Genomic DNA, 72,089 nt, shown 5'->3' on the forward strand with positions numbered 1-72,089 from the left:
CTTTTCCCCACACGTCCATAAGCACCAGACTTCACCCTGAAGCCCCTCTCTCATCCCCCCTCCACCAGATACAGGTCAGAGGTGGGAAGCTAGAGTCCTATATGGCGGAAGGAGCTACTGTTTTTCCTCATTTTCTTTCACTCCTTCTTTCTTGACTTGGTCGTTTCAGACTTCTTTACATTACATTACATTACATTAATGGCATTTGGCAGATGCTCTTATCCAGAGTACAACAAAGTGCATACCCATAACCAGGGATAAGTTCGCTGAAAGACCCTAGAGGGAAGTAAAATTTCAACTGCTACGTGTACAACAAAGATAAGGACCAGGGCCTATTTGAATTTTTTTTTTTTTAACAAACAAATAAACAAACAACAAAGCAAAAGTGACCAAAATTAACTAGCCAAACACTGCTTACCTAGCCAAACTAAAAATACCGATACACAAAAAAGTTAATCACAGAAAGACAACAATTAAGGTTCACAGGGAGGTAGGGAGGGACGGGGAGAGGTGCTGCTTGAAGAGGTGCGTCTTCAGTTTGCGCTTGAAGGTGGGAAGAGATTCTACAGTTCTGACCTCAATGGGGAGTACATTCCACCACCGTGGAGCCAGAACAGACAGTAGTTGTGAGCGTGAGGTGGAAGTTTGGAGAGGGGGAGGTGCCAAGTGGCCTGTGGAGGCTGAACGAAGAGGTCTGGCAGGATTTTTTGTAGGTAAGCTGGGGAAGACCCCTTAATTGCTTGGAAGGCTAGCACCAATGTTTTGAATTTGATGCGAGCCATGACAGGCAGCCAGTGGAGGGAAGTAAGCAGGGGGGTGACGTGAGTATTTGGGAAGGTTGAACACCAGACGAGCTGCTGCGTTCTGGATAAGTTGGAGAGGTCTGATGTCGGACGCTGGGAGGCCAGCCAAGAGGGAATTGCAGTAGTCCAGGCGGGACAGAACCATCGTTTGAACCACTTCTAACGGTCAAGCGACCAATAGCAGCAACAAACACCCTCAAACCACAACACTGTTTATCCCTCCCTCTTTCTCTGTGAACGCGCTGATGCTGAACCGCCATTGGCTGTGGCAATTAGAACCAGTTTTCAACCAACAGGGTTAAATTATTGTGCAGCGATACAATGTTTAGGTACAGAGTGTTGGTCCGGTTAACTGTATGCTTTGAAACCCAAATTTAAGAACTATAAGCACAGGCGGAGGGTGAGTCAACATGTCAGTGAGCCTTTTTCAGTGATAGGAAGGGATTTACAACGGTCTTGTAACACAAAAATATTACCTATTGTACCTTTAATTAAACTGGGGACCATATTGCTGTATCAGCAGTGGTGAAAACCAGCAAATTAGAAAAGTGTATCTGAAAATCTTGGTGCTCAAGGACTGCCGATGCTCTTTCCTGATGTAGCCTTGTAGTTATTTTTGTAGAATGGCAGACGTATGAAATAAAATATTTTGCCAGTCCTGGATAGATGCGATATAGAATGCTCTCATTCTATATACTATGCTGTTTGTTGAATTTAAAATCAGTATTTGACTAAGGCTATTGTAACACCTGATTTTCTATATCCTATATTATTTTTCTATCCACCTTCCCCACCACTGATTTGATCAGTCCTCCCAAGTGAGAATCAAAATATTTCATCCAGGCAATGGCACAGGAAAATTAAAAAGAACCTCCAATTAAAATAATTAAAATTCTGTTGTCAGGTTTTGTTTTAAACAATGGTAAACACTTTTCACCAAACCCCGAGCAACCTACTCAAATCCAGGTAGATGAAGCACAACTGAAACACTTGCAGTGTCTAAGTATACTGTTATGCCAGGGGTACAGAAACACAGACCACACAACAGTAGGCATTTGAAGGACACGATTCAATACATGCGTAGAAAACTAGTGTTAATGGACAGTACGGCATTCAACAGCCCTGTATGTGCAATTAAGAAAATTTTAATACTACTGCATTGCAGGTCTGTTTGATTGGACAGTTGTCATTTAAAAGGGAAACCATCTTACTGTTGAATGTGTAAATAGAATGCAATGTTTTGTAAATACAGTATACAAACGGTTAGTTTTATTTTCTTAGATACTGGCATCCAAAAAATGTTTTTTAATTTCATTTATTTTTAGCAGATGTTAGTGAATGTTACAACACTGATTTAATTGCATTAATTAAAATTAGTTAAATTTACAAATGGACTCAAAATCTGATTAGCAGCTGTTGACTAATGCTTCGCTGGCCGTTCAAACGGAAGAATGAGAAAACCAGAAAAAATATTTATTGCTTATTTATTATTTCTTCTTATTTACTTATTTATTCCACTGAAAATATTATTTAATTTGGAAACATTAAGATCCATGTCGATTGATAGGCGAATGCTGACGTAAGAATCAGAACGACCTTGCATTCCTTGAAAATGAATAACGGCGCGAAGATCACGAGCTATCTAGCTAAGTTTAAATACGCTTCAGTGCTCGAGTTAAAGTCTTATCAACGACATTAACCAATTTGTATGGTTAGGTGAAACGTTAGGTGCGTAGTTTTCCTTTTCAATTGTGGTTTTTTCAAGGAATTGCACCGTTCTTCTTGTACATGTCACTATTGTTGACCATATGAACCAGTCCCATTTCAACCGTGAATAGGCTACAATTTCCATCGAGAAGGTAACTTACTGAACTGTGCTATTATGTTGTTGTGGGAGTTGCTTTGGGATTGAAATGTGCAATTGGTCGCTCCTGTTAGTTGTAATACAATGTGGCCGACCTGTCGACAGCGCAGCATGTTAGCTCATACATATTCAAATAGTACACAACAGGTCGTACTTAAAGGCGCAGCCCAAACGTTGATGTTACTTTTGTCAAAAGGACGGTTAAATGTACTTATTCACTTGAAAATACCGTCGTTATACCCTGCACCTAGCAATTAGTTTTGGCCCTTGCAGGGGATATTAGCTGCCAAAATATATGTTTTTGTCACCCAAGGCTAGGTGACAAAAAAAATGTTTTTATTTTTTATTTTTTTATTGAAAGTTTCAACTGTTTTGGTTCTCATGACCCAGTGACTCCCAATCCCGCTCAGGTGGACAGTATTTTTTCTGAGCACATGAAGGAAAAAACAAACTACCCTGAACACACACCACCCTAGCCGCAATCCAAGGAGGTTCTTAAGTGATTTAGTAGCGGTGCAGCTATATCTAGTTCTGGGCAGATGCATGTTTGAGTGGCCAGTGATTCAGTGTGGTGAGAGACCTTGTGGTTTCACAATTTCAAAGAAGGTTAACCCCAGGCACTGCTGTGCAGTTTTGTGAGTTTGCTCAGCAGAGGAAAAATTAGCAAAATTAAAACGCTGGTCACGTCAATTTGTGAAGACTTGCAACTCCATAAGCAAGTGTGTAAAAGCCAGTGCAAAATCATGGGTGAAAAATATTTCTGGTCAGTGATTGGGGATCATGCACCAATTTCATTTCATTTTTCAAGTAGATATGACAAATTAGTAATTTATTACTGTGAATATGGACATGTTCAGGACTGCACAACTAAAATGCAAGTGGCCCTAGAGACAGTTATTGATATAGTTGGTCTGTAATGCTGAATAAGTTTCTTCTCCACATTTTTCTATTCTTGGATGCCATACTACAGACTATATGAGAGTGTGCTTAGGTTGTCTGAGCACAAATTCTTTTTAATGCAGGTTTGCTACGTTTCTTTCCATTTCCATGGCTTAAGGCAGCGCTACTCAACTCCACGTCCTTCGGGCCGCAGTGTCTGCAGGCATTTGATCCTATTGTGGGTGACACCACATGCTTTCACTCATTATTTTACCTGCTTGGTTCAGATAAGGTAATGAGTGAAATCCGGTGGGGTAGCGCATGGTTGAAGCAAATGCCTGCAGACACTGTGGCCCGTGGAAACGTGGAGCTGAGTAACCCTGGCTTAAGGTGTAGCCATTTCTTAGTTACCTGCATACTCTTGTTGAGGAAATTCCTCATAGCATTTCTCAGACTCTCTCTGGCAGTCTTCAGTGCATCATTAACTCCGATTAAAAAAAAAACATAAACAACAAACACCGACCCACAAAATCCACAGCTACGTCTCACACCAATTTTGGACGCAGCCAAAAAAAGTCAATGCAATAATAAAGTCAAAATGTTTTCCCCTCCACTAAAAAGCCCTGCGCTATGTATGGGCTTCGGTGAAATGCATTATTCAACACACAGAACTGTAAGGATGTCATTCATTGGAAACCGTGCAAACCGGCATGGGCGAGATCGCCTTTCACTGGGGAGCCTGGCAGCGGTTTCTCTGCAGATGTGCAACTTGGCATTTTGACTCATTTCTCCAGTAACCGATTCGACTGAGAAGGAGAAGTGTTGTGTGTTTTTGTGTGCTAATGTGTGTGTGTGTGTGTGTGTGTGTTTATGTGCGCTTGCATGCAGGATTGTGTATCCCTGTACGCATGTGTGCTTATATGATTGGTGTGTGTGTATGTATCCCTGTATGCATTTGTGTTTATATGATTGGTGTGTGTCTGTGTGTGTGTGTGTTTATATATCCTTGCATGCATGTGTGTTTATATGCTTGGTGTGTGTGTGTGTGTGTGTGTCTGTGTGTCTGTGTGTACCCCTGTATGCATGTGTGTTTATATGATTGGTGTGTGTGTATATCCCTGTATGCATGTGTGTTTATATGATTTGTTGTGTGTGTGTATATATATCCCTGTATGCATGTGTGTTTATATGATTGGTGTGTGTGTGTGTATATATATCCCTGTATGCATATGTGTTTATATGATTGGTGTGTGTGTGTGTGTGTGTGTGTGTGTTGGGGGGGTTAGGGGGACAGCTGTAATGGAATCACTTCATAAGTAAAATACCAGTCTGGGTACAATAGGCAGCCACAAACCAATGCTGCGGTAAGAATGTTTTTCCAATATGGCATGCATTTATCCAAAGCATATTGGAATTATAAATATATTTTGCACTCTCCTGAAAAAAGAGATGGTCTGGTGGCCTTTTAAAATCGTTTGAGTGTGTGTGTAGCCGTGCTTGTCAAATATGCTGAAACAATCACACCAATGTTGGGTGGGGGATGGGGCCGTCGGTTTGTTAGCCATCCGAAAACTTGTGACGCTCACTATTGCCATTTTCAGTTTTGTCAACTGAAATTTGAAGGCCCACAATTAAGCATGGGTCATTTGGAAAGTTTTCTCGCATGTGCTATGATAACTTTGCTATTTTTGCTCTAATGCGCCTGTTTGATGGGCTTGTACTGTGTCAAACGGACTCTATTGGTGTTTGCTGTGACAAAGAATTCAACCATATTTAAAGGCGTTTTTAGCAGGGTGGCAGCTTCTAGAAAGTTCTGTAAAAGGGAATATTAATTGGGGCTTTTGGAGGAGGAACAGATCGCTATCCCCCAGTTAATATGTATATCCAACCCAAGGAAGAAATGGCAGTGTTAACAAGATTTGTGGACGGCCGGTTTTTTTTTCGAGTCGTACTGAAGGGGAGTGACAGGATAGGCAGCATTCCGGACCATTGTCGACGAAAGATTACCCAATGACATGCGGCTTTGTTGGGCAGCCAAGGATGCCTCTCATGGCTATCAGCCTGTCGGAGCTGGTTATTCCCCACCATGGGTGATTGGGTGGAAACTCCGAAGGAAAACGCCTGGCCTCGTGATGCAAATCACAACCGTTTTTAAAAAAAAGTCCGTGACCACGCGGTGACAGCTTAAAATTCCATGTGTTCCATACGCCCGTAACCGGGAATTAGCAGTCCCTCCGCCCACCCCGGTCCCCCCCCCCCCCCCGTCCCCCTTTACCCAGACTCCTCCTGTCCCCCCCTCTGGCAGCCATGTAGAATTCCAGGGAAAATTCCGCGCAAACATCATCATCATCATCATCATCATCATCATTCTCCCGTTCGTTTTCCTTGTCGACTTGCGGGCGTGCGTGCATTAAATCAAAATGAATCGCACGTGTGCTCCGATCCCATCGTCCGTGTCCTGTCCTTGTACGTGCGGCCATTTTGGAAAAAAACAGTCTGAGGCGCAATACCGTCGTCGGAATGTCCCGGAATGAATTCCTTTCAAATGCCAAATGACCCCCACCCACCCACCCACCCACACAGCCACACACCCACTCGCTCTCCGCCCGTGTCTTCACGGTATTCACACACAGAGTATATTCAGTGATTAGCGACTGGACCGTGGTGGCCATAGTTTAGAGCTGCTGTCACAACCTGTGACTAACGGTGACGGTTAGCAGAGACGCTGGGCGGAGGCTGGAGCGTTCAACGCTACGGTCACATGCAATTAGCAACCTTTCTTGAGAAACGGGGGCGACGACACTATTCAAATCTCAAGAGAATTCGCCCCGGACCAACAATTTACACGCTTTATTTCACGTATTTATCACTGACCTTATTTTTTATTTCAAGTGAAAACCTTGAATGCAGCACAAAACCTGATGTCAACTGTTCGAGTAACTGAAACTTAAAACTGGATCGCCGTAATGGGTAAAGAGAGAATAACAAGATTCTGCATTGAATCATCTTCCAAGATTGATAAATAAGCTTCATATGAAGGACATTGTTTGGTGTGGAAAGTTTTCATTTTATGTTATTTTGTTTATTCTGAGAAATTACTCAACATGCATAAAACATTCTTTTTTTTAAATATACATAATATAACCCGTTTTGGGGTGATTGTGGGGTGCCCTGGACGCCTTTCTGGGTGGGGGTTGCGGAGATCAAAAACGGTATAGCCCCCGATATAAACAGTGTGTGCAGCGGGGTGATATGTCAAGTTCAGGAACCAACATTGTAATAAATTGTTGTTCATGGAATACAAAGCGCCACTGCCAACTATTGAAACGCTGCTGTGACTTTTGTTGAACGTTTGGCACCAATTCAGGGCCCTTTCCTTTGACGAGCTTTTCACTTGTTCATATAATTTGTTGTTCAGCCGAGGATATCTTTGCAATCCTTGAGAATCTTCAGTTTTTATGCACACACCTTGCGTGACGTGTAGCTGGTCGATCATCTCGGTGACCCTGCTCCTCTTTTGCCACTTCATAGGAAGATGACACGGGAGAAAGCTGGCTCGTCCTTGTGCGAATCCTTACCGCGACAAGATCCAGGGAGGAAGGGCTTCAGTCGGGAGGGTATCCCCCGCTTCAGAGCAACTCGACTGGGCAGTCGGACCACCTGCAGCCGTCCCTGCGTCAGGTATGTGCGTGAAACCTCCGCAAATTTGGGAGCATGTGCTATCCCGCAACTATGGGCTATAGCAATGTAAACTAATGAGGAATGTGTACTGGGATCTTACTGCCGGGTGAGTGTATGACTACCGATCAAGCCTGGCTTCTGAAAATGCATTGGTTTTCAAAAAGTAATTTATCACGGGCCTTGCCGTTTTTCCGTTGAGTGCTGATACCGGTCGGATCAGGACCTCCCCGCTCTGTCCCTGGGTAACATACGGCCCCTGCCGCAAGAAACACCACGGCACGCCACAGTCCACTCCTCCTCAGCGCCTTTCAGAGTACCGTTACAAACTGTAGGAAAATGAAGCACGACAATGCAACAGCTGGCTGAGGGGGGGGGGTTGGTGGGAAGGATCATGGGAAAGAGAGATAAGATGGCGGCTAGCCCCCAAAGCCACGGCCTCCTCGGTCCATTCAGAGCCCAGACAGCACCTGTGAATGGGGGCTGACGAGAGGAACGCTCATTGTGTTTAAACGCGCCAGCGTTTAGACCCCATCTCAGACCAGGGCTTCTCAGCACCCCCACCCCGTCCTGACCCCCCCCCCCCCCATTCTTTACGAGGTATAACCCCTCACTCTCAGTCCTCAGCCAGTCCTGTGCGTTTTTGGGAGTTCTTTCGTTCCATTTTGTGAAGGCCACTGTGAGCGGTGTTTGGTGACGTTGGTATTGGGGCTGTGCTGTGCTCTTCTCAGGGTGTATGACCAGGTAGCAAGGTTTTATTGGGTCAATATGCCGTTGTTAAACAGTAAAATCAGTGATTACATAAAAACATTAAACATTTTCCTAATTATCATAATTAGCAGAATGTTTTCATTGTACAATGGCCTTGCCGTTTGCTCAAAGTTGCTCAAAAATTCACTCGGTGAAGGTAACACGAGAACTTTTGAACAGTATTTTCTCAACAGTAAAAAAATAATTTAAGTTCTGTCTCCGCGAATTTAGCGAATAGATAGGGGCCCAGCTAACATCATCCGCTGCTTACTCCAACATCCGTTGCTCAAACGGAGCGATCGCCGGTCCGCGGGAGCACGATGACGATCCAGAGATCCGAGTGAGGCCCGCCTGCCGTCTGTTCCTCGCAGCGCTGCTGCAGACGGAGTCCGTCTGGAACGGGAGCCGAGCCCTCCGCGTAACCGCTTGCAGGCCTGCTCATTTTCCATCTGGCAGTCCGGGGGAAACCGTTAGCATGTGTTTCGCTGGGATTAAGTCTTCTTCTCAGCCCCTGACAGGGGTCTTACCTTCTGCCACGGGTCGGTTTCCAGCGTCAGAAGTATCTGGGTTCGCGCTGGTTAGCTGCATGACAGAGTTTGTTTTTGCTTCTGTATCTAGCTTGTAATTTTGGAGATTTATGCTCCCCTCTAACCCTGTAATTAACAAGGTTTCTAATGCATAAGTGGCTACGTATATCAAAATTTAATCGCCCCCGCGTATCGGCGCAACGTGCAGCTTCTGGTATGTACGCGCAAAAACATGAGTAGGTTTCCATGGCGACAGTCATCACTGGTACACTTCTTACACCAAACGCGCACTTGTGTAAATACTTCGGAGGGAAGAGAGAATGTGAGTACCCGAAATTATTTTAAAAAAACGAGCGGTGGTCCTGTAAATGACGTTTCATTTCGAGATTTTTATTTGAATTTTTTTAATGTTGGCAGATGTTGCCTGAGGACGAGAGGTTCGTCTTGAAATGCGTGGCCAACATGTAGTCGGCAGTGCGAATACCCGCCTTTCCTCCACGGCTAGATATTCACTTTGTGTGTTCACCAAAATGTACTCGACAAATTGGACCTGCACAGAGAACGACTTCAATGACAAACGTTGCGTGGGTCCGGGCCTTGGCCTCAATATTTATAACAGTCTGCCAGTCCAGTGTCCCAAGTCTTCGTTTTAACTTCACTGCATTAGCAGTTCTGATCCGCGGACCCATCTTAATCAAGTAACGCCACAAATAGATAGTCCATCGCCCCAGGAGGAAAATAAATAGACGCAGACGTCCGACATTCTTTGAAGGGCGAAGCGAGCCCGCAGAACATCCTCGCAGACCACCGCCGGCGTGGTCGTCGGGGTGACCGGAGCCGCACCGCACCGCGACACCGCGGCCGTCTGCTCTCGCAGGAACCCAGACTCCTCGGAAAGTGTGAGCGCTTTCCGTGAGGCTGGAGGGGCGTCGGCCCGGTTACGCGACTCCGGTGTTTACCAAAACTGTTTTTGTCAGGGTCCCCTTTTGGGAATAGGGTTTTTAAGATATAATTGCCTTCGCCCCCTCCACACGTGTACACACACACACACACACACACACACACACACACACACATAGTCTGCACTACAAATTTTACCTTATCATCCCCTGCTTCAATTGGCAAAAAACCTTGTCCTCTGCCTCTCCACCTCAGCTGATGTGTGGTGAGCATTCTGGCACAAAATGGCCGCCGTTGCATCACCCAGGTGGGCGCTGGTTGAGACTGGTTGTTTCCCCCTCATCACTGTAAAGCACTTTGAGTCTGATAAATTTGAGTCTGTATAAATGGAACTGTCTTATCTGTCTATCTGTCCCACTTTGGGAGGACCAGTGAGCTACTCCCCTGTTCATAGACCGGACTTTCATTCCATCAGTGGTGAAAGGTGTGGATCCCCCTCTCGAGTTGGGCTTCAGTTAAAAATGGATTTTACTACTGCTTGGGGAACCCGTAACATGTCCCTCCCCAGTGATGTTTAATGTATTTATCTAGGGGTGGGTTACATTTTATTATAACCCTACTAAATTCAATGCAGAAATGTAAAGGCCTAAAGTTTACTTTGGATGGATTATAGTCATGTGCAATTAAATATCATTCCAAAAAGCTCATACATTTAAATTGGAAACAAATGTACTGTATATCTTACTGTGCTGAACATCTGCTTAAACCATCGACACAACAGCAACGCTAAATGTTGGTGAAACATGCTTCCATATTGCTGCTACAATCTTGGTACACCCAGGCATTCTTAAAATGTGAATGTTACATTTTTCATCTTTGGTCGCAACCTTGAATTTGAAATTCCAATTCACACAATGTGAGCTTGCCTGCATCTACCATCCTGTAAGTTTTCAGTCCGACCAGAACAAGCCATCAACAGTGAAATATTTAATTGAGCTGCTAATTAGTGTCATGTGTGTCCTGTAGTGTCGTGGTTAAGATACATGACTGGGACCCGCAAGGTCGGTGGTTCGATTCCCGGTGTAGCCTTGAGCAAGGACCTTAACCCTGCATTGATCCAGGGGAGGATTGTCTCCTGCTTAGTCTAATCAACTGAACTGTAAGTCGGTAAGAGTGTCTGCCAAATGCCATTACTGTAATATAATGTAATATTCGGGTTGAAATGAAAAACTACTGGATAGTAGGGCTCCTGGAACAATGCTGGAAATCACTGGGCTATTCCATATTGTGTTGCAGATATGTGTTCTATCCCCATCCCCAGAACACATTATCCCAGAAATGAATGGCATAACGTGGAAACGGTTCCTGAATTTGCCCTTTAAGTTACATCACTCGGCATGTCAAAGCTTGAGAATCGTCTCCGCAAAAAAAAATTGCTTCCTTACGCCTTTACGGTTTAGGACTCAACTGTTCGAGTCGTGGCTCCCGCTCAAAGGGAGGAAAAGAGGAGAATTTATTTTTCTGTTTATCCCCGGAGCTTCCTCTGCGAGTATGGAAGTTTCCGAAGAGTTATGTTATGACTTCGGTAACGATAAGAATCTTAACGCGCCATTTTCTCAACTCAGAACTCACTCCAACAGCTGGGTCTAATACCCGGCCCGCATGCGGTGTTCGCCCGCATTGACACGGATGCATTGCGCTGTCTGAGCGCCTAATAACGGCTCGGCTAGGCGGGGCTGCACGGACTCTGTTAGCATGGACACCGAATCTTGCTCCGGCGGCTGTATTTTTCCGAAGCCAATTTTTCCCCTTTTTGTTTTATGACTAGAAGGACAGAAAACGTCCGCTATGTATCATTTTTGCAAAAAAAAAATTCGCTCAGTGAGCTCTTTTAGGTATTTATTAGACTTTTTTGTCATCTACTGCTGTAACCACTTGACGAGTTGTGTGTTCAGAGATGCTCTTCTCCATACCACTGTTGTAATGTGTGGTTATTTGCATTACTGTCACCTTCCTGTCAGCTTCGACCAGTCTGGCCCTTCTCATCTGACCTCTCTCATTAACAATGCATTTTTGCCCACAGAACTGCTGCTCACTGGATGTTTTTAGTTTTTTGCACCATTCTCTGCAAACTCTAGAGAGTGTTGTGCGTGGAAATCCAAGGAGATCAGCAGATACTCAAACCACCCTGTCTGGCGCCAACAATCATTCCACTGTCAAAGTCACTTAGATCACATTTCTTTCCCATTCTGTCATTTGGTCTGAAAAACAGCGGAACCTCTTGACCACGTCTGCATGCTTTTTATACATTTAGTCGCTGCCACATGATTGGCTGATTTAAATATTTCCATGTGTACAGTTCTACCTAATAAAGTGGTCACTGAGTGTGCAAGAAACCTTCAATTTCCCAGCCTCTCTGATATTTACCTTCTAGGTCATGTGACCGCATGTGAACTGTTGACTGTGATTTGATTTTCACCTCTGAGATCACATAATAGCGCTATTGTTCCCCTCCGTGGTGGTGAGAGTCAGAAAGCACTCGATGGAAATGCACTCATAAAAACGACCTGTCTCTGGATCCCACACCGAGGCGGAGTCCACTTTCAGCAACACCCGGTCTCACTTTTTTTCCCCCATCTTTTGTCGAAACAGAAATACACAAAAAAAAAAAGGCAGAAAGAAAGAAAATATCCTCAAGGAGAAGCCGTGGGCCCGGTCGACCACGGGACGCAGAAAGGTACACAGACGCGTGTGGGCCGTCCTCGAACCCCTCCCCGTCGACATCGCCCGGCGAGAACCCACTTCCTCTGGGCCTTCTCTCTCGACTGCACACAGACACACCGCCGCAGTGAGAATCTCCCCCCCCCCGATCCTGCGCACACATCCTGGGACGACTGCGCCCAAGGGGAACCTCCAGACGAGCACTTACCCCCGCCACTTTTTCAAACCGGGACCGCTTTTTTTTTTCCCCGACCATTCCAGAATAAACAGGTGCGCAGTCCAAACCAGAATAAATTATTCACCGGACTCGTGACTATAATATATACAGTATGTAATTTGGGTTTCATTTTTTTATTTTATTTTAAACACGTGCACAACTTCAGCTTCTTCGGTTATTTAGTTTCATTAGATTCTCCAGTAAAAGAATGAAAATAAATCTAAACGAGAATGCTGTCTTCGGTAAATCATTGCTTTGCGAATGTGGAATATTGCACAATAGTCGCATATGAATACAATAAATAAATGAATAAAATGTCCTCAATTTATAGCTTTTTTTTATGAAGCCCAGCTTTATGGCTTGAGGAATGGCCCTAGCCAGTTTCATAAGTTAGGAGACAGTGCTGCAGCACATTCTAAACATGGGCTTATGTCAGGGACAGTTCAAGGGTTCTATGAAACGCAGCTTTGATTGGAGTCACCATTTAAATTAGCTCACTGTGACCAGTTAAACCAGTTAAATGAACAATGTAATAGCCTGTCCGGGTATTTGCAACCATCAAACTGGGATTGACGAATCCCAATCAAGCAATCCAGGATGCCACTCAAACCCATCCCTGTGATTGGCCACGTGCCTCTCGTCACTAATATCAAACAGATGATGCAAAGCAATAAGACGAGCAGTCAAAACAATGTAAAATAAATAATGAGAAACAGCACTCTAACCTAACGTTAGATTTTTTCAAATGCTCACTTTTATTTTTAAACTGGTTGCGTGTTGCAGGTTTTCTGTCGTTGTGAAATTAAGTGATACATTTTCTTAGTTCTCAGAAGAGTATTTGGAAGGTGTTTGAGTGTGAATTGGTTGGCATGGAGTTTACTACATTGTTTGTATGGTTACACATTGTTGAAGCTTGCTTTCTCGTGCTGCATAATTCTTTTTACAGCTTGCGCATAACTGAACACCTGATCCATCACATTTGGAGTTAAAGAAACCACCCTCCACTTTGACATGACAGATAATTGTTTTCACCTTGGCATGAATTGCTTTTTGCCAGTGGCACTTCTGAAACCCTGAATTCCTTAAATCACGGTCTTCTAGAACTGGGGCACGTTCAATCGGAAAACGCCTTCTCAGATGCCATAGGCAAACCGTACTATGTCAGTCAGTCCGCCCACGGTTTGCAACAGGATGTTCAACGCCACCGTTTCTGTTTTAAATGAACGTTTTGCTACATTTCATCAGGGCTGAATGTGGCCCTGCTGTCCCACCCTGTACCAAGGAGTCAGGTGTGGCCAGTCTAGCCAATCAGTGGCACTAATTGTTGACTTAATTACCTGGGAGGAAAGAAACCCAGGGCCCTATTTGACTCTCCGTGCTGTAGACCTCTTTGAGTAAATGTTCCGTGTACTAATGTTTCGCAGACTAATGTCTGACACCAGTTTGAATTCTCCATACATCACACGCCCCTGCGCGTCCAGAACCGCTCACCAGAACATGCTAAATCACCTGGCTGATGCCACTAAGGGGAACACTTCTGCAGTGTTAGCGTCTACATGCTCTGTACGTGTACAGCGCCGTATGTGAAGAGGAGTTATTAATGCACTGTATCTGGAAGAACACGCCACATTCTTCTTCCGCTTGTCTCTGGGAAATATCACATCATCAGAAAAGATACCAGGTCCAAAGATTTGTATTTTCTCCCTTTTTCATAAATTATTTTTTTTCAACGCCCTCCAGTCTGCTCCTTACAGCTGTGTCTTCTCCCAGGGACAGAAGGCCATTTTATCTACCGGTCCCTTATCTCCTCCATTCTGCTTACAGGCAATTCTTGCCTTTGCGGGAATATTCTGTGAAAATGTGTATACAGAATAGATTATTTTATAGATTTATCTTAAAATTGTACTTCATATAGCTTATGTTTTTATTAGATCAATGAGCAATCATTCGTTGTTCTGGTAGCTACCAGACATCTAAAATCTACAAATATAAAATTAACGTCTTCCCTTTATCCTGGAGACAAACGATCCCCTCCTTTTTCCTCCCCCAGTTGAAAACACTTCTGTGTCTTGAGAAGGTAATGCAGAGCCTTACCCACAGTGCCCCTGTACAGTACATGACCCAGTTTCACTTTACAGGTCACGCAGTACTACAGGAGAGCTAGCATCTGGTATATAATAGCTTAAGAGAGAAATACTGGAAAACTTTAAACCCTGCCACCTGTTGTGTGATCGAAAGAAGCCCAACACCCATGACAAGACTATGTCAAGCGAAGAAAAGCTTAAGCAATCAGCTTCGATAACAGTCCCAACATACAACTCGGCGAAAGCACTTCTGATAAACAGCAGGCTTGCGGAACGAGGGAACTCTTCCTCTTTAAAAGGGAGGATATCCCTTTTCTCCTCTTTCCCTCCTACACGAGGAGACGCCCGATGTATTCCCATGGCCATTTACAGAAAACTGTCCCTTTTTTTTATGTTACGTACAACGTTTCTCATAGTTAACCGACATTTCTTCCCCGCCGAAGTGTTAGGCAGGCGGCCAGTTTCCCGTCTCCCCACCTGCCCCCACCTGCCCCCCCCCCCCCTCGAACTTAAAGTGTACAATGGCCATCGAATCGATCAAACCGATACAATCTAATGGATACAATGTGTGCCGATCCTTAACCCCCCCCACACACACACTTCATTTTAATGGCTTTGTTCAGGGGCGTAAGTTTAGTGTGGGGGGGGAGGGTTGAAATACTTATACATCCAGAACTGCAACCCTCTGATGGGGGGGCAGGGGGCGGTCCAGGGGCATGCACCGGCCCCCACCCACTGAAATATATATATATATATATATATATATATATACTTTTTTTTTTTTAAGAACAGTATTGACTGTATTATTTCTGGTGAATTGTAATGGGAAAATATTTCTGACATTGATCCGTATATCCCAATCACAACATGATGAAATACCTGTCATTTTTTTTTTTCATCATCACGCTCTATCATTTTGGACAGTGGGGGGGGGGGGGGCTGGGGGGGTTATTTGGCCTGTTTTGTAATATTGGTACCCCCCCCCCCCCCCCGCCCCTCTGCCCCCCCCCCCCTATAAATTACACCCTTGGCTGTGTTACTTTGCAACTTTTTTTCCCAGTCTGGGGTTGATCTGAAAAAGCAGACACGTTGTCGCTCCCAGTGTGAAATGGACCAGAAGCTTTAGCTTGCAGAATGTATCCCATTGAACTAATGATTCTGACACCTCAACAATACCCGCTTTAGAAGAAGGCACACACACAGCAAAGTCTGTTTTTCTATCTCATATTTTTTAATGACAAAATGTTTGTCAGAAACAAATGGATTTATTTTTCTCAATCCAGGGTATAGTTAGGGAGCTTATGTGGTTCCGGGCCCCAGGGTTTCAGACAACTAACAAAACACATCTTACTTCTGCTCTGCTGCCCGCCTGTTATGCTTTTCAGATACAGGAAAACGACTGAGAGCATAAACCAACTGAATAAAGTACCGCGGTCCTCTATTCACAGTCCATGGAGGGCCGCACTGAAATGCTCCATTTAAAAAATGCACCTGTACTCCCTTTATGCAATTAACAGGCCAGATTTATACGCTAAATTAATCTGTTAATTTTAACGTTGTAACCGATAAGCCGACAGAAGATGGAAAAAAATTGAATTTCCGAGTTTTACACTCGATCGGACGCGTGGTAATAAAGTGGCTTCGTGGGTTTTATAACCACTGTTATGATGCCGCAATATTCTACGCATTAACCATTTAAATTTATGTCTGACTAATTATTACATGATTAATGATCAAGCCGTGTGATTGTTAATGTATTTTACTTAAATGTCTGGATATGTTTGGCCAGTTCTTAATGTTTAAAACCTAAAAGAATCCCACCCTTGTGCACATTGATATATTATAGTGAGTCTCCCTGGACATAAATGATGGGTACATTCTTCAAGAAGCATTTATTATTTTTGCAAAATGACCCTTATTTTAGTTGATCCTATGGTTTGGCGGATTTACTGGATGACATTAAATATTCTCATCATTTAAGTTAGGTGAAATGTCTTGAGCTACGACAATATGTTAATAATAATAAATGCGATGTCAAATACAATCTAGAATTAAATATTGCAAGTGTAAAAAGTATTGTTGAATTTTTCCTCTTGCACGTGTGTCCTTAACTTTAAAATAGAAGAGTTTGATTTATTCCGTTAGCACATTTTCTCCCAAGATATACTGCACACATAATCTGTAATAATACTTATAAAAACCTGTGTTCATATAGAGCAGTTGACAGGAAAAAACAAATGTTTCTTTGCTTATGGAAACTGCAAAATCTATGTAAATTTCAGTGAACAATTGTTTGTAAATCCTTTTCAGTCGTCCGTGATCCGGTCTACCAAATGCTACTACCAGGTTTCCCAGCTTTCACACACACTGCACTCCGCTCATCTCGATGAAAAGGCCACTTTCACTTTCCTCTGCCAGTCTTGCACATGCTCACTCCATCCAGAATCTTTTTAAAAAAAAAAAACAAAAAAAAACAAAACAAAAAAAACAACAACAACTTGACACTTGTTTTGTGACCAAAAAAACAAAAGCTGGCCTCAGACACTTCCCCCTTTTCAGCTCAGCAGAGTCCATTTCACCAGGCCTGGAGCCAGACGAGGAGCCCAGACTTGGAGCCTGCGTTTGGGGGCTCCGCGGGGAAATTCTTCCCAGGGTCCGGTCCAGGGCAACAAGTTTTTCGCTGTATCATTTTTGCCGGCGGCTAACAGGTTCCAACTCGGCGGTGAAGATCTTAATTCCGTACCGGACAATAGAATTTTATATTCAGACATCCAACCAACATTCAGTGTTTTGCAAAGGCTTGCGGGTTCGAGTTAATGTGGCATTTCTGTGGAGAGAGTGAGAGTGACTGATAATAGGATGATAACATTGGAATTATAGTAAATGACCACAGCTCCCCCAAGACTTGTCCACCTACTGGATTCTGAAGCACCGAAGCCAAATAAAAGCCTTCTAAACATGGCCTCTATTCTCCCTGCTCTGCATAATTGACTCCAAAAAGGCTCAGATTTTGTCAGTGCTGAGACCAACTGTTGTACTCTTCACATTCAAAATTTAGAAAAGTTATTTGACGTATTTAAATATTATGTCAAGGAAACTTGAAACAGAAGTAGTTTTTCGAGTTGAAAAGTGTAAGTCACATTAAGTGTAACAGGGCCCGAGGACACCAAGCAATGATTTACCCAGACAATTTACAGATTTTCAAAAAAATTTACAAATTTTGTGTGCACGTGGGTTTGTACTGGATGCTGACTTGCTTTGTAATGCTGCCATTTCTGATGGAAACCATTAGCAGCAAAGAGTACAAGCGGTGTTCTGGGGAAACAAAATAATCAAGCAAATCAAGAATATGACAAAATCATTTTCTTTTAAAAAGAAGTCTCATGTTTCAACAGTTAATATGAGGATTATTTACAGTGACCAGTTGAGTGCGTTAACACCTTGCGCTTGAAGCTGTTCACAGCTGAGATGTTTTCAGCCTCTCTGTCACATACATTTTTTTTGTACATAAACCTTACATGTGTTTTGCATTTTTTCTGGCTAAAATTATAACAAACCACGGCTGGTATTTCATGCAAGAATTATGTTCCTCCTCATGTGTGATCTCACTTTTTGGGTGTGGGGGAACATGTACACCTAATACAGCCCAAATTGGTGGGAGGCCAATGTGGAATTGAGTACACCCAGCCATGTAGCACTATCACTTTCTACAGTATTTTTTTTGGGAGGGGGGGGGGGGGGGGGGGCTGTCAATAACGAGTAGAGATGGTTACATCAGCATGAGAATGTTCAGTTAAGATCAGTCCAATCCCATATTTCACCTTAAATGGTTTGCCGAGAGTTGTCTGTCAGTTCTTCTGTGATCGGTGAATTTAATTTGCTGGACCTGGGCTGTCTTTGCAGCTCACCAAACATTCCGTAATCTTTCCCCCTAATTGTAGCTCTCGATAGATTCAATTGTTTGCTTCAGATATGATAAATGCTTCCATGTTAGGTTAAAAAGTTATCCCTTCTGTTGTAATTTTCATTGTTTTATGAATTAACATTTTACAATTCAAGGATAATTATATGACCATGAACAGTTATATCTCCAGTATGACTCGGATTGACCCTCAGCCTGCCCTCTTTTAAATGCAAATAAATCTGTTGACAACATGAAGGCCGCAGTCAGGCAGCTTTCTGATGATGGGAGTGGGGAGGATTCTTGAGATCAATGTCAGGATGAATCGAAGCACTTAATCTTGGCCAGCACATGTTCTCCTTCAATGAATTCCCAAAATTCAGTCAAAATGATATTTATTTAATTTTTTTTCAATTGAGCTGTATCTGAATAGAAATAAAAAATATATCAGTGCAGCACTCGACAACACATCCAGCAACATATTGATTTCACGTTTAATGGATCGAGGAAGGATTTTTTTTTTTGTCGGCAGAAAAAGGAACCAGTTTCCTTGCTACTGACTATGGTTGTAAAGGCAAACTAAACCAAAAGAATAAATCCTGCTCAGGAGACTGCAAACACTCAATATGGCACTGCGAACTAGAAACCATGTACCTGCTGAGAAAATATACTCTATTGTGAGTCTGTGAAGTCAACACACCAGTAGCAATGAAGCTGTCAGGAAAAGGAGAGGATGGGCATGTTCTAAAAGATACGCACCTTCAGTCGAGTTTCTAAAAAGTTTTTTTTCTTTTTTACACTTAGTACAAAATAAGACATTTCTACCCGTTAGTGCTTTGTTTTTTAAAGATACTATAACATAAATAAACAATTTATTTTCAGTGTTCAAACAAACAGTTCCAGTGTGACTGGACAGCTAACATACTCCACCATTTTCCAGTTGGCAGTAGAGGGCTTTCTGTAGGGACTCCCCATTCTGATGAATTCAATGTTCAATAACACCCAAAGGCCCTGAGCCAATGAAGTGCTCTTCCTTTCAACACAGCTTGAAAAGGGGTTTCAGTTTGTCGATTTTTTTCCTTTTTTTTTTTAGTCACTTGTGTTCTCCCCCAAAACACCTCAAGAGTTTGTTAGACTAGAAGATCAGTCAGTATACCAAGGATTCTTTATCTCTTGCTTAGCTTTTTCCTATAGCAAATCCTTTTTGTTGTCTTTTTGATGATGTCATCATTCTGCATCGTGTGGACATTCTTGGAGTTGGAGTCACTCTGTGTTTCCGTTACAACCTTCCCATGACAATAAAGAACTACAAATCCCAGAGTGAACAGCACAGTCCCGTCTGGGGGGGGCACTATTTGTATCCTACTAGTCACAACTTTCAGTCTGTCAGCCTGGACACATCAGTGCATAAGAACACATCATTCTTTTTTCAAAAAGAAAAGAAGTGGGCTTTTATCTATTACTTAGATAATTATCTATTAATATTTAACCTAAAAAAATTTGTTTTAAAGCGAATAGATTTTGATGTGCAAAACGATGCCATGAAGAACTTATTGTAAATTCCATTCGTTATATTATCTTTACCGTTTTTTTTTCCCGAAAATCTTCTCTCTCTCTCTCCTTCCTTCCTTCGCTCCTCCCGCCTCCTCCTCCTCCTCCTCCTCCAGGCCTTTCCCCCCCTTGTCCCCCGCCCCACCGCACCTCCTCCGACGTCAGTTCTTCCTCCACCTCCCCCTCCCCCCCCGCTCTCTCTCTCTCTCTCTCTCTCTCTCTCTTTTATTTAAATTCTTTTTTTAATTTTAATTTTTTTTAATATTTTTTTTTTATTTGCAGGTAAAAACCTCCGTCCTCTCGCTGCACGTGTTGCACTTGACGAAGCAGCACCACTGGAACTTGCAGTTGCACTGCCACACCTTGGTGTACTGGTGCGTGTTGTAGCCGCGGCCGCAGCACATCAGGTCGCAGCCGTCGGTGTGGGGGGACGTGCGGTTGCAGAGGCGCCCCTGCGTGCCCACGCTGCCCGTGGAGCTGTCCTCCTCGCAGTAGTTGGGCGACCGCTCGATGTACACCAGGTCCGTGTCCATGGGCTTGCGGTAGCTCTGCGCCTTCTTCACCTTCAGGAAGGTGGGCTGACGCAGGCGGCTGGCGCGCACCACCTCCACGTGCACCGCCTCGTTGTACTTGTCCTTCAGGATGTAGCCGATCTCCCGGAACTTGGGCAGCGTGGTCCAGCAGGTCTTGGTGGTGCAGGAGCCCGAGACCCCGTGGCACTTGCACTCCAGCTTCATCCTCTCCTCCAGGACCTGCCGTGACCCGGGAAAAAAAAAAAGCACCCACGCGTTAGACACCCGGGTGGGGGGGGGCGGGGGGCGGACATCACTATACAGATCACACACACACACACATAACACTCCTGCTTCAGAAATACATCCACATTTTAAACACCTTTCCTTTTTAAATCACCAGTTAAGTAATATACACTCACTGTGAGCACTTTATTAGGTATTTATTTGACTTATTTTATTTTGTAGACTTTTTGGTCTTCTGCTGCTGTAGCCTATCCACTTTGGAGGTTTGACGCATTGTGTGGTCAGAGATGCTCTTCTGCATACCACCGTTGTAATGTGTGGTTATTTGTGTTACTGTCACCTTCCTGTCAGCTTCAACCAGTCTGACCCTTCTCCTCTGTCTGGCGCCAACAGTCATTTCACGGTGAAAGTCCACATTTCGTTCTCATTCCAACATTTGGTCTGAAAAACAACTGAACCTCTTGACCATGTCTGCATGCTTTTTATGTATTTAGTTGCTGCCATATGATTGGCTGATGAGATTAAATATTTGCCCTAACAAGCTGGTCTACCCAATAAAGTGCTCACCGAGTGTATATTTACATTTGTAAAACGTATTCCTGCTCCAAAGCTCTGTTAGTTTGCTGGACAGGTTGGCTTGTCGCACACTGCTGATGGTAACATTACACATCCAGGCCCCCCCCTCACACATTCCCACCCCTTCTGCTGATGACCTACTCGCTGGGAATAAGTTCAACATGTCGAGCGCAAACAGAAAAAGGCAAATCAAGATCAGGGCAAGACAGCATTTTCAGTTGAGGAAAAAATAAACACGTGAACACTGGTTGTTCTTTTTCCAGCATTTACATTTGCATTGTAATCATGGCACGGTTACACCCCAGCGAGACAAATACATTCACAGTGTATTCACAAACGTTAAATCGCAATGTTGGGGGTTTCACATCTTCTTTTTAAGTCTGGCCAAAAATATATGCTTTTATATTACATATTATACTGGATATTCTTCAAATTCTCAGGATCCTGAAAAAGACAAGGCAGTTTAAGTTTACAACCTTTAGATCGAGGGTAAAGAACGAGAGGCTGAACTAGTGCACCTTCACTAACAGTTGTGTTTCGTCAGCATATGAGCCAAACAAATAAACTATTTTAGCCTGACTCTTTTACACCTTTTGGCAAGGTCCGCACAACTCCCAAAGTATTATTGTTCCGATGTCCCCCAAATCAAAGTGTCATTTCCCACCGTAACAAAAGGCAACGTGCAGTTCACTTGTGAAACCATTCATAATTGGGTCTGGCGTCTTTTACCCTGTTTCTCTGGTACATGTACTGGTAAATTTGTATCAGTTGACTTAATAAAAAATAAAAAAAAGTTCCCTGTTGCTTTTAAAGCCGAACAGACTTGGACAAGGGTTTTGTGTCTTTTACGCAGATCGGAATATATGTGGAAAGATAGATAAGTAGAATTGTCTTAAAAACTGTATTGAACATCAAGGCTGAGATTTGAAACCGGCACTGACTTTTGTATCTGCCGCAGTCGTCTCTCTTACCACAGAAAAAGCGACTGAATGTCATGCCAAAGGTTTATTTTTGTTAAGAAATGGCAATATTGCTTTTACAACAAGGTTACAAATACATCTTCGCCTTATGATTAACATAAGGCTGTTCATGTACTGTAAGTTCTGCTTTCATTTATCTGACTTCAATCCGCTAAAGAATAGATACAAAATTCGAGTAAATTCTTTTTGTAATGGTGGTGGAGTCTCTCTTGTAAACGTCCTCAAAGTGTGTATTTACTGTTTGGAAAATTGACATGTTGTTATGCTGTTTAGAAATGTATAGCCTTCAATGTAAGAAAGAATAGCACATTCCCTTTCCACTGGTTTTGTATATATTTATGAATAATTCATTTGAAATTTGGAGCATTTTTTAAATTTAGGAGTTTCGTGTGACTCTGACATGGACCTGTACCAATTTTAAAATCCTGGGATGGCCACTGATGTCAGTCATACTGTATGTCAAATGCGGGTTATATGTCATATGGGAGGGAAATGCATTTACTGGTAATATTCTACCTTCCGGATGACCACATTAATGTACAGAAAAATTAATATCAACTCCATGCAGAACAATCATGCATGTATTCTCTTACACTCGAGTCAAATGTAGAGCTTTCCTTTACTTGATTCTTTACAGATTTGTTGTGCGGATCTACCAAACAGACGCCTATTAACCTTTTTTACGCGTGGACCACTCTCCCTGGACTGTTACGGAGTCAAAAAAATTTAATCTGTTGCCTGAATAGACGAGAGCCAATGAATATGCGGTCGAGATTTTAAATCACAATATTAACCGATTTAGAATGTTGAAGCCAGTTTAGACGGTTATTGATTTGGATAGCAGACATGTTGTTGGAGGAGTCGGATTTACAGAAATGAATGCCGTAGCTTTATTTTTCCTTTCTTGTCTCGAGTATGTTTTCAGAGGCCCGTGGCACACAGTGCAGTGTTTAATGACGGCGTCCGTGATCTCTCGTTTCAGGACATCTGGTAAAAATTGTGTCAAGTGTCCCACAACAGAACAGGGAGATACGAGAGCAGGGGGAGTTGTTTGACCTGCCGAATCAGTGTTGAATCAAGGGCCGTGGCACTCTGGGACTGGGCTAATCTGCCGTATGTACTGTACTGCACTGTTGGCTTGAGGAGGAAAAAAAAATCCACCCATGTCTTGTAATAAGGAGGCAATCCAGTCAGGAAAACACTTCACACTTCTCTCGATCCACTTCTAAGGGCCGTAATTTCTGGAATTGACTTTGCAGCGCGCAGTGGCGCAGTCACCTGGAGAGGTGCGTGGCGTCCTGGGCGTGGCGACTGAATCTTGCCGTTCTCCAAAGTCAAGCGCACCCTGTACACCGCGCCAACGTGCCGTGCGAAGTTTGATTCCTGGTGCGTGTGGGAAAATTGGCTGGATTACGCTCACTATATTCTCAGTGAGTATGTGATGCACCTTCATTCACTCATATCCAATCAAATGAACTCTTCATTACTATTAAGATCCGTGCATATTGCGGAGTTTGGATTGGCAATGTCCGCAGTCTCTATGACTACAATGGAAGACGAGGATAAGGCAGATACGGGAATCAATATTATCAAGAATAAAAACTGTGAACAATAAATACAATGTAACCGATGAATTTCCCTGCTTGTGGGATTTCGCTATATCAAAGACAAACTGAACAGCATACTATCAACGAAAACCTTTAATTACTGAAACTTAGACTTAGACCAGGATTGAGCAGGTGGGTGGCAAAAGGGTGAAATGCGGACATGTCTGGAAAATTGCAATAAGCCACACCAAATTGCCAATGAGCTGCTCCTCATGGGACCTCTCCGCAAAGCCCAAAATTACCAGGGGACATCTGGATCGTCCGGGGAAAATGCGAAATCAATGCGAAAATGCGAAATCAGCGCGCCAGCTCGCAACACGGAAAACGGCGGCCAGGAAATATGGCCCTCGGCCTCTTTATCTCTGCAGAAAGCATACACCTGCTGACAGAGTCGGCACCGTCCAAAAACAGCATCGTTAACAGCGATCCGATAAGAAACTTCTCGTACTTTTTTGGGGGGTTCTTGCTCAAGGCCTGTAGGAGTTGGAATTTTCCAGCCTGTGAGAAGTTTTTATTTTTTGGCTCACATGCTCATTCCGTCACTCGTAAAAAAGAAAATGGAGCAATGCTGATCTGGACAGAACACGATTTTATGTGTACATATACATATATAGATACAATTTTTTTGTATATATGCGTATGTGTGTGTAAAAAGGAATATAATGAGAATAATGATATGGCCAACAACATGTTGCACACCATGCTTACCCCAGGGGTAATGTACCACACTAGCTCGAGAACAAATTTCTGCCAAAAAACCCCCCAAAAAAACCACCCCTCTCACCCCAGTATAGGAACAAAAAAAGAGTAACCGATTTAATGCATCTCAATCATTTGATCAATTGCATCCATGCGATAAAGCTCTTTTCTCTTAAAGAATTCCTGCATTAATCAAACATGTCTGGAGATTGAATGAAATTGAATGGGGTGAGAGAGAGCGGAAAAAAAATGTCAAGGGCTGAATTTACAATCCCGCTTTGGGTGTAGTCTGAAAATTTGAAGACTCCCAAAAAAAAGTATGGTACAGACCACAATTTTTGTCTGGTACAAAAACGCAACTGATTGATGAATTGTTGGAAACGTTTCCTTCCACTGTGTCCGTCAGTCCCCCCATCTGCTACCAATTAGTAAAATATGAGCAGAGATCTCTAATTGAGATCACCCAGATTATATTAAAAACACTGGGCCCAGAGGAAACGAAATCAACTTCATGTGTTTTTAAGCATTCATGTGGCATTTCGGGAAAACAATGCTGTTGTTGGCAGCCCAAAACAATTGCGAGGGCCTTAACCAAGCACCCAAAATATGTGTGTGTGATTACCACCTCCTCAATGCCCTTTACCAGGGAGGATTAAAAAATATCTTGAGGTTTAACAAAAAAAAACGATCGAATGCTTATTCAACTCATTACTAATCACACTCATCATTACGCATCATAACACAAAGCGCATTAGAGGTCGGGTTGAACGTTCCCTTTTGGTTCTGCCGCTTCCAGGAGTGTTTTATTTGTGTATGTGCAAGACTGAGCGCGTTTGTCACGTAACGTTGCCCCCACACACCCTTTGATGTGGTATCCCTTTGCCAGGGTAGAGGGGAAAGGGAAAGGGGGGCAAATTTAGTTTCAAGAGTGAATAATGGCATACAGCTTGTGCGTGTGTGTGTGAGTGTGTGTGTGTATGTACATGTATGCATGTGTGTGAGAGAGCATGTGTGCATGTGTGTGCATGCATGTGTGTGTGTGTGCGTGTGTGTGTGAGTGTGAGAAAGAGAGATGTAGACATGTGTGCGGGTGTGTGTGTGTGTGAGTGTGAGTGAGAGAAAGAGAGAGATGTGGATGTGTGTGTGTGTGTGTGTGTGTGAGTGAGAGAAAGAGAGAGATGTGGACGTGTGTGTGTGTGAGTGAGAGAAAGAGAGAGATGTGGACGTGTGTGTGTGTGTGTGAGTGAGAGAAAGAGAGAGATGTGGATGTGTGTGTGAGTGTGTGTGTATGTATGTACATGTATGCGTGTGTGTGTGTGTGAGTGAGAGAAAGAGAGAGATGTGGACGTGTGTGTGTGTGTGTGAGTGAGAGAAAGAGAGATGTGGATGTGTGTGTATGTACATGTATGCGCGTGTGTGTGAGTGAGAGAAAGAGAGAGATGTGGACGTGTGTGAACTCAACTTGAAGTTTGCCTGTGGTCATCTGCGTGCTTTCTCAGCACACTCAGACCGGTCAGTTTTGCCCGCCCCGTTCCTTCCACAGTGCCGCTCTCCGTGCGCGCTCAGATCCCGCCGCTCTTCCCTCTGTCTAGGGCCTGTGTGTGCGTGTGCGCGCGCGTGCGTCTGTCCGCACATCGCGTGTGTGCGGGTCGAACAGGCGCGGGGACGTGGCCGCACGGGTTTTTTCGGGTATTGGGGAGAGAGGGACTTGCAATAATATCCTGTTCCTGACTTTACACTTCATGAAGGGGCCGGAGAGGGCTGGCGGGGCTCCATCTGGCACGCGGTCCCCCCTTCTCCGCTTTCCCATCTCACATGATGAAACCTCACTTATTAATTGGATCCATTTGCCACCAGTGCAGCCCTGGTGCCGAGCGTGGTGGCTTTGTGTCCTTTTTTAGGGGTTTTTTTTTCGCGTTTATGAAAGGATGAACAGTAAACAAGCGCAGCCAAAGGGGCCATGCTGAAAACATTATTTTAGATAGAAAGTAATTGATTGAAAAAAAAAATAATAATAAAAAAAATAATTTTTAAGTCACTGAAAGTCCTAACCATAACTGATTTTGATTCCCGTTCGTTATCTTCTGGGGTCTTCTCTCTGCCTGAGATAACAGCATTAGTTAGACACAGACATAGGAATTGAAACATGCACGTGTGCAGTACTCTCAAGGGTGTATTCGCCGAGAAAGGCTTGTGACTGTACTTCCTTTGTGACTGCAAAAACCCGCTGCAAACACCCAAAAACATAACAGGCGATTGAAACACTCAGAAGTGGTTAAGCTCGGCAGTCTGTGCAGAGATTTCTGGGATTTCCCCGCAAAATTCCCACATAATTAGCAAAAAAAAAGGCTCCTAAAACAAATATGAAGAGCATTTCACTCACAAAAATAACAACTCCAAAGAGCATTTCTTTGGTAAACAAAAGCGAGAGAGGGAGAGAGAGAAACGCCATTTCGACGTCCTCTCCTTCCCATCATCCAGCTGCGTGGATTGACCAATGGCAGCACGTGGCAATTCGGTGAATGTTTCCCATGAGGGAGCGCATTCCTTCGCTAATTGTGACCAGTGCAATTTAATTTGCACTGACTGTATACTTTACACACATTTGCATAAATATCTCAGTGATTTATTGACATCAGATATTGCAGTGGCTGCATTCGACTTATTTCAAAGTTTGTGTATCCGCCCATCACACGCCACACACACGGTATGGGGGCCACTTTGAGGATTAGCTTGTGAAATGTACAGAATGCCCTCAATTTCAGATGCATCTCAAGCAACACAACACATCGGTAACACAAAAAGAACATATAATCGAAAAACATGATCTTAATTTTTATTTTATTTTATCTATGCTTGATAAAAAAAATTATAATCAATAGAAATGTTTTTTTTATATAATTTTTAGTAATTTTTTTAAATGGGTTAAAATTTTCAGCTTCTCTGCAAATGAAATTGTTCTGTAATTTACAGTTTTTAATTTGTCGGTTACCTTTCGTCCTGCCTCATTGTTATGCAGGTTCATCAGCCGCCTTGCGTTTTTTTTGATCTCGCGGGCGTCTACGAACCTTCGGGAGAACTCTACGCCGTATTTGATGTCAGCCGAGCAGCCTCCCCACTTCCAGCCCTCCTCTTGGTTGTAGTAGCCCTGCTTCTCGCGGTCGCAGCCGCAGTTGCTGAGGTTGCCCTGGCTACAGGCCGCCGTGACGGCGTGGGCAACCCCGGCGGCCGTAATGGCGTAGGTGAATGCCGCTTCCCTGCTGCCTGGGGGAAAGAGAAAAGAGGGCCGTCAAACCTGCGGGTCAGGGGTGTCCCATGGGGCTAGCCTATAGCCTAGTGGCTAATGTAGCTATAGCCTAGCGGCTATTGTGCCTATAGCCTAGTGGCTAATGTAGCTATAGCCTAGCGGCTATTGTGCCTATAGCCTAGTGGCTAATGTACCTATAGCCTAGTGGCTAATGTAACTATAGCCTAGTGACTATTGTGCCTATAGCCTGGTGGTTAATGTAGCTATAGCCTAGCAGCTATTGTGCCTATAGCCTAGTGGCTAATGTAGCTATAGCCTAGCAGCTAATATGCCTATAGCCTAGTGGCTAAGCTGTCTATAACCTAGTGGCTAATATGCCTATAGCCGAGTGGCTAAGCTGTCTATAACCTAGTGGCTAATGTAGCTATAGCCTATTGGCTAATGTGCCTGTAGCCTAGTGTCTAAGCTGCCTATAGCCTAGTGGCTAATGTGCCTATAGCCTAGTGTCTATAGCCTAGTGGCTAAGGTGCCTATAGTCCAGTAACTAAGGTGCTGAGAATCTAGTGTCTATAGCCTAGTGGCTAATGTAGCTATAGACTAGTGGCTAAGATGTCTCTAGCTGAGTGTCTAAGGTGCCTATAGCCTTGGTGGATAATGTGCCTATAGCCCAGTGGCTAAGGTGCTGATAGCCTAATGGCTAAGGTGCCTGGAGGCTAGTGGCTAAGGTGTGTGAGCTGCTTGACTGGGACCTGGAAGGTTGGTGGTTCAAATAGTGTAGCCACAGTAAGATCAGTCCACAATAAGATCAACCCCACATTGCACCGGTTGACTTTAACTCAAAGGTGGTCAGCCCCGGGTTCTGGGGTGTGGCAGGGCAATGCTAGTTTTCAGTATTACTCCAGATTTAGTCAAGTTATTAAAAGTTGATTTGCGCAGTTAACCACAGTTCCCCCCTCTGGGTCTGGCTGCTGATTTTAGGATAAAAACAAACAGAAACTGCCGGCCCTGTGGCTCCCCAGAGATGGGGTTAACCAGCTCTGGTTTAGATGAATGAGCGGAGAAGCATGAAAAACCTTTCAGAGAATGGAGCTGAACTGAGTAGCCAAAGCCCAGTATGAAGTTGGAGAAAACTATAAATGTAAAATATTGTACGCTGCCTGGCGTGTTCACACAGATTTCAATGTGCAGTGTACATCAGTGTACAGATGACTGTTGTAGCACAAGAAACTCCTCACAGAAAAGTCTGTGCAGTAGTCTTGATCATTTAACTTCAGGGAGCTGGTCTCATGTTTATGCTGGAATTTGTTTTGCAGTTGATGACATCAGACCCCTGAATGTCCAGCCAAACAGTCCTCTGTTAAGCGTAACCTCCGTGTAAAACGTTTAAATGTGCTTACTGCAATCAAGGCCCTGAATTAGAGGTCTTTAACATGAACTTTCAAATTCAAATGATATATTATACGGAGAACTCAGAATAGTTAAGGTCAAAGTAGACATATGAAGAAAAAAAATGGCAGGTATTCTTTTTACAGAGAATGGTTCTCTTTAGGAGACTTGAAAAATTATTGTAATTTTTTTCAGATTATTATACATTATAGTATAGCATTTTGAAGCCGAGAGGATTTATCAATGTTGCATCTTCTGAGCAAAGAAAGGCCCATCACCTAGTCATAAATGGCAGGGACTGTGGAAGAAATGTAGACTCCTAATACATGACTACATCATTATATTAGTTTAGGGCATTTCAGATCGAGGCACGTTTTCTTAGATACGGTCTTTTCTTAGCTGAGCTATTCTCTTATTCAGCAGTAGTAGGCCTATTACTCAGTTTTACACAATGTCTTTCTGAGCAACTCGTGAATGTGCTGAAGATTGACTTGTGGTAGAAACTGTTGTAGGTGCTGTCCAAAGTGCTGAATTCCTGAGAGCACCTTGCACGTCGGCCACATTATTACAATAGAAAGGCCCGAAAAGTGTGGATTTTAAACTTTGAGTGTAGTCGGTACTCCGTAAGACGCATGCATTCATACATGAACGTTTGGCATGATGCTGGACGTGTGACGATGGTCTTGTTAACCTGATGAAGTATTTCCTGATCAGCTGCTTACTTTAGTGAAGATTTCCCTGTTTGCGGTGTGGTACTTTATCAGTATCTTTAACAAATTGGGAATCTTTTTCCTGTGATTGTGTGTTTGTAGTTTGTTTGTGTATCTGCAGTGCTGTATTGAGATGTACTTATTTTTTTTTGATTTAACTGACTTGTTAAGATTATGCTCTGTTTGGCAAGAAAACCGTTGGATTTAATGATGCCTTTAAGGGTAACTAGGTAATTTAATTGGCCCCGATATTTGAAATGTGAACAAGACTTTGCACACGATGAGGTGGTGTACATTGTGACAAAAGAAATTGTCGAGGCAGTCGACGCACATCACAAGAATGCCACCAAAAGAGACACAGAAGACCTGGAAAACCCCTAAAGCTGAGCATGAAAAGCTGGCGAATTAAGAAACGGCCAACCTGGTTTTAACAGCTTCCCCCATAATGGCTTTCCCTTTTCGGCTACCGCCGGCATTGTGGTCAGTCACGGTCACAGTCAGAGGCCGGTTGTCCAAACTGGAGCCGTGCCCGTGTATGACTCCCACCCTTAATGCCTTCTCCACTGTCCGTCGTGGACTGACTCATAGCTGCCCGTCGTCACTCTCCTCCCCGGGCTTCTTTTTTAACGCTGAACAAACAGCGGGGTCTAATGGCTGACTGGAAGCAACCAGAGACCCTGGTATTAATTTCACTGACACGCAAGCTCCACTTTTTTTAAATTTTACGTTACAGTGTTCTATTCATTGTCACAGTGTCACCACAAAGAGACGGTCGGTAAGTTGATGTTGCGTAGCGGCCTACGTTGCATTCGCAGTCTGTGTTGAATCGTGTCATTTTGTCGCGCTGAACGATGAACAATGCGCCACCCCCCCTAACAATGCCGTTTGAAAACAATACCCTACCCTCTCACCTGGGAGATATTTGCTATTCGGGAGCTTTGAATTCAAGTGGCTGTTGTGCAACCGCTATGTACAATATAGAACCGTAGCTCCTTTGACTGTCTGCGGGTGACCTGCGAACCAGTTGACCTGATTTGACATTATAGTTGTCGGGGAGTCTCTGAGTCTCTGGATAATTATCTGTGAAGGAAAAGTGTGCGATGGGTATTTGAGTATCTGTGAAGGACGAATGCGCAAGAGCCCTAGGGGACCTTCCACTCTCTCTGCACAGGCGTGTGGTTCATGAAACTCTGAAGGAAAGAAAAAGCCTAAAGAGGCCAGCCCAGAACCCTGAGTGGAAGCCAGCAGAACCACCCTGGGATATCCTTACAAGCTGCCAGTGGAAAATTGGACTGACCAAAAAAACCTCAACGAACTTGGAACGGTCTGGAGAGAAGAATGGGGGGAATATTAAACCAGATGTCTAATGGAGTTTAGTGGCAAGTGTCTGTGACAGTGTCCAAGATGGAAACTGAAGCAGCAACGCAGCTCTGCCCCGGGGAGGAGGTCGCCGCGTCTCCCTCGCACAAAAAAAAAAACCCAGAGCTCTCGGGAGGGGTCGCCTGGGCGTGTGAGCGCGGCCTTCACCTCAACCAACCGCCGCTTGGCTTTCGCCCGCGTCTGCCATGGCTCCGCTAAAGAGCGGCCCAAACGTTTCCGAATGCGGTGGCCGTCTTTATGACACTGTGCGCTGGATAATACGGCCCTGGACCGAGGGGCGCTTTTCACATGACACAGCAAACAAGATTTACAATTTGAAAGAGTGTGCAGTTGCTACAACCAACCCTTATTATGAATTATGATTTTTGGGGTCCTCCTTGCATGCTGCATTGATATTGTTGTAGCAGACAAGGGAATGGCGAAGCTTTGTTTCACAGCTCTCGCACTGTGCCAGTACATTTAGCGAACAGCCTTGCTTTTTAAATGCAGTCCTCCTCCCACCCAACCCTGCGAGAGTGGGTCCAGTCTGTGTTGTGCGTGTTTGTGAAGAGACAATGAAACGGATGGGGCTGAGTCACTGATTGGAGCGATGCTTGGGGTTCAAGCCTTCAGCGAAGTGACCGTGTCTGAGCTGGGATCTCTACCGAAAGGCCAGCAGGACAGGCCTTCCCCATTTATGGACGTGGAAGAGAGTGATGAAAAGGTTCTTGCTGTTTTACTGTTTGTTAAAACGCAGAACAATGATGGTCCGATGGGCTTTGACCATAAACTGCTACCTAGCTTAATGGAAAAATACTACATGCTTCTCATTTCGTGAATGAAATCAATGGCATTTTCATGTTTGATAATTGTACAATATATGGATACTTGCAGAGACCAAAACAATAATTCCAGCTGTTGGATTTTCAGTGTAGATCCACTTCTAAAATGAGCCAAACCCCAGTGCACATCATCTGCAAATACTGTAGCAACGCTCTGTTATGCATTTCAAAATAAGTGAAACTGTCTGGCACAACGCTGTCAGCCATCAGAAAGAATGGGACATAATATACCAGTGTTCTGTGTTACTTGTGTATTCAACCTGTTTTCCCACATCAGAAACATTTATGTATTTCAAGACCTTGAATATATAATGCAATATACACAATATACCGAGCACTGTGTTTGGCACATTGTTTACTTTATTACACCTACTTATTCATGCGATTCTCTTATCAGCCAATTGTGTGGCAGCAGTGCAATGCATAGTCATGTCGATACGGGTCAGGAGCTTCAGTTAATGTTCAGATCAACCATCAGAATGGGGAAAGAAATTTGATCTAAGTCTAAGATCTTTCACTGTGGAATGATTGTTGGTGGCAGACAGGGTGGTTTGAGTATCCTGCTGAACTGCTGATTTTCGCACACCCTAGAGTTAGCAAAGCAAAAAAAAAAGTCTAATTAATACCTAACAAAGTGCACGGTGAGTGTTTATAGTGCATCTCTATGTGTGTATGTCTATTTGAGTTTGTTTATGTCTATTTTTGCATTACATTACATTCATGGCATTTGGCAGACGCTCTTATCCAGAGCGACGTACAGTTGATTAGACTAAGCAGGAGACAATCCTCCCCTGGAGCAATGCAGGGTTAAGGGCCTTGCTCAAGGGCCCAACGGCTGTGTGGATCTTATTGTGGCTACACCAGGGATCGAACCACCGACCTTGCGAATCCCAGTTATGTACCTTAACCACTTTGTCTTGCTCTGTAAATCATTGTGCATAAAGGCCTTTCTGAATATTAAATCGATAAATAATGTTAACGGTGTGTTTATCTTAAGAGGAAGGGACTTTTCATTTTTCTTTTCATATTCTGTGACAGGAGAAGGTCAGAGAGTCTTAATTAATTTTTACTTGTAATTTTGTGAAGTAAAAGAAAAAAACGTGACACCTGCTGGTTGGCTGGAGGGGTTGCAGCTAAAGTTTGTCCACGGAAATGGTCAAGTTAAGAGCATTCACGACTGGTTAGCGTTTGGCGATACAACTGGCTAACAAGGTCAAGAAGAAGAGTAGTCCGGAAATTGACTTTGAAGTAAAACTCACCCATAAGTACTCAAAGATCAACATCAGTAGTTTATGAAGATAAAAATGGTAAAATGTAGAACTATTTTAAAGTCAAAGAGCCATGTCCTATCACTTCACAGTAGCTGCACTTGTCAGTGCGCCAGTAGAAACTGTATGTAATCAGTATCAATAGTTTTCCTCTCACTCAGACAGAGGCTCTGTGCAGTCCCTTGCACTCGCCTGTAATGCAGAGCGTTGCTAGTGGATTGCTTCTCTCCAGGGCCCCTGAAGGGGAAAAACTAGCTTTGTGTGTCATTGGCAGGGCTGACCGATCTCCACTACTGTTTTCCCTTCCGTTTTATGTAGCGTTGCTACGAACATATACTCAGTACAAATTACAGACAGAGCTGTGGTACATGAGGTCTGCAGTCGGAGAGATCGGTGCGGCCATGTTCCTGTTCAATAAAGTCATCGTTTCGCCAGAACTACCTGCCCGTACCGTACGTGCAAACGCTCCTTGTTAAATCAACTCTTTACAGTTTACGGCCAGAGCAGACTCAAAGAAAGGGTTGGGGTTGTTAGGGTTGAATTGACACGGGACATTTTGTATTTTCTGTGTATCGCAGTCGGTCTCGTGGCACGGTGCTCGGTCAGATTTACCGCAGAAAGGTGATTCAGACAGAGGTGAACGGCTGCCAAGAATGGGCTTTCAAAGGTTGTGAGAGCGCTCGGGTAGCCATGAGTATCTGGGAAGCTGGCAAACCTGATATCTGCCACTGAAATGGCTAGACCCTTTAACATAAAACCAGTGATTACATGTGTCCAATTAAACCATTATCCCTCTTGCCTAATCAGCTTAAAGTCAGACTGCAGCAGGATGTTTCATATCCCAAAGCAAATCGGCAGCTTTCATCTCCATCGACATCAGTGCCTGAAAGACAATGGTAATATTCAGCAAAGACGTCCATCTTTGCGAGAGGCCAGTTCAGGCTAGTCCACTTGTTTGTGCTCAGAGAGATGTGCAGTAGGTTGCCTGAGAATGGTGTCACACCACAACGAGTCGGAGTGGTGGATGGAATCGGAGGCATTGGCTTGAAACTTGTGTTCGTGGTGGAGGAACGTGTTTGTGCACCACGTTCAATTCGTCTTCTGTGAGCACAGAGAACATAAATATTTACGGGATATTGATAAGAAGATTAATTTGCACGATGGATCGGTAACAGATACAGTGATGTGCATTTCGGTTTTCGTTGCTTACGGAGAGATCTGGTTGTCCTCATGCCGTCCAGATACAGACAGGCTGTTTTTCATACTCACAGTTTTAACGCTGAGAGACTTTCACGATTTCATCATCGCGTTCGTATCTCTCTCTCTCTCTCTCTCTCTCTCTCTTTCTTTCTTTTTTTTTGTCATCACTGTTTTCTTTTTTGTTGTTGAACCGCTGGCAGCGCCGCGGCCGGGCTTCCGGGGGCGACACGCACACGCGGTTTACACGCCGCGCGTCGAATCCAGTTTGCAGTCTGATTGTGTCGAACAAAGAGCGCTTTGAGACGCGCTGATCCTCTCGCATCCTGCCCCTCGCCCGCGCCCAGCGGGGCGGACACAGACAGACACTGATCCCACCGATAACGGGCCGGTCCGACTCAGGTCCGGGGCGGGGTGCGGGGGTTGGGGGTGGGGGGGGGGGCAGACGGGTGGACACTGTCCATCGGGTGGACACACACACACACACACACACACACACACCGGCTCTCCATCCAGCCGCGGCAGTGGAGACGGCGGGAATGGCGGCCCACACCGCGCTCTCTCTCTCTCTCTCTCCCCCTGGGGGAGCTGCTCCTCCCGATAAGGCCGGTGGCCATCCCACTCGTTTCTGCGAGCTGCGCCGCTGTTTACTCTGGCTCCGCCGCAGAGTGTGGGCAGCGAGCTCTCAGACCGGGCCCGGGCGATAAGGCCAACCCAACGTCTGCGCTTCAGAGCCATTCTCAGATATCAGTAGCAGATAGAGATCTCGTTTTTTTTTTTTTTTTCTCCGTCTGGGGGGTGGGGAGGGGGGGGGAGGCTAAGCAGTTTGTTGGCAGCGCTCGATTCCCCCCGACAAATAAATTTAGCAGAGAATCAGCGAATGTACTGACTTGTCAAGGAGAGAATCGCCTGGCTTTTTGGCACCGGCTGTGTTTCTCAGCTCTTGGAGATAAAGCACAAACTACACGAAACGCCGCAAAAACAGTGGCGAGAGGCAACCTTCTGGGAGACATAAACAATCGAAGAAGAATCCACATTTTCTGAGATCACTCGGTTTGCCTGTTTTGTTCCCCCCCCCCCCCCCCCGTTAACCCCCAACCGCTTTCACTCTACATAAAACAGGACAGCATAATGGCAAAGGTGTGGAGTGCATTCGGTGCCAGACTCTTGAGCAATCCCTGGTAAACGCTACTCCAAATTCTTCCTTCAAAAAGACTTTAATTCTTCAGCATCATCTGCTTGTCTCATTCTTCTGCCAGTTCAAATAAGAAATATGGAGGCGAGAAGTATTTCAATAAACAGAGCGAGAGAGCCACAGCTGACCCTCCCTGCACATTCTCACACTCCTTACATTGACACCGGGCTAATTTATAGCACTCATGAGCCGTTTTTCTTTTCTCTTATTTTTTACCGGACTGACACACAGTTTGGGAGGAGACGTCTCAGTCTTTAACCCCCCCCTCACCCCCCTCTAAAGGGCCACATCCTTTTTCTGACCGTTTACATTCATGGGAAACCTGTATTTTTCATTTAAATTAATGTTTCTGATATATTGTTCCCTCGGAAACAATATCGAGAGGAAGACGGGGGGGGGGGGGGGGCGGGCAAGGGTGACGGTACACAGCTGCGTGAAATGAGCGTTTTTCGATGTTCACTTTGGTTCACGAGGAAATGCAATTGCATAAATTACAGCACATGTTCCCGGTTCTCTATATCGCCCCGGCGTTAAAATAAATCTACTGATAAATCACCGGAGATCGTAAATCGAAATTAGTTTCATATTAGTCAACGCGAGCATGAAGTTCAGCTCAGCATGATGATCAGCATCAGTCTACTCAGTTTGTGTCGTTCACTTTAAGCGTGCGTTTAATACGCTTCACAATAACATTATGAGAATGAAGAACAAAGTCATAGCTTTTGTCGGTTAAATAAAATACTAACTTTATGGCGCCCCGCAAAAGTCCACGCTCACACTTGCACCACGCATTTCAGACCGTTTGTGGGCGGACGCATGTGAAAATAGTTATTTCTTCAGCTCTTATCTCGATGGAATCTGTCTGTAGCGATCCGTCTGTGGCAACGAGAGAGCAGGTACAATAAACACGAGCGTTCTGCGGAGTCTCCTCGGCTCGGCGTCCGAAGCCAAGCTTGGAGGGCGCACGCTGGTAAAGCCTGAACAGCACACAGCGTTTGCTCTCGGTCAGACCATAATATACTGTACAAGAATGATAATGACTAGTTTTAGCGCAGTCCCACTTCGGAGAATGTTACATACTTTTCAAATGGCAGGATGGACCTTCGCAACATGAGCGGACCAAAAAAAAAAACTAACAACAAAAAAAAAATCGACCTTTTTGAACCGCAGAAGTATCACGGGGTTCCCACTAAATGGCCTGTTTTATTCAGACAATTAGGCTTGTGTTATAGGTGCAACCAGTGCCAACAGTGTAATGGGGGCCTGGGCAGAATACTGACAGCATCAGTGGAGATGGGCATTACTGACCAGAGTAAGGTTTCAGACACACTTAATCTGAGCCACAACCAAAATGAGAAGGTAGGGGAAAATAAACTCTTAATAAGTGCTGATTTTATCAGTTTGCGCTGTGGGTTTTGATCCTAATGTGCACTACATTACAACAAAAAAAACGTTCTTCACGTGCATAATTCCAGATGAGTTAATCGTCATTGCGCAACTGTCCTCCGAAAGATGCAATAAAGAGCAAGAATGTTCAAAGGCATTAAAAATCGTTTTGATTTCTCTGTGAATCATACCGTGCAAAACACTTTAAGATCTCAGCTTTGTGATATGAAGGAACTCGGTTAACCAGTAGCCCTGAAACTTGCTTCATCTTCAGTTTTGTGTTTTGTGTTGCAACTTGTTACTTAATGCAGAAAGCCTTTTGATCCCAGTGCTTTTTGTGCATACACGATAGAAAAGATCGGTAATTTCCAATATTTTGTTCTTTGATTTTGTACAGTATATGCTTTGACTCTTTCCTTGGATTATCAGATTATCAGACTTTTTTCACACAGCCGTTTACTTTCCCAGAAAAGGAAGGGGAAGGATTGAATCGACAGACGGATAACTGTACAGTATAATCTAGATATGGATCAGTGCCTGTATACCACTGTGGCGGCTGTCCAGAATATAAATACAAAGCGGCCCGTTGGATTTCAGACACCTTTCCCCTCTCCTCAGGGACCTGTCCCTACCGCTATATCTCAGTTGTTTTGTTTTTTTTTTGGAGCAGTTTTTTTGCAGAAATGTACAAATTTCTCAGCTCACAATCAAGTACGTGCCTGTCCCAGGACCCTTTCCACACAAGTGGCTTTGAATGGACCTGCTGACTTGCGCGTCTTTTATCTGGCCCAACGTCTGCTCCTCCCGGTCCGCGCTGGGCTCTGCTCTCTGTGCGAGCTCCGCGCTCTGTAGCGGGAGATGGTATCGGCGCGAGCCCCATTCATCACCGCTACGCTCCGCCGTGCGCGGCCGCATTCCACACTGCCCTGTTTTTTTATTTCTCATTTTCCTCCTTTTCTCCGAGCCGGCCTGCCGGTGAGCACCGAGACCTGACTTGTGCAGAGCCCCACAGGCTGTCCTCCTGCTCTCTCTCTCTCTCTCTCTCTCTCTTTCTGTCTGTCTCTCTGTCTCTCTGTCTCTCTCTCTCTCTGTTTCTGTCTCTCTGTTTCTGTCTGTCTCTCTCTCTCTTTCTGTCTGTCTCTCTGTCTCTCTCTGTCTCTGTCTCTCTCTCTGTCTCTCTCTCTGTTTCTGTCTCCCTCTCTGTTTCTGTCTCTCTCTCTCTCTCTCTCTCTCTCTCTCTCTCTCTCTCTCTCTCTGTTTCTGTCTCTGTCTCTCTCTTTCTCTCTCTGTTTCTGTCTGTCTCTCTGTCTCTCTCTCTCTGTTTCTGTCTCCCTCTCTGTTTCTGTCTCTCTCTCCCTCCCTGTTTCTGTCTGTCTCTCTGTCTCTCTCTCTCTCTCTGTTTCTGTCTCCCTCTCTGTTTCTGTCTCTCTCTGTTTCTGTCTGTCTCTCTGTCTCTCTCTCTGTTTCTGTCTCCCTCTCTGTTTCAGTCTCTCTCTCTCTGTTTCTGTCTCTCTCTCCCTCCCTGTCTCTGTTTCTGTCTGTCTCTCTGTCTCTGTGTCTGTCTCTCTCTCTCCCTCCCTGTCTCTGTTTCTGTCTGTCTCTCTCTGTCAATTCAATTACATTCAACGTGCTTTATTGGCAGGAAATACACGAGTACATATTGCCAAAGCAAACATGAAACATACGTACTGTGTGTATTACAGTGTGTAAAAAGTAAAACATGAGCAATAACTAATACTACGAACTATAATTAGAGCTATCTATTCAGATACAATTAAGTGGAGATAATGGTGTAATAATAAAGTGGAAAAACAACAATATTAATGTGTAAGATTTGTCTGTGTCTTCCTCCCTCCCTCCCTCCCTCTCTCTCTCTCTCTCTCTCTCTCTCTCTCTCTCTCTCTCTCTCTCTCTCTCTCTCTCTCTTTCTCTCTCATTTGTATAATGAACTCAGTTTCACTGCCTCGTCTTGCTGATCTGCCGCGATAAGATTTGCAGGTGGGAGAACGCACTAGCAGTAAAGGAAAGCATCAGCGCGGAGCTTTGACGAATGCGGGGTTTTGGGGAATGTGTTTGTTAATAGTGAAAATCTGTGCAGGAAGGACGGCATGTTGTTGACTTCAGCGAATGTTCACCCGCGCTTCCTGTGATCTGCACTGCATTGCACTGCGTTCCGGTCGCTTATAAGGTGAATCTTTCACAGGATCTCCATCGAGTGTGCCTGTCTCTCCGACTCCATATCTCACTTTGCTGTGTGCGAGGGCAGCACCTGCTGAACCTTTGCACGCTTTTACAGAAGTAATAAAACCTCCTGTACATTAAGCCAACAAATCACTTTCACTGACGCACCAAATTCGGTGGATTAACAGGGAGTCATTTGCAGCAGGCCTACACAGAATAGAATACCACAACCACCATTTTCTCTGGCTCTTTAAAGTATGTTCATAATAGAACAGGAGTATTAGCCCTTTCCCAGTTACCATTTTATGATTAGGCTGTATTTAGCTGTCCTCAAGTTTCATTTTCATAAGGTGTATAATTCGGTCGATTCGTCTGTAAAATGTACTCTGCTATTTTTTGCATAAAAAAAGCCAAAAAAGGATTGTCCAAAAGGATGATGAATCTTACCTCCTGACAATATTAATTTATGGTTTTGTTAGTTTACGTAATGATGCTTCCCAGATCCACAGCCTTTGTTTATAATGGACAACCCTCAAATGTGCCATTAAAATGGAAATAAATAGCCTTCAATCCTTTGTTATCTTGTCAAACACATCTGCTTGTCTTCAGTCGAAACTGTCAGTTGCACCCACTTTAAAATATATATATATATTTACAGTATGAATTAAAGACGTGGATCAAATTACCCTAATTTCAGAAAGAAAATATTTCCCTTGAATCGGGAATTGTTGGGTTCTGTAATATTCAATAACCCAGCAATTAATGTGTTGGAAACGGAATTCTTGGAAAGCCGGCAGAATTCCACAGAGCGCTTCCAGACTTGACCAGCTCTCCGTCGGAATAGCAGCCGTACAGAGCGGGGCGGCATTGGCCGAGCGGCTCCTTGCGATCCTTAACTCTTAACAAGACGTCTTTCCGCCCCTGTCAGACGCCGCCGTTGACGGAGCGGCGGGCAGAAGTTTATGTACATAAACGCTGGAATGTCGAGGAAGGAAGAGGTATTATCCGCGGGACTGATATTTGGCATTTCGGGTTTTTTCGAGAAGAATGGAGCCATTTGTTACCGGAGTGTGCTTCACACACTTTATTGCGCAATGCCGAGTTACAACAAAAATGCCACGGCTTAATCCTTAAAGAAAAAAAAAAAAGAAAAAAAAAGATTAAATTGAAACCCTTAAATGCAGCAACAATTACCGAATAGATCTCGGCGTGCTGTAGCTGGTTTTACTGCTCTAGTCGGAATTACGATGTACGCAGTAAAAAAAAAAAAAAAAAAAAAGTCAAAATACATAAAAATTCCCCGAGATTTCTGAGAGTGATTTTGAAACCTCCTCAGGCTTCTGCGACTGTCATCGCCTGTTGTAATGGTTGAGCTAACAGGGCTAATCATGGGCTTCTGCAGGAGCGCTCCCAAATTAAAGCTTCCACTTAAATCCCTTCACCGGGCCGGAAGACGGGGCCCCTCGACGTCTTCCCACACCGATACGTTTTCCACCTTCCGACCCAACTGACACCAAACTGCCTTTAACGTGTAAGATCATAAACGTGCAATTAGTATGTACTTGAACAGATAGTCGAATGCCGAACAATCACGACTAGTAACTGAAAGCAGTGAGATAACACACACTGAGAGAAGAAAACAAAACAAAAAAAAAAACATACTCTTCAAAGGGTTAAAACCCCCTCAGTGGTGGTCTCAGTCTTATAGTTAGAATCGGTTGCATTCTGTCAATCACACCAGGTGTCAACACACCAGTAATACCATTGTCACCAAGCTCAGAAAGTCTGTTTCCCATAATTCCCATTTCTCCTTGCCCAAGCCCAATATATTTTGCGTAATTCCTCAGCGACATCGAGCCCACATACTGCTCAATAACATATCGACGTTCTCCTCAAATTGGATTCACAGAGGGGGACCTCACTCATGCAGAAGTCTCCGAGGTCAGTGTGGGAGAGCGCGTAGGAGGCACACGCTCTCCTCCGAAACACACAACGTTACCGACCGCCTCTTTCACGCACAGCTTCAGCTAACAGACCGCGGGGCAGCTGATGTTCCAGCGTGGGGCCCATCCGTGCGCGAGCGCACTGCCTTAAAACTGCCAAATTTCCTGCACTTTCATCTTTAATTATCACTGGTGTGGTGCTCTAATAATAGACGGTTGTGCGAAACCCTCTCAAGTTGGCTCCTTTATGCAAACTTTGCAGGTGAACATTTGCTTTCCCAAAGTGGTATATCTTGATCGTTTGTGAGCGATGAGAGCACGAAAAACAAATCTGCAACTTATCAATGTACAACAGAGAAGCATAAAATTTGTATGTACCCGAAAAGTCAGGTAGATCCATAGGCAAAAACTAAGCAATGGTCAAATGGGAATATGCCTAGGTTCTAGTCGTCAGCTCATCCCAAAAAATGAAGTCCCTTCTGCCTCCCCCCCCCCCAGTGGTATTGGATTAAGCATCGATTGAAACCACAATTTAACAGCAATAACAGATTTTTAAACAAAAGGCAAGCTCATAAGTCTCTATTCTATAAGTAACACTGCAGGGACCAAATTCACGTAATGTGAATCCAAACAATAGCAATGCTTTCTGCAGCTTTCTGTGTTACTTGCTGAATTTTCTAACGCATTTACTGCTTGCAGCAAACTGCCCACATGCAGTACAAGTAAGCATGGACATAACCAGATTAACAACAGATGTCTCCGTCTATTTTTGTTCAACAACATTCTCTGTGAAATAATACCATTAGCTGGCCCCTCGTTCGCAGTATCGTTTTTCAACCATCCTTTTTTCTAAATTAAATGAACTTCTTTTCTTTTCTTTTTTTTCCTCGTTCGCTATTTCATGACTTTCGGAAAGCGGGAGTTGAACTAGCCGAGCGTCGACACACAAGCCGGGCGTCGAAAATCCCTGAGAGTGAAAACAAAACCGTGTGCAATGTACGAGCTCCGGTTTAATTGCGCGCAGCTCTCTTCTTGCTGCACGGCGAGCGTGTTGCGCAGTCGCTCCGAAAGGCTCCTGCCACAACGTGCCGGGCTGCAGGCGGAGATTAATTTATTTATTTAGCTGCTCCGGGACCGACTCGAGAAATTGCATGGGACTGAGGTTTGGCGTCTGGTTGCGGGAATTCCAGGAGGCTTTCCAAGAACTGAGATGGGCAACCTCTACACTCGACAGTTACCAAACACTGCCCACTGTTCCTACAACCGACGTGCAGGGGGGGGCTTAGCTGCGTTTTTTTTTTTTTTTTACTGTATAATCCATCTTCCTCTTGAGGTTTTTCATGCTGCACCATCAAACTGCAGCTGTGTGTCTCTCTCCCCACCCCACCCACCCGGTCAGAAGCACACGTCCCTTTATCACAGGGCGGCGTCGGTTACACCAGAAGAGCCCGAGAGACACGAGCCCAACAGCAGCCGAACCCCATCCCCCCAGCCCCCCAGCCACCCCCCCCCCCCCCAAATAGACACCCGCCGCGCGCACACTGACCTACTCGAAGCTCCTGGCCGAACACGGTGCGCTCCCCCAGGGCCGAGCAGTTCCACCGGCCATAGCGGAACTGGTACTGGCACTCGTTGATGCCCAGCTGGGCGCCCTCCCCGATCACGATGATGGCGTCCGGTCGGCTCTGGCAGATGGCGCGCTGGCGTGGGGCCAGCCCGGGGATCTTGTTGCAGATGATGTTGGCCCCCAAGGCCACCACTGAGGACAGGGCTCTGCGGAGGAGAGACCGGGGAGAGACACAGACACCGTCAGCGACGGCGCACGATCGGTGTTCGATTCGATTTCGCTTTTTTCGGCAAATTAGGCAGGAGGTACACTTAGGGGGGTAGGAAAAGGCTCGCATTGCTGGGCTGAATGGCCCGTTTCTTGCCGTTACCTTATGTTATGTTATGTTATGTTGACTGATGCCTCCACTACAGTACGCCGTCTGGCTTAGGTACTGCAAGTACCTGCAAGTACTGCAAAGTAAATTCACCTAGCGCCAACATCTTTGTTGTTAAAATACGAAGCCATGAGAACATTGTGCCAACAGAATTTTCAGTCCCCCTTGCTGCACTCTCTCAGGGAAAAAAAAAAAGTGTTCTTCACTTGTCTCCAAAGAGGAACTCTTTTTAGTCCTTTATGGAACCCACTATGGTTTGAGTGTGAAAGCTCCTAGACAAAGAACCAATTTTGCCTGACAAAGAACCCCTTGAACTTGATGGGGTTCTCGATGGAATGGCCGGGTTCCTTTGGAACCGTTTTCCCTGGGAGCGCACACCGCGTTACCACCAAACAGCACTCAGAAGTGCGTTAGAAACGGGTCCCGTAGAAGAGCGTAAATGATATTTTGTTTATTTGCTCACTTGACAATACCTCTCCGCAGTGGGTTTGGCAACTGACACGTTGGAAATGGCTTGCGGTTTTTGCGCTAACGGTTAGGTAACATCGTTCGAATTGTTTCCAGGCACAAGCAAAGCTGTCCACGCCGCGTGCAATCTCTTTCTAATTTGTAACTGTGCTTCTCAAATTTAGACGCGGTTCACTTCTCAACCAAAAAGTCGCGCAAAAAAATGTTATCCCTTATAATTTGAGATTTATGTGTTTATAGCGTACGTGTGGTGTAATAGGCTGCATATGAATAACTCCAGTGTGTGAGACTTTTGCTGCCATCTTGCACTCTCTAATGCCAGCTTCACTCCTCTGTATTAAAGATGGAATTTTAGAGACTCTTCTTCTCAGCTTTTCTCCAACCTGGCTGCCATACACTCTGATACGAAGGCGCCTTGGCTCCAGCTCCTAAAAGGCCGCAAGGACCTCAGGTTGTTTGCTTGTGCATGACATTAATTAACCACTTTATTGGGTATTTATTAGAGTTATTTCTTTTTCGACTTATTGGTTTTCTGCTGTACCTGGAAGCCCATTTGCTTCAAGGCTTGACGCGTTGTGTGTTCAGAGATGCTCTTCTGCATACCACTGTTGATACGCGTGGTTATTTGACTGCCTGTCAGCTTTGACCAGTCTGGCCCTCCTCTCATAAACGAGGCATTTTTTGCTCACAGACCTGCAGCTCACTGGAGGTTTCTTGTTTTTCACACCGTTTTCTGTAAACCCTAGAGACTGCTGTGCGTGAACGTCCCAAGATTTTAGCATTTTCTGAGATAATTAAATCACCCCATCTGGCACCGACAATCATTCCACGGTCAAAGTCACTTAGATCACATTTCTTCCCCATTCTGATGTTTGGTCTGGACAGCAACCGAACCTGCTAACCACGTCTGCATGCTTTTATGCACTCGCTTACTGCCACATGACTGGCTGATTAGATAATTTTCATTAACCGGCTGGTGCATTCAGTAGGTCTTCCTATACGTGCTCGCTGAGTGTATTAGTGATGTTTTCTCTCAGGACAGTCAACATTAGCCGCGAGACTGCTCACGGCAACACGGTTTGAAAGCCTCGCGCGACATTGCCTTTCAATCATGTCAGACAGACCCAACCATGAACGAGAGGCAGACGGCAGCTTTGAGGTACGATGTCCACCCTCGGAGGGATTTGCAGCAAGCGGAGGGGCACCTGGGTTGTTTTTCGGGTTATCTGTTTCCACCAAGCAGCAAGAACAGGCCCAGAGACACATAAAACCACATTATCCAAGTTAATTGATGCCTAAAAATGGTCCCTTTCCCCCATAGATCTTCAGTGGTGGACAAATAGTAAAATGAGACACAAATTCTTCGTAGGCTAATTCAAAGGGCTCTTAATCTTTTAATACTATGTGCAACCTGACCTGCGTTGGGATGTGTTACGTGCTTGTGGATTTTAATACGTTTTTTCACAGTACATCAGCTATGTGATGATTGCTGGGTCTTGAACAATGCACTACAATGGCAAGATCCCATAAGAACTTGACAGGACAATGCGAAAGGCTAACTGATGAACTCCAACTGTTGCTAAGGTAATGAACACCTTACGCCACTCTACAGTCACTGAGCACTTTATTAGGTACACCGGTACACCAGCTTGTTAATGGAAATATTTAATCGGCCAATCACGTGGCAGCAACTAAATGCATAAAAAGTGAAAAACAAGAAACATCCAAGTGAGCAGCAGTTCTGCGGGCAAAAACCCCTTGTTAATGAGCCAGGCTGGTCAAAGCTGACAGGAAGGCGACAGTGACACAAATAACCACACATTACAACAGTGTTGTGCGGAAGAGCATCTCTGAACACACAACGTGTCAAACCTCTAAGTGGATGGGCTACAGCAGCAGAAGACCAATAAGTCTACGAAATACCAAATAAAGTGCTCACTGAGTGTATGTACATGTGTTAAATCTTTTGAACCAAGCAGACTTGCTAGAGCTCTGTAAATACACTGTAAATTTGTTGCTTCTCCCCAATTCACAGTCATCAGACATATTACATATTGATAGATATATATATTTTTTCTTTTCATAATTTGGTCGAGAGGCAATGGCTTACTTTGGATAGCGCTCATCCTGGGAACGGTAGTTGTGAGCGAAGTCAATATACTAATTTAGGTTTGGAACCTCATCGTTTACCATGTCTTAACAAACAAACCACACCGCTGTCTGCGTGGATTTGATTTATAACTTTATGGTTCACTGGCCGTCATATCGTGTGATTGATCGTGCCTCTGGAAGCCTTTGATGTAACCGGAATAATTTAGTCAAACGGCTGCAGTTACATTTCAGCACATTGTTAAAATTTCCTTTCCAATTACTATCACTTCCCAATGATGTTAAAACCGAGTATATTATTATTATTATTATTATTATTATTATTATTATTATTCTCATCATTATCTTTTCAGTACTGTGATTGAGATTGGTTTCTGAGGCAGTACGAGGATCCAGCAGTGGATCAGACCAGGACGGAGAGCACAGAGTGGGGTTCACACAAGGCTATCCTTGTAGGAGGAGGGGTGGGGGTGTCCCCTTCATTCAGTTCCTTTCTGACTTTGTACCCTGGCGCAAAATGTACCGTGAACATGGTGTTTTAGCTTGCTTCGTATCAACAGAGGTTGGTTTTTTATTTTACTTCCAGATGCAAAAAAAAGAGGCAAGTGAGGGATTACTGTCCCGTTGCATATCAAGGCATCATGAATGCTGCTGTCGAAATGTTCCTCTCAATGAGAGTGAAATGCCACCAGGTGTGCATGTGACATGAAACGATGCCACAGGTTTAATTTCTGTTCTACCTGCATCTGAGCTTAGTCTTACATTAACGGCTAATGTGACTACAAAGTAAACGCGGCGCCTGATGCATACTTTGAGTAACGGATAGGCCCTTTATCTGTTTTGGACCTGGATAATCAGCTGCGATCAGATCCAGAGACAAGTAGTCCCTTGAAATTTCCCTCTTGCAAATCTTTGTCATCTGATCGGAAACGGCGGACGATCCATGAGAAGCTAAAGAGGAGTTTCTGCTCGGTAGCCAGGGGACCGATGCGAAAGCTCTCATCCCTCTCTCCATCCGAGAGCCGCTTCCTCCATTCATCCATACATCCCCCTTTCTCTCTTTTTGCTGGAGTGGCCGGCTGGTTAAACAAAGCTTTGCTTCTCCTCTGCGGATGGCGGGCGGACCTTCACTCGGGCGTGATATATCTGTGAGCACATCACACACTGGGACGGGCACACCGACGCTCTGTGGCTCACGCACAGGTGCGCTCGGAACGGGAAACAGAGGGAGGTGAATCCGTGTGACAGAAAACGGGATCTTGTGCCTCTGGGAAACGGGGCTTTTAACCGAAATTTTGCTGGATCTCAGGCCTGTGCTCTGAACGCACTCGGGTCACTGTGTCTATCGATTACACTGGCTCAGTCCTGGCACCAAAAAACGTTTCTCAGATTTCATTTGGAAGCTTTTCAATGGAAATGTAGTGAAAATGTAAATTCTCAAGTAAACGTTGCTGGGGTTAATTAATCAAAAGCAAAAGCCGGTGTGAAATCCGGAAACTTCCGCACCCCCGACTCCCCACACTTGTGACTGTGACTGGGGTTTTGCCATTTTTCGGCTGGAGGTGATTTCAGTTCTCTCACCTGATTTTTCTGACCGAATCACTGCCCTGCCTGCTGACAGCTGATTGGCTGCCCCGCTGCTTTCCTGTCATTTCACAGCTGATTGGTCCACCCACCCACTTTCTTATCTCTCTGCTGATTTGTTGCTGCTGCTATTATGTCACAGATGATTGGGTGCCCCATAATACTTATTGTTCAGAACAGTAGAGTAATGTCTGATGCAAAGAAAAAAGGTCCTTGGACCGACAGTATAGCCAGCTGACCTAATGAGATCAAAAGCGGAGAAGGCCTTTGCCATATTTTTCTTGTACACACATAACTTCTTTTTAATAGCTATGCTTTTCCTTGCATTTATATCGCGCTTTTTCTCAGACACAAAGCACTTTGCAGTGATGTGACAGAAACTCAACCACCACCAATGTGCACCACCCGCCTGGCCATTTTGCGACACACTTCATTAGGATATTAATGCAAGGCCTCTGAGCTGAGCAAATTAGTTTAATCTCTCGTTTTATTTATAACCCTGTTTTAATGCAATCTCCATGTGATCCGTGGCACAGCAGTGTAACAACCGTTATGCAGCCTTTACCGTATAACTCGTGAAATGATCTATTGTAGAACACTGGGAGAGAGAATAAATCAAGCCAGCTATGGAATGCTTAAAATAAGAATGGGAATACTTTAAATGGATACCTGCACTGGTTAAAAATTCAAATGCACCTTTTTGTGGAAATACACAAAAATTTCTGTACAAAAGCTATGAAAGTAGAAATGAGCATCTATTGAGAATAAGTGTAGCATCGGTCCATAAACTGATTTCACACCAGCAAGGTTGATGTCGTGCTTAATATGTCCAAACGGTATTTTTCTGTCTTGCCGGATTTAGAGACATCTCTGGTCACTGGTGGTCACAAAAGCTTGTTTTCTCACTCCAAATACCAGAGTACCATTCAAAACGAAGCCATTAGCTACTAGCAGCACAGTGCTTGTTATTATTATTAGAAGATAATCCAGCAGGAGTGTATTTTGGAGAAAAAAGGCGAGACAACCAACAATGTTGCCTGACGCAATAATATTGCGCAACAGCACAGCTAATTTTAAAGATGTTATCTGGATTTTAGATTGCTTGTTTGTTTTTTTTTTGTATTCCACATGCAAGTTCCTGCGCGTGCTGCTTCACATTGGAATTATGTGGCATGTCGCACCCGACCCCACAAGTGGGGAAAAACTGCATACGAACGAAAGGAGCAATTTAAGAACAAAAACGCATTGAATTGATATTATAGAAGGTATCAAATTTGTTATTTTATTATATATTAATAATTTATATATTAATATATATTCATTCCTGCAGTAACTGCCATCACTCCCGTATTTGCAGCCCTAGAGGTGCACCTGCTGCCCAGCAGGGCTCTGGCCGCTGTGGGCTCGCTGTGACTGGGGACCAGACTGGGTCTAGAGGGGCTGGCGGCCATCTTGGGGAATTGATGGACGGTGGAGTGAGGATGGGAATATTCTCGTGTTGCAGTCGCACGGCGAAAAAGAGGAAGAGGGTTGACTGGTCGGAAGAGTGTTTCCTGTTGCGTGAATTGGGGAGTGGGGTTATTTTGGGGTCTGGGGTGAGGCAGGGGAAGGGGGGGGTGGCTTGTCTGTTGTCGTTCCCATCGGATGAAACCGGGTCTAATAACCGTCCTGCTTAGCAAGAGACACGGGCTTCTCCCGCAGGCCTGGCTGGAGCTGCTCCGTTCTCCCTCTCAGGCGTATCAGAGACTTCCTACCGGAGAGCGACAATCGCAGAAAAGGTCTCGGGGCCTGAGCCAAAATGGCCGCCGCGGACACCTTCGACATCCCTGTCGGTGATGGGAACAGAGGGCCTGCAAGCCTCTCTTCTTAGACGGATGTACAAAACAACGGTGGATCGAGGATCGCAGAGCGTAAACACGGTTCTGGGTGGACCCGGAGCTTGCACACATGTTTTGCTGCACATCTCCTGAAAGCCGAGGTGATGATGTCATCATAATCGAAGCTCCTAGGCGGTGCTGCAGGGTAAAGTTACAGTACGTCCCTCTGTGGTGCCCTGTTAAATGGTGGTTATCCAAGATATAATTTGTCTGTTTTCATATATCCTGTAATCTCTGCCCGTAAAAAAAAAAAAAAAAAAAAAAAGTACTGCGTTCGTACCCCACTGTTTTATGGCCATGCCTTTGGTGGGAGTGTGAACCAAACCGCATGTCTTCATGCGAGACATTGTTCGGATTTCTCTCTTCTTTTTTTTTCTGCCATCAACTTATAAAAAAATTACACCACAAAACGATTCTACAAGACTTCACCCAATGCAAATCTGCATTTAAACTGCACAATTTTTAAACCAAATGATATGTCTGTGTTAGCTGAACAATCTGCGCAAATTCCAGCAAAATTAAGGAGTAGAATGTGGTGTACATTTTAAATGTTAGAATGTTAGGCTTGTAGCATGTGCAGCTAATGATAATGGGAACTGAATTTCTGGCATGCATTTGAGTTAAGTTGTCCTGTTGACAGAATTTATTTGACCAGGTCACCACCAAAAAAATGTTAGTTGTCATGGTTAGATGCAGTTGCCAATGGCTGTGGCATGTTGTCATGCTCAGAAACAAGCTTTTCAGCATGAAAAAAAGCTTGTGTCCAGACAGGGGTAAAGGAATCTTTTGATGCGCAGACAGATTCATTTCAGACAATTTCTGCTTTTTCCCAGTGACCGCAAAACACAACGTAATGTTTGGAAACAAAAAGGCAATGTTGCAAATTAAAATTAAGGACAACACAAATTGCGTTTATATTGGAATTGGACCTAAACGTCAAGACCCTGATATTCCATTCATTTTGCGTCGCTACTGGTTTAAATGCAGCAATGTACTTACTTTTGCACCACCATAAAGATACCATAGATAAGTAGCTGGCTATCGTCGTCTGAAACGCATGACTACATCTTCTTAAACGTGACCACAACGGAGGCAACACAACTGTCCCGTATGAAACGCTCGCTGCATCCTTTTCAGTGAAAGCAATAGGGGCTTTCTGTTCGCTGTTCGAGTATTGCGGCTGAATATCACCCACTCCTCGTACATGGGTGCCCGCCAGAGTGCGTTATAAGTAGAAAATGCAAACGCATTCACGGATACATAAATGGAAAGTTAAGGGCGCGTTGAGGAAGGGCCACCACATCCTCGCTTTTTTTATATTCCTTGCACGTTTAAGAAACTACCCCCTTCTCTAAAATGTATCATTTTGCTGAAAGCTGAATAAAGCACGTCGAAATTATAAAAACAAACAATGGTATGTCGTTTCTAATGTACAAACCAAGGCTAAACATAGTCATGCCCACTTTCTTAAATGTAACCATAAACCACATCTATTTCGGGATTAAATCTGGGGTCTAAAAACACAGATTAAATATATGGTTCTGTAATTATTTATTTTTTTTAAGTGAAAAGTCTTTCTCCAGCTCGAGGATGTTTTAATTCATTCATAACTACGCAATTATGAAGACTGGTGTCAGTCGAGCACGGCACGCCAGAGATCAGCGTTTTCGTTTACCACTTTTCCAGATGTGGCTTTTAAATTATAATCTCTAGGAAGCGGCGTGTAAGTATATGGTGTGTATGATGTAATGCATAAAACATAATCCTCATTCATAAACTGTGACAGGTAGCTCCCCGCGTGCGTAAAAAAGTGCTAATGCAGCGCCATCCTTCCGCTCAGATTCTTTTTTTTTTTTAAATCATTTGTCCTGAACGTCTCTGCCACTCCGTGGCCATTGGAAATTGCGTCCATCTGTTACTGCGGTACGCTAGAATTTTTGGGTCAATCGAGAAAAATAAATGCTTCTTTTTTTCTTTTTTTTTTGTTGCGTTGATCTGTTCCACAGACGCATTAGAAATGTTCTTTAAAAACTTTACAACTAATGCAAACATTGAAATGTGTGCTGTGTATTTTATGGTAGCCTACTTTACTTTTCTGTTAATCCCTACTTATTCCAAGAGCAAATTATTATTAATATTATATTACTCACTGAATATATCTATATATATAATAGACACCATTAGAATATATTTCAAAGCTCAGCACGTCTCTTGTCCCAGGTATAGCCGAGCAAAAACACCTGTATTATTTATTTTAACGAACTAATCGCGCCTTTTGAATCCCTTCCTCTACAAACGTATTTGTAAAAAAAACTATTCGTTAATCAGAAATCCATCTGCAAAACTTCCCATTCATACATTCAGCGAGTCTGCATCCTGTTCTTCACTCTTGTACAAGATACACGAACAGTACAACAGAGCGCGCAAGGCTCATCGCAATTCATGTAGGCTAACATGCATATAAATCAGACCAGCAAACAAGGTGTCAGATAAAGTGAATTGGTTACACTTACAGGTAGCTACCGCTGGTCAGGATGAGGAAAATCTGTGGGTAGTAAACTGACAGCAGTACACTGCGCGACGAAAAGATGATCATGATGACATTGAACAAGCGGCTGCTTTCTGGCTGAGTAAAAAAAAAAAGTAATTCCTTATTCCTGTCGCGCTTTTAAGTCCCCTTTGCACGAAACAAAAGCGCAATCTCCCCCGGCTTGCTGTGATGTGTCTGTGTGGTGAGTGTTGGTGCTACGCAGCTCCAAGCTCCCAGGGCCGTGGACGTGCTGCGGGCGCGGAGATTGGGTCTGTCATCTCCCGGCGGTAGAGGCTGTTACAGAGTGTGGTTCCCGAGTCGGAATGATGATGGTTTAAGGGATTTTGGATGGCAGAAAAGTGCCTTTCTCTTCTCTCATGAGAGTCGGGGCTGCCATTGGGCAGAGTGATGCTGCAATCCGCCCACTTCTGTAACATAACAGGACAATAGGGCGACACCGATCTGCTCCCAGGGACAACTTCTCATTCATCGGATCAAACTCCCGAGTAAACAAACACATGCAAGCTGGTCAAGTATTTTTTTTCCGCATTCAGTGATGAAAAGCAGTAACTTTTAATTCAGTGCTGGTTTTTTTTCTCCCCTGCATGCAAAAACATTCACTTGTACCTGTGTCCTAGAGTAATGATTTGCCCACCAAATTGAATACAATAAGCGAATCAATACAAATTCAAGACGTTCCTCACTTAAATATTATACACGGCGCTTGCATTTCGCTACAACAAGGACTGGTTACCCTAAAACGCCGGACTAAATAGCTACTCCAGGCTTCAAAATAACCCAAAATCCCAGCTGTGGTGTCATTCGTCACTCCCATTCAGTGCGTATTATAACTAAGAGGGGTATCATGAAAGATTTTCTCAAAACATAAAGAAGATAAAGTGTTCAGATGTGAGCAGACCGGTTTGCCTTGATCAGAACAGGAGATATGGGGTATTGCTTCACCAGACTGATCCCCTTCCTCGTGCGCACTGACATTAACAGACGAGATATGATACGCATATTGGTCCACATAGCCTCGAGTTCGTGGCATCGGCGTCTGAGGCAGGTATAGTTTGCATCAGTTCACCAGTCGTGTGACGCAAGTGGGATGGAAATGACAGTTCCCCCGAACGCAACGACGAACGGCAGCCTGCTTAGAATGGAAAATGCCCAGTTTGCACACATATCAGTAGGCCTAGCCTATCATACATACGTTATAATTGTACATTTTATAGTATGAAAAAATAAATTCATACTATATCATAGATTGATAAATTCATTTATAGTATGATGGATAAATTCATACAAACATCCAAGTACTCGTAACGGGACTGTCCCGTTACGAGTACTTGGATGTTTGGATGTGGTAAAAGGGTGTACAATGTTATATTTTTTTATATTATAAAACGATCACAGTGTTGTATGCACGAAACGGCCTTAAATTAAAATGCGCTTTGATTCTGGATTAAAATGGGTTCTGGCGATCCCAATAAAAGTATCCAAAGCTTATTGAACATAATAAGAAATCAAATAGGAGGGAAACCAAAATCCTATTGTTAACATTTTCTTTCGCAGGTGTTGGGCCTTTTTATTTCCATCACGACAATGAACATAAATCCCACATAACATAATTCCTACGAAATTCGAGTGTCCAAATGTCCTAATCCCTCGGTTTTCTTAAGCACTGTTTTTTGAGACTCGCTTTCTGGAAGTAATTTGACTATTAGATTTTGTTGTTATATGTTTCCATAGTCATTGTACACTTGTGCTGAAAGAGAATCTCTTCGGGGCCATTTAAGAATCACGGCGAAGTAGCAAAACAGGTAGGAACGCTGTCTCGGTGAAGGAATGTGGAAATACAACTCAGCCTACCGCTATTAATAAGGGTATGCAGAGGTGAGTTGGAACGGAGAGCAGACCGCAGGTACAATTATAATGCGGCGCAGGCCAGGCTTTCAATAGAATGGAAAATTATGTCTTGTGCGTAAACCGGTATTTAAAAGTACAACTTGACGTTGAGTACTTACGCAAAACCTTATCATAAACCTTTAAATAAAAGACGCGCATGTGGTATTTCTCCGCCCGGAGGCAGAACGGTGTCAAGTTCATCTCAACAAAGCTAGTTGACGGATATCAGCACACAGAATAGGTTACAGGCCGCCGAGTTCAACGGGCCTTTATGTTAAATACGCTTTTGGTATGTTTCATTTACACGCGCGTAATTGGCACGCAAATATGAAATTAATAAACCACAGTACAGCGTGAATAAGATTGGATTGTAGTAAAGGTGCCACCACCGATGTATTTCATAACCGGCGTGGCTGTGTGGTTTGTTGTTTTGTTTTTCTTTTTTTCTCTTTGCATACTTCCTAAGAGTTGAGACAGGGTTCGTGGCGTATGAACCCTCAAAACTCACCCAAGTCTTAAGTAGATGATGCCAAAACACAGAAGCACGTAGGAAATCCACTGTCGAAAGGGATTGTGCATGATCTTAAAAGCTTCGAGGACGAGCCATTGACGAAATTAACCTGGCCGCGCGTTGCCTCATATGCACGGATCCGCTCAACCTTTCCAGGTGCAGAAGTCACTTCTGTTCTGCAAATCATCACCGTGGGAAATGGCAAGTGCTTTTAAATCCATCATGGTCTCTCAGGTGGAAAAAACGGTGATGATCCGAGAGTCTAGAATTCAAGCCGAGAACACAGGAGGGCGCGGAGTGAGAATGAGATCACCAGTTAGGTTTTCTTTTGTCTCATCCCAAAGTAGAGCAAAGTAATATGTCTTTACTTGTTCTCCGTTCCTCAGGTAAAACTGTCCCCCTGTGCAGTCTGCTTATTTATGCTGGAAAACGTGCCGCGCATTATCTCTGACATGTGTTGTGGACCCGATTCTTTGACGACATCTTAAATTCTTTCCAAGTAGCTGCAGGTATTCCAACACTGCCTCACAGGTAACAAAAAGCGATGTCCACGCCTCCTTTTCCAATCTCCGTGGATGTACAGGGGATGGGGCGGGATCACAGTCTGTGCACGTGCACTTGTCTGAAAACAGGAGACCTGGCTTTATTCGCGTGTGCTCTTAATTCTTTTGCTGTAAAATATTTCGAGTCGTTCGCAAATACATTCGGCTGTCTTAATATGGTGCTATTTCTGCCTGCTATTTGGTAGGGAAAGGGAGTTTATTTCATGTTGCCTGCAAAACAAACCTTTGAAAAAAACTTCACTTGTTGCATTAAACCTGTCGTAGGCCACGACGTAGGCTACACACGAGTCGGTATTACGCAATGACGTGTCTCACTGCTCTTTACAAAGCTGACAGCTGGTCTATAACAAGTGGGCAGTAGCAATAACATATTAACGGGGCTTGACATTATGGACTGTTAATCATTCAGACGCGTTTAGTTTCAACATTCATGGACTATTTTCTTAATCTTCCACCATTACACTGGGACTACGCATTCGCCAGGTAATTTTGTTTGCCACAAAATAAGTTAATAAGCTTAATTATGGTGGGAAAATATCACTAGGCTTCATGACAGACGAGAAAATATACCTGCGGATCCGATTTCTGCCCCTCGTCTTCAGCGAAATGCTTTGATGTTAAACCGCATCACGACTCCCCCGTGTGGCCGGGTTTGTGAATTACTGTATTATCTGGAGAACTTGAACGTAAAATCCCAAAACGTCAAAATAACGGCCTTGCCACCTAGACATCATCAACTGGCCACTTCGCAATGTTATTAAAAACCTTATCAAAATTAAGTCAGTATCCATACACTTTTACATACACTAGACATCATTTTTCAGGTTAAAACATACACAGGTGACGCACAATATTTATAAAATCATCTTAGATATTATTTTAGTGATGAATATTGACCTGCAGATCGACAAAAACCCATTATGTTGCTTGTAAAGTGACATTCCCTGTCAAAAGCGTTTATAACAATAGAACGGAGCAAATCTACATTTTATTTTGGTAAGTGTACTACATATATACATTTAATTGTTTTATTGGTCACAGCAATCCCCCTTCTAAATGCAGACCGTATATTATGTACAATTAGCATTGTTATAGACTGACAAAAACCAGAGACGACCACAACAGCCTTTTGTTCTTACTCGCTTCTCAACATTTACATGTTTAAAGACTCGACTTCAAAACACGCACATCAAAAATCCCAGATGGACTTTAGGAATAATGAAATTTGACGTAAATTCCGAGGGGATGGAGTAAAGAGTTCCATATTTAACATCTTCCTTTTTCAAAGAATGTTCCTTGCGAAAACAACAACTTGTTTTCTTGCGACTGTAACTCGTTCGGGGGACATTGGGTGGGAATGGTCCCGTTTAGTTTAATTAAATGTTCAAAGGACAAATAGTTTTATGAATCTCGCGTCCACAGGGAATGAGGACAATGTGCGTCAGAGTTCTTCAGACTCCTGCTATTGTCATAGAGAGGGCTAAGCCTATCACACGCTCCTATTTTACTTAAGTGACATGTGGAAAATCTTGCTGATCTGTTTTGTATTTAATGCACTTAAAGAAGGCTCTTGGGAGGTGGTGAGAGGTGAAGCCTCGCTTGAAAAGTCCTGAGCGGTCGTCTGGCTGTCAGGTGGTTGTCGGTTCGATTCCCCACCCTGGGAGTGTTGAAGTGTCTCCGAGCAAGACGCCTAACCCCTGATAGCTCCCGACTAGCTGGTCGGTACCTTGCATAACAGCCTATCGCCGTTGGTGTGAGAGAGTGTGTTTGTGTGTGCGTGTGTCTGTGTGTGTGAATGGGTGAATGAGAGGCATTCACTGTAAAGCACTTTGGGTAAAAGCGCTATATAAACGCAGTCCGCTGCAATATATATACCTTCAAATATAAACTGATACATGTACAGAGATTCTTCTAGTCCACCTAGTCAGCTACACGTGTACTGTGGCCTCCCCTCCTTAGGATAATTGACCCAGATATTTCTGATGTTGTGCAGTTCATGTGAGTACGTTCAGCACTCACACGGCCTCCTCTGAAATAAGAGCCCACGGTCGACGCCATGTTTATGTCAATCACACGTTTCCATGGCGGTCCCTGTTCCCCCCCGTGTTGCAGGTCAGGGTGCAGGGAACTGATCGCATGTGAATTTGATGAAAATCAATACAAAGAGACAGTTTAGGTACCGGCCATGTTTGAATCTGAAGGAAAAAAATAAATAAAAATGCCATCTCAATGTGGAGAGGTCCTTGGAAGACTCGTCTTGGGTAGTTTCAACGTTTTCTTTGGCCCAGGGCAAAATGAGAAACATAAACCGAAGCCACTAATTAACAGAAGAATCCCGTAAGATGAAAAACACGATTGGTATAAACACGGGATTATTATTTGGGCAGTTATTTCGGAGAAGGCTGGCACGAAGCTACGAATATGACAGGGCCCCAATCGAAAAAAAATCTTCTCTCCGTCTCCACTGGTAGACCACCGGCGAAAAGGTAGAATGTTCAGCAGCAGGTGAGTGACATCAGAAAAAACAGTGTTTCCAAAAAAACAGCTGGAACGGAGCCCGTTGAAAAAATAAAAACACGACTCACTCCTGCAACTTTTTAAAAGCCCAGGGCTGCAATTTAGCGGCGAAACGAACCGTTTCCAAGGTTACGCAATTGCGTCTGTTTCTTCTCACTTTTGTTTTTTTCTTTTGAAGCGGGGAGAGAAAGAAGACCTTTTTTTTTTTTTTTTTTGGCGCGGGCCAGACGATATGCCTTACTGTCTTTTAAAAAATATTATTAAGTAGTTTTGACCGACAACTAAATAAGAGAAGCCCCGGAGCGGAGGGATGTTTGTACGGGAGCGCGTTCAGCTGGAAGCGGTCCGCAGCCGTACAGAGAAATGGATTACTGCAGCCGGCCAAACCAGAGAGCCAGACTCTGGGCCTGCCCCATCTGCACACTGGGCCCCAGGTACTGGGGTAGCTCGTTATTTGGGGATCCAGTTCCCCTGATGGCCCCACCAAACATTAGGGCTCAGATTCTTTTCTCTTTCCACTTAAAATTATTATTTTTTTTACAAAAAAAAACGTTTCTTAACTTTTCTCTCGCCCCAAGTCTGGCTTGGCGTTTATTTTTCCGCGGCGGATGAGATGCTGCCGAGTGGGGAGAGGTGAATATCGCACGCTGGGCGACGCGGTAATGTGGCCCGATGATGAGCTGAAGGGAAGAGGGGACTGCCTGCAGGGGGGGGGGGGTCTGCCTGCAGGGGGGGGGGTCTGCACTGTGTGGCCCCTCAGGAGTGCCGCTGCCTGATGGGTATAGCCTGTGGCGTAGCGGTTGAAGGTACCAGAGGTCATTTCGGACTTCTCGGACGGTCAAGAGAGGAATAGCGGCACACAACACTGTTCATCCCTCCCCCCTTCTCTGTGAACGCGCTGATGCTGAAATGCTGAAATTGGCTGTGGCAATTAGGACCAATTTTCAACCAATGAGCTTGAATTGTTGTTGTTACACAGTGTTTTGGTACAGAGTGCTGGCCTGTCAACTGCAAATTTTGAAACCCAAATTTAAGGACTATAAACACAAGAGGGTGAGTCAACATGTCAGTGAGCCTTTTTCAATGATAGGAAGGAATTTACAATGGTCTGTGCAGTGGGGCCTCTTGAGCAAGTTGGGCCCTTAACCCCAGGGGAGATTGCCTCCCGCTTAGTCTAATCAAGTGTAAGTTGCTTTGGGTAAAAGCATCGGCTAAAGAACATGTGATGTCATGATCCCTTACCTGTTCACCGGGACAACAGTGGCCAGTTCCAAAGCTGCTTCCCCTATGTAAAGCCTTGCAACATTATTCTAGACCTGTTCCTGGAGGTCTACTGTCCTGTAAGTTTCAACAGCGATGGAGATTGAATTGAGCTGCTCATTGGGAGGCATTGGGGCTGAAATGAAAGTCAACAGGATGGTTTGTGTCCAGGTTGGGCAGCCCTCTTCTACTGTAAATATCTAAGAGCGTAGTGCTGAGCGTGTGCACTGTAGGTAAACAGGACACAGGGTTTAGGGTTAGCTGTAACAGCGTTGGGTTAGGTTTAGCTGTAAGAGTATTAGGGTTAGCATTAACTGTAAGAGTATTAGGTAAGAGTATTCAGGTTAGCATTGGCTGTAAGAGTATACGGGTTAGCATTAGCTATAAGAGTATTACGGTTAGCATTGGCTATAAGAGTATACGGGTTAGCATTAGCTATAAGAGTATTAGGGTTAGCATGAACTGTAAGAGTATTAGGTAAGAGTATTCGGGTTAGCATTGGCTGTAAGAGTATTCAGGTTAACATTAGCTGTAAGAGTATACGGGTTAGCATTAGCTGTAAGAGTATTAGGGTTAGCATTAACTATCAGACTATTAGGTAAGAGTATTCGGGTTAGCATTGGCTGTAAGAGTATTCAGGTTAGCATTAGCTGTAAGAGTATACAGGTTAGCATTAGCTATAAGAGTATTAGGGTTAGCATTAACTGTCAGACTATTAGGTAAGAGTATTCGGGTTAGCGTTGGCTGTAAGAGTATTAGGGTTAGCATTAGCTGTAAGAGTATACAGGTTAGCATTAGCTATAAGAGTATTAGGGTTAGCATTAACTGTAAGAGTATTAGGTAAGAGTATTCAGGTTAGCATTAGCTATAAGAGTATTAGGGTTAGCATTAACTGTAAGAGTATTAGGTAAGAGTATTCAGGTTAGCATTGGCTGTAAGAGTATTAGGGTTAGCATTAACTGTAAGAGTATTAGGTAAGACTATTCAGGTTAGCATTAGCTATAAGAGTATTAGGGTTAGCATTAACTGTAAGAGTATTAGGTAAGAGTATTCAGGTTAGCATTGGCTGTAAGAGTATTAGGGTAAAGAAGTATTTGCACAGACATGCCGACATGTCAACAGAGGGCCGGTTTCTGAGAAAACAAGAATGAACAGTGTGGTCCAGTGTTTAAAAAAAAAATAAAATCTGACAGGTCTGAGTCTCTGACTCCTGGACGCTCTTTCGTGTCTCTGTTTGGAGGAAGCAGCTCTGCGTCTCGCCAGCACTCCTGCCGCGCCCGCACCGCTTGATGAACACGCGGCGCTCGCTCCCAGCTGCTCCGCGGGAATCCCAGAGACGCAGCGCTGCGGTCTCTTTGGACCCGTCTCTCCCGCTGATGTGGCCCGGTTCTGCTCCGACCGCGGCCGCGCATCGCTCAGAACCGGCACGACAAGGCATCGGAGGGGAAACTCGCGCTAATGCCCAAATATTTCACCAGTATCCCTTTAAAAATAGTTTCAACGGATAACGGCGTTAAGTGAATATTAAAAATTGCGAGCAATTTATGCAAGCAAATAAGGGAGTGCAAAGCACTGCAATGAACGCCCCTCATTTGCTCGTTTACAGTGTAATGGTAAATGGTTGGCATTTATATACAGCCTACATATATATATATTTATATTATCCAAAGCGCTGTACAATTGATGCTTCTCATTCACCCATTCATACACACACTCACCGACAGTGATTGGCTGCCATGCAAGGCACCGACCAGCTCGTCAGGAGCATTTGGGGGTTAGGTGTCTTGCTCAGGGACACTTGGACACAGCCCAGGCGGGGTATCGAACCGGCAACCCTCCGACTGCCAGACGACTGTTCTTACTGCCTGAGCCATGTCGCCCCACACAGTGTAACACTGCCAGACAGGACACACAAACTCTATATCCCCTGAGCTAAGGTCACCTATCTGTGATTACGGATCTCAATCTGGAGCCTTAAGCACGGGTCAGTGCGCTATATTGTACATTCTTGCAGGTATGTTGAAGAATTTAACGAGCGATGGTCAATGAAAGGGAAGACAAAGTATTTTCGAGTGCATACTGTATATAGTGCATTTTTGGAATGCCTGGCCTGCGAGTGATTGCACTTAGATTGGGCTCATTTTCATTTTTTGTTGCCATGGAATCCAGTTGATTTGAAAGCAGACGAGGAAAAAGTCAGTTAAATATATTCTTTTGCGAATTCATTGTCCAACAAACATGGCATCGTACCACGACATAAAACTTGCTAGGACCGCTTTAGTGGTCTGTAAGTGGCTTCTAAGAATGTGTGCATTTCTAAACTGACTTCCACATGATTGTATTCTTCTTCTTTGTCCTTTGTAAGTACATTTGAGTATTTCTGCTCCTATGAGAAGTCTAAACCAACACAAAAAGATTACATGAGAAATTAAATGTTGAACAAATTTTGTACCTTTTGAAGTGAATTTGATATGTAACGAACAGGAAAAAACGAAATGGCTTTGCAGCTGAATTGATTAACCAGCCTGTTCTTTAACTTTTTTGTTTTGATTTGGCGTGTACAATCCTGCCAATGGATTGGCTGCCTGTTCAGGGTGTGTTCCTGCCGCTCGCCCCAGTGCCTGCTGGGATACGCTCCAGACCAATCGTGACCGGGAATAAGCAGGCTAGAATAAGCAGGCTAGATAACTGATGTTAGAGGAAAAAAGATGAGTCTTGTGGACCCTCGTCTCAATTGGTCTCCCCTGCATATTGCTGTTAATGTAGTATACTGTACTTCAGGGTTCAGATATTTACTTGTGATATTTTGCACGGATATTTTGCAGAGTTTGCACAGGTGTGTGTATCCACACGTGAAAGCTCACAGCGTCCAATCGCTGAAGGAACAGCCATGTATTTGCGGCCGGCTGCAGTGAGAGTATAGGGTATAGGGTATAGGGTATAGGGTGTAGGATATAGGTGGCAGAAACCCTGCTCTCAGGTCTCCGCGGCTCCAGAGCTGTTTGCTGTGCATGTAGGCCTCTCTCTGTCCTCAGGCCGTTTTCTCCCTCCACTCAACGCCCAGCACGGTACCTGTGTTTAGCCTCGTCTCAAACAAAAACACGCTCTCCCGTTCTCTCTGAGGCACTCTCTCAATCCCTTTATTCTCTGCTGAGGCTCGAGTGGAGGGAAGAAACTAAATGAGAGAGAGAGTTTCAGAAGTTTGTAGAATCACTGAAATGTGACCTCATCTTTTAATTTGTTCAGTTTCTTGTGTTCATACGCTGATGCACAGGTTTGTACTATTCCCTGGTAGGACATTGGTTTGCGTTACACACTGAGCCAGATGGTTCTTTGTGACTGACATCAGTAAAGATGTTACAAAATAAGTATGAGGCAAGCTAACACAAGTAGTGCCTATCGTTTCAGGACTTCAGTCTTAAAATTTCCCCTGAAGACTTTCCAGAATATATGGTCACAAGACACCCAAGTACTTCCCCCTGGATGAAGTTTCCCTTTGTTCAGTTTAGCATGGTCTGGTTCCCTGGTTTATCCTGACTGCACATGTACGTAGTTATGTGTGGGCTTACTGGGTTTTTAGTCCTCTGTTATTTCAGGGTATGTTTCACACAATATATCATATGATGGTTCTTGTCTGGAGCCTATGGAAGCCATTTTGGCTCTCATAGTGCATTTTTCTTTGTTTTGTGCCGGACGACACTAAACAGCAGTGGGCTTTCATACCTGGAGGGCATTTCACAAATTAGAGTTAGTGTTTTTGTATTTGTCTCAGTACTGTAGTTTCTAATATTTTATACTTGGCCCATCTACCTTGTGTACTGGACTTATGTTCATGGCCTTACAGCCAGTCATATATGAATTGCACCGTATCTGACGTATTCGATTGCTTGTCCTTTGACCTTGACATGCACCGTTGTGTACATCGCTTTGGATAAAAGCACAACGTCATGTAAGGTACTGAGCAGGATAACTGCGAAGAGAACAGCTCCGTTTACTTCAGCCCATGTTCCAGATTTGGGTTGGTCTCTGGGTTTTTACTCGGTGCAGTTATCCGGCTGACTCCGGTCGTCCTGCTTTGAGAAACAGGGCCGTGAGATCAGCGCGTATCTCCGTCAGGTGTCATCAGAGCGGTGCCGGGAGCGGTGAACGGTATTCCCGTCTGAGTCCCGTCCTCTGGCGCGGAGCTGACGGCTGAGGCACAGGTGGCCTTTGTAGCGTTGGCGAGAGAGGCTCCCTTTCCTGGGCCTCGCGCTCGAAGCCGGTCGGTTTAATAAGTTGAAGTCGGGCCGTGCCATTTTCCGCAGAAAGCACTCCGGCAAACGCGAGCGCCTCAGGGCGGAAACTTCCACTAGAGGTCACAGCAGTGCTCAGTCGTCCTTGAGAGTTTTCTCATAGACATTCATGCGTTTGTCAAACGCCACGAAAAAGTCCACCGAGCAAGAAGCGAGACCGATACTTTTCTAATGAGACCAATAATTTTCGACATTGTAGAATTTCATAGACTGTTGCAATCTGATCCACTGAATTGTGGAAGGTTGGTGCCAATTTGAATGCTAAATTATGTCCTGTTGTTCATAATATTGCATAGTTCACCCCATTGCTCACCGATGTAAACAAAAAATAGTTTTCCAGATTTGTACTATTTCTTTCCTCACGATAATTCAATAATAATATTTGCAAGTTGATGGATGAATGCATGTGTAATTTTGGATTATCGCCACAGGGTTCAAAATAGGAGCTGCTTTTGTCTTATACAGAATCCTCCGTCTGCCTTTCTGTCCTATGTTCTGTGAGTTGGAGAAAATTAAGAAAAGGTCACTTACGGGGCCGTCTCTATTCTCAGGGAGTCGGCGAGGACTCACTTTTCTGTTGTGCGTTTCGCTTCGGGGGAAACAAAAAAAAGAAAAAGAAAAGAAGATCAAGGAAATGCTGAAGACGTTACCTCAGATGCCTCCACCGTGGAATTTTCAGTCATTACATTACATTACATTATTGGCATTTGGCAGACGCTCTTATCCAGAGCGACGTACAACAAAGTGCATACCCATAACCAGGGATAAGTTCGCTGAAAGACCCTAGAGGTAAGTACAATTTCAACTGCTACCTGTACAACAAAGATAAGGACAAGGGCCTTTTTTTTTTTTTTTTTTTTTTTTTTGAACAAACAAACAAACAGAGCAAAAGTCACCAAAGTTAACTATCCAAACACTGCTTACCTAGCCAACTAAAATACTGATACACAAGTCACAGAGACAACAATTAAGGTTCACAGGGAGGTAGGGAGGGATGGGGAGAGGTGCTGTTTGAAGAGGTGTGTCTTCAGCTTGCGCTTGAAGGTGGGGAGGGATTCTATAGTTCTGACCTCAACGGGGAGTTCGTTCCACCACCGTGGAGCCAGAACAGACAGTAGTCGTGAGAGTCATGGTGTAGTCTAGCATTACGAGCTGGTGCTTTCCAAACACTAAAAAAGAGTTTGGTTTCATTTTACGGCTCGAAGCGAGTTCAATAAAAAAAAGAAATGTTTTCTTGGCGCCTCGCGAGTGGCTTAATGTTTAACGCCGTGTGGGCCCGATGTGTCCTCAGGACAATTAGGCCTAACGCTCGGTGTGTCGAGCGTAGCGGGGGAGGGGGACTACTGCTAGGAGCTCGGTGAAAGGGCAGGGAACATCAGTCGTGCCTAGTGTTCGGCTCACAGCAGGTAGACGAGGTGTGTGCACCAGACCCTGCACAGCTCGCCTGTCATTACCCCACCCTGCTACATCTCAGCCTGTAGCCTAGTGGCTAAGGTACATACCTGGGATCCAGGAGGCTGGTTGGTGGTTCAAGCCCCCGGTGTAGCCACGGTAAAATCCCTGCAGCTGTTTGGCCCTTGAGCAAGGCCCTTAACCCCACATTGTTCCTGGGGAGGATTGTCCCATGCTTAGTCCAAACAACAGGAAGTCACTTTTGATAAAAAAAGCTTCTGCAAAATAACAAAATATACATACACTCACAGAGCACTTCATTAGGTATTTATTAGACTTATTTTCTTTGACTTATTGGTCTAATGGTGCTGTAGGAATCGGCAAACCCAGGGGGCGCTGTTCTGTGGCAGAGTGCATGCGGTTGTGTTGGATGTCCTCAGCGACAGGGCCCTTCGGTTGACAGAGAGCTGGAGGAAACTGAAAGGCTAGACGTGTTTGAGTGGCAGCAGCCCCGAGGGTAATTCTGGCCTCCCGCCTCAATGCGTCACAGATGTGCGTGGTAAACGCTTCAGACGCGTTTAGCCCCTTACAGCTCAGAAACCGTTGTTTTATTAAATAAGAGCAGCAGCTTCAAAGCCTCAAAATCAGTTATTTTCTTGAGCCTCGATACCTGTGTCTGTTATTTTTTGGCTCTATGCTTTTATCCAAAGTCACTTATAGTTGATTAGACTGAGCAGGACACAGTTCCCCCTTGGAGCAATGCTTGGGTTTAAGGGCCTTGCTTAAGGGCCCAACAGCTGGGTGGATCTTATTGTGAACCACCAACCTCCCGATTCTCAGTTATGTACCTTAGCCACTAGGCTACATTCGGGTTCTTTTCTGTAATCTTTTCTTTGTGCATTTTCTCATTTTCTCTTTATGTCAGTGGCAAACTATAAATATTTACCAACATTTTATGGAATTTGTTCTGTTCGTTTGGCGAACACTTCTGAGCAAAATGTAGACCATTTTGTCAATCATAAGTCGGCGTATAGTACACAACGTACAATTAAATTTTTCTTCCAAATATATATATTTTTTTGTGTTGCTGTAACAATAACAGATGTAGTAAATACGACAGGAATAAAATGGAATACTCTTTGGAATGTAAATATAAGGCCACAATAGTTATTGACATGGAAAGAATGGCCTCCGCTGGCCTGGAACAATGTTCCGGTTTCTTTGGTTGTTCCATTTTGATATGTATTCATGATTTATTTATTTCTCAGGGACAATGTACAATTCTTACCGCAATTTTCAGAAAAAGAAGTGTGATGCATTGAACCGGAGACCCGTGTAGTTAGTTAAGTTTTCATCTGCAGCCCAGCTGGTTGTCAAAAGTAACAAATACTTTTTCCCCAGAGTTTTCGCTCGTCCCCTATTGCAGTCGATACGTCAGACGCATCGCATATAGTTTGTGGAAAATGCGGATGTGTATAAGTCCGTGCAGGTAGAGAAGCTCAACAGACATCCCAGTAGATGGAGACAAAGGAGCGAAAACGACCGAGCTGTGAACTCCTGCCGCGCCAGAGAGACGCTCGCAACACTAGAGGGCGCTCTAGAGCCCGGTCCTCACCGCGGCTGTCTGCCATGCCTCAGACTGGCAGGGACGGAAACGCAGTCCGCCCGCTCTTCGCCTCTGTGAAATTAGGTTTTGTGCAAAAAAAGCGTTAATACCTTTTCTCCTCTCCCTCCCACTCGGCGGTGCCTTCCTGTTTGTGACAGGAAGTGAGGCGTCAGCGTTACTTCCTGGGCGCCGGAGTGGGGTGCAGCTGCAGGTTTCTCAGCTCTGCTGCGCGTGGGTGTTTTCCGGGATAAAAGAACCCTCCGTCACTCTGTTTATTCGGCAGCCGTGCCCCGGCAGAACTCCCCAGACCTCCCGGGGAGACCCGGCTTCGACGGGCTCCCTTTGTGGCCGTTTCTTTCAGAGTGACAAACACCCCGAGACTGCCTCTGTCCACAGCGCATACACCTTACTGGTAGTTCTGGGGAACGGAGAGTGTGTGGCTCACTGTTCATAAGCAGTGGCTGGAGGGAGATTGTCTTCAGACCCACGGCGTGAAAGCTGCGTTTGTGTTGTGTACAGTATACCGACTGCCGTGGACTCGGGTCTGGAGCTTTCCCAACACCACGAAAATACTGATATAATTAACTAATTGGTACTCAGACACAATTCCCATGATTATGTTTTTACATTATATTGAAGCCTGCTTTCCACATTTAACACAACAGGGTATTCTACATTGACTTGTACAGGAACGTAGACTTTACCCTTGTGTCTCGGATGAAGGGGGGAATGTCACCCACGTCTGCGTTTCCCACACGTTTAAAAAAATAAAATTAAAATAAAATAAAAATGAAAAAAACGCAAAGGGCTCCGTAAATGAGGATCGGCGTATTCACGACAACAAGCTCCGCTTCTCTCCCCCCCCCCCCCCCCCCGTTTTCAAGGTCAGCGCACTGCCCTGAAAGATCCACTAGGGGGATGTGTGCGCCCACATTTAGGGGCGGGCAGGAGGAAGTTTCGCAGAGCCTTTTCCCCCCGCAGACGCAGAGAGGTCTAGCGTTCGTACTTGGTGTCCTCTACTCATTCCGCCATCTTAATTGTTACCGCTTTGGCGAGTATCGCCATTACCGGATCTCGGCGGATCGAGTCTGTGTCGATTTTTTTTTATAAACCCGTCCTTCAGTTAGAAATCCTGATCCGACCAAAAAATATTTTTTTTCTTGTGCATAAAAAACTTAACCCGATGAGACTATTAATGTTTGTTCACGTTGTGTAATAATTGCATAATTAATACTTCGATGTGTTTTATCAGAGCCACAGCTGTCTGCCTGTATTAAAACTGCCTGGCGATTGCATATCCTGCTCCACTGTTAATCACTGCACTTCCTGCAGCATACTGTATTAATTGGTATTATGATTTGGGTTTTGCATTAGTTTTATATGCAGGGTTGTTCCTGAGCAAGTACCCACAAATTATACTCGCATTGTTCTGATGTTATTTGATTTACTGTTTAATGCTGTGCTCTTTAATTTAGTATTTCAAAATAATATTTATATACATATATATGTATTTTACATTTTGTGACTATTATATGTGCAAGTGCCCCTGCTGTTCTTTGAGCAAGATTTTACACTTGAAAAGAAACTGCCTTCGGAGACCAATAAATAGACTCAAAAGTGATATTTATAGAAACCCAGTGATCTTCATAATTCGGTACTCCTCGCCGTAGGAAACAGTGGTTGAATGAGAGGGCTTCAGACTCTGAATGTATCGCAATTTTCAAAACCACAGCTGAAACAATCTCAGGCTTTTATTCTGGGAGAAGCTTTGCTTTTGGGTCCGGGGTGAGGCAACATACCTGCTTCAGCAAAGTGAACAATTTATGCAGAAACTGTAAGCTCTGTTCAGCAAGTCCACCGAAGTAAGAGCATCTGGTAAGCAGGTACTAATCTACAAAAGCTGCAGAGAAACTGTGTGTGTGTGTGTGTGTGTGTGTGTGTGTGTGAGTGTGAGAGAGAGCGTGTGTGTTTGTTTCTGTGAAGGTGTGTGTGCGTGTGCGTGAGAGTGTGTGTTTGTGTCTGTGAAGGTGTGTGTGTGTGTGAGAGAGTGTGTGTTTGTGTCTGTGAAGGTGTGTGTGTGTGTGTGAGAGAGTGTGTTTGTGTCTGTGAAGGTGTGTGTGTGTGTGTGTGTGTGTGTGTGCATATGTGTGCAGGTGCCTGCTCTTCCTTACTCCAAGTCTACTGCCACTGCCATTGACCTGATTCTTGGACTGGCAGCTGGACATAGTTCCCTGTCAACCCCACAAGCCCCCACTGGTCATGTGACAGGAAGAGCCTTTGGTCTCTGAGGCTTTACTCGTGCTCTTTCCTGTCGTACAGTGGGCGTCGGACAAGTCTGTTTCCACCGCCGCGTGTTCCTGTAATTTTGGCATTGGGCATTAATTATAACCAAAGCTCACTTTCCGCTGCTCACCGCTTGACAGACAGTGAGCCAACACAGCACATACACACACAATTAATGACTTCATTCACGCTTCCAGACTTTGAAGGGATCAGGACGAGCGTCGGGTGGGGCTATGGGACCAGTTTTCCTGATTGCGCACATTCCTTTGGGCCCTGAAAACTTCGGGTCCAATCATTTCCCCTCGTAAGAGTTTGTCAGCATGGCATCCCATTGGAGTATCAGCCATCCCAAACCAGGCCAAAATCAGACTGATGAAAGATATGCAAATATTAAGCATAATGTAGTCTTCCTCCAAACTTGCACAAAGATCTATACAAAGTGTACGTGCATACACATGACATAACTACTACGTAAAGCATTTATAACGCTGTGTTCATTATACGGAACATGTTATAACATGTCACAAGATGTCATAGCGTGCTACGTGAAAATTAATGCCACTTTCAATTCAGTCCACAATAATGCTGTAATGACAGGTAAAGTGTGCGGACTAATTTCATAAACAGCTTCATAAAACCTCTTGTGGTATCAATAAACGCTTTAGGAATATTAATTCATATTTTCCATACTTTTATAGGTGAATGTTATGACAGGAATATTTGTCACAGCATCTACTGATAAAAGTATTAATGGTTGTATGCCATTTCACATCAGCTGACGTCATCTTGTAACTGCTGTTATGTCGTGTATGACAGGGTTTGGTCAGCCTTATGTCGAAAGGTTCAAGTAAAGCGTTACCAGAAAATCTGTCTGAGAACTGAAGACACCTGGTCTCAGCTGAAATCAGAATTAACTGAAAAAAGTATTTTGAGTCACATACAAACCCAAACCTCATGGGGGGGGGTGGGGTGGGGGTGGGGGGTTGGGGGGTGGATGTCGGACTGTTTCTCTCTGGCAGATACTCACTTCCCGAATAAAAAACAAAAAACCGGGTGCTGAACATGGCAGACAACACAGACACTTCTCTCTCCATAAGTCTCTTCTCAGAGAAAGAGGACAGAACAGGCAGTTGATGCTGGCGTGTGTTCTGAATCTGTTAAACGGGATAATGTCGTCGCCGCCCCCCCCTTCTCACACAGTGCTTCTGGAGTCCTGATGCTGTGACAGATGTGCGATGACATCATCATGCCGAGGGTCAGCGGGAGCATGGAGAGGGCCACTGGACGGATGGGGCTTTTATCTGCGTGGGAGAGGAGGAGGAGGAGGAGGAGGAAGAGGAGGAGGAAGAGGAGAAGGAGGTAGGGAGAGACCGGGGACAGGGAAGGGGAAGACTGGGGTGGGCAGATTAAGCCTTCACAACGTATGTCCGCGTGTGCCGATTTAAAAGGCGTACCCTGTTATGGTTATGCGAGCAACTATTAGCAATTTTTGTGCTAATTTATATTTTGAATGATTTACGTGAATGAGAAGGGCAACTGTAATGTAACACAAACTATGTGCTTCGTATTTCAGGAGGCCAGATGGCTGGCTCTTTTGAATCTGACGCTGTGTTATATTCACTGAGGTGTAAAGAGAAATGAGCTCATTGTCAGGACTAAGTAAATTAAGAATGTGCTGGTAGCATAGCTAATTTTCGCTGAGTTACGCCTGGTCATTGCTTTGATGGAGAATGAATCAGCATCTCCTGTTGCATAGACCAGCTGACGTTTTAAGTTCTTTCCCTGTGACTCTCTGCTGCATTCAGACAGACTAAACTAACTAATCACTAACCCTTTAAGGCGTAAGATCGTAGATATGTGATGAGTGTGCTCTTAACTGAACATTTGAAGGCTGATGTAACAGTCACTGCTGGTAATGGAAAGGAACGGAGTTATAGAACACTGATCTAGAATTAAATACATAAAAAAACATTTTAAAAAAACGAATCTTCAAAGGGTTAATTATAACTATAAAGGGTTATCATTTATGGGATAGCCTTCCTCCCAAGTGAGTGCGTACGCGCGATATTATCGAGTAGTGCGGTGCCTTTCTCTGCCGTGGTGTCACCTCTTTCACTTGAGCACCAGTGACCCCCGCGTGAGGACACCCGATCCCAGGTTAATAATTTACCTACAACCTGTAGCTTCACAATGGAAACGTGTAACTGTAACCCGGAACGTACTTTCTCACAAGAGTTCCCACGTTCGCGGGAGCGTCGTTATTCCGCGGACATTCAACACCCTGTTATTAGCGCGGTCCCGCGCCAAGAAATCTAATCAAAAATAACTTCTCCAGGCGGTGAGGTTGCGTTCTGCAGTGGACGCTAACGCGCTAACTCCCGGCGTCTGAACCCTGCGTTCAGAAGACTCCTCTGTTTTCTGAAGCTTATTTCTTTACGTTTTACACCACCAGTTTCTAAAGCTGGACATTTTACTGGGGCGGCTCTGGATAAGTACCTTCGGGTTTAAGATTTGCGGCTGCAACCTGCTAGTTCCAAACTTTTTCCTGAGTATACTGCCACCATAGATCACGCTGCCACCGCTGAAAAGCCAAAAGCTGCAATTTAAGCTTCCGTTTCCACCGTTCCCAGCGCAATACTGCTGAGGGCCTCTACCACAGGTTTCTCCTGCAGTGTGTGTGTGTGTGTGTGTGTGTGTGTGTGTGGGGTGTGTGTGCGGGGCCAGAAGAGTCCCATCTGCCTACACTGAGAAAAAGGCCCTTGTACAGAATACAGTGAGGCCCCTCCTGCACTTTGAAAACTGTGCCTTTTCAAACGGCTCTGTTTATCAGCTTCAAAGTTTGGCTGCCTTGGCCCTTCTCCACCAAAAATAACATTTGATCTGAAGTTAACGGGGATAACAGACAGTGTATGCTTCAAACTTTGATTAATTTCTTCTTTGGGGTTTGGTCGAGGGGTGTGTGTGTGTGTGTGTGTGTGTGTGTCTGTCTGTCTGTCTGTCTGTGTGTGAGCGTGTGTGTGTGTGTGATTTGGGTGAGCGGAGATTTCATGTGGATAATTCAGGTAAAACCCCAAGAATGTTCGAGCAGCAACAGAAACTATAGGCTTATTTTCTCCACGGTAACAGTATCCATTAGCATTAGAGGTTTGTTTGAGACGCATCAGATTTGACCCACTTCCAAACGTCTCTTGCCTGGCTGAGGCAAACGCAGTTCTGGGGAAGCAGTCCTATGAAATATCATGTTCCTGTACAAACAGGGCAGCATATTCAGTACAAAAACAACTTCCTCTTAGCGCCGAATAGTCTTGGAACTCGAGATCCCTCATGAAAGCCTGATTATTAACGTGGCAAAGTTTAAAAGGATTCCTGTTGATTCCGAGACCTGGAAAATTAACCTGCGCATGAACAAAGGAGAAAGAGCCAAAACGTTAAATTTAAATTAAATGTGGTTTCACGCAGAAAATGCTGATAAATTGATCGGTTTACGGAGAGGGTAGTATTCCGACAGGCAAATTTTCAAAACCTTTTATTTATTTATTTTTTTCCCCCCCATTTTGTTTTTTTGTTTTTTTCCACTGACAAAATGTCAGCATAAATAAGGAGGGAAAAACTCAAAAGTCCCAATTGTGCTATTGTTCAGCCCAGAGCTGCCAGCCACAGGGGCAAACGCCTCACTGCCTATTCGTAGTCTGACAGTAGAGACAGCCAGTGAAAACTGCACTGAGATGCAAGCCAGTTAGCCACTGTCTGTGCCTCAGCCAATCACAGGGACTGTCTCTGCGAGGCGATGACAGGTAGAGAGCTTATCCACCAATGCTCTGCCAGCAGTTGAATTAATGGTGGATTATGCCGTGGAGATCAAACCGTATCATCCATTTACCTGAGTTTCTTATTTACTTACTTAGTTTCTCTCCGCTTATTCTTGTACTGGACTCCGCATTGCTTAAGCAAGGGAGCATTGTACATTTCTCAATCGCAGTTAATTAAACGTGACATTTTCTTCAAGTTATTGTTTTGTAGATCCAATCGTCTCACAC

General features: G+C 44.4%; 1 protein-coding gene across 2 annotated transcripts; it reads right to left on the minus strand.

Moving 5' to 3' along the window:
* Positions 1 to 20,098: 20,098 nt before the first annotated feature.
* LOC133119026 (protein Wnt-7b) lies at positions 20,099 to 54,658 on the minus strand. 2 transcript variants are annotated; one of them, XM_061229405.1, is made up of 4 exons: positions 54,137 to 54,658; positions 42,756 to 42,982; positions 27,488 to 27,759; positions 20,099 to 20,627 (listed from the first exon to the last, which is right to left on the minus strand). In XM_061229405.1, the coding sequence occupies exons 1-4, from the start codon at positions 54,205 to 54,207 to the stop codon at positions 20,148 to 20,150; spliced, it is 1,050 nt and encodes a 349-aa protein (XP_061085389.1). In that variant the 5' UTR covers positions 54,208 to 54,658; the 3' UTR covers positions 20,099 to 20,147. The 2 variants fall into 2 exon arrangements, with proteins under 2 accessions (XP_061085389.1, XP_061085388.1); XM_061229404.1 differs by lacking the exon at positions 54,137 to 54,658 and adding an exon at positions 51,704 to 52,131.
* Between the last annotated feature and the right edge of the window lie 17,431 nt (positions 54,659 to 72,089).

Source organism: Conger conger, chromosome 19 (assembly GCF_963514075.1).
Source record: "Conger conger chromosome 19, fConCon1.1, whole genome shotgun sequence".
NCBI lineage: Eukaryota > Metazoa > Chordata > Actinopteri > Anguilliformes > Congridae > Conger > Conger conger.

Excerpts from the sequence above, each read along its gene's own strand:
- LOC133119026 (XM_061229404.1), bottom strand. The coding sequence starts at position 51,786 with ATGATCATCTTTTCGTCGCGCAGTGTACTGCTGTCAGTTTACTACCCA. Across the intron at positions 27,760-42,755 it reads CGGCCAGGAGCTTCGAGTAG|GCAGCAGGGAAGCGGCATTC; the intron begins GTCAGTGTGCGC and ends TCTTTCCCCCAG. Across the intron at positions 20,628-27,487 it reads ACAATGAGGCAGGACGAAAG|GTCCTGGAGGAGAGGATGAA; the intron begins GTAACCGACAAA and ends GGGTCACGGCAG.